The sequence below is a fragment of the Euphorbia lathyris genome, chromosome 1 (assembly GCF_963576675.1).
Source record: "Euphorbia lathyris chromosome 1, ddEupLath1.1, whole genome shotgun sequence".
Taxonomy (NCBI): Eukaryota; Viridiplantae; Streptophyta; class Magnoliopsida; order Malpighiales; family Euphorbiaceae; genus Euphorbia; species Euphorbia lathyris.
The window spans coordinates 84720768-84792856 of NC_088910.1; the positions used below are offsets into that span (position 1 = coordinate 84720768).

Consider the following 72089-nt stretch of genomic DNA (forward strand, 5'->3'; position numbering starts at 1 on the left):
CCAAACACAGGCTATCTGCAGGCAGGAGATGGTGAGGATCATCTCAATATTAACTATAGTGGGGAAATGTTGAGCGGGAGGCACCACAGGCAAGTCATGTCACAACCAGCTAAAGGTGGTACTGATGGATTGTTCTTTGGAGATGATGTTGCACCTCATAAGGAATTTGTCAGAAATGGTTCAATGTTTTTAACCATTTCAGATGTTAGCCTTAGAACTCGTCCCTCTCATTTGCCACCACCATCTAGACCACCACCAGCATTGGATGTTGAAATGGGAGACTCCGGTAAAACGACTCCAAATTGTGAAAGTGTTGCCTCTGAGGAGAGCGCCGGTGATAGCTCTCCTCCTTATTTTGATGTAGAGGTGGATGCAAGTTCATCTGCTGCAGCTTCAGCTGCTGCTATGAAAGACGCCATGAAGAAAGCTCAAGCAAAGCTAAAAAGTGCAAAAGAATCGATGGAGAGGAATCGGGACGCTTTTCATAGCCGTACAAAATTAGATTCAAAGAATAGTAGAAGTGACAAAGAAGAAAAGGTGACTGAGATAGATAATGGCTTTGGTAGCATAAAAGGTAAGGGAGGGGAGGGTAGTATACAAAGAGCAGAAGAGAATGGAGTTGCATTTTCTATCATGGAGGACAAAGTGAAGGTCAAAAAGGCAAGGCAGCTAATTTCAGATTCAGTAGAAGGAAAATATCACCTAAATATGGCCAAAAAATCTGAAGAAGAGAAGCAAGGGAGGGAATCATTTTCATCTCAAGGGTCTGATTTTATTGATGTAGCTGGTGAATGGAAAGAAGCTACTCAGTTTTTTGAATTGGTAACAAATAAATCAAAAAAGGTCTTTGACCAGGTGAACGACGAAACTGTTTTGGAGCTTGATTCAATATGTTATGAGCGTCAGAAGAAGGAAAAAAGGGCAACTGTGGATGGATTACAGGGGCATCGAGAAAATGGCAGGAAAGTGGGAGCAGATCATGAAATAGAGTATCCTGAGACAAAATCTGGAATACCAATCAGAGCTTTTGAACATGACAAAATAGTACAGATGACTCAAGAGACTTGTAGGGAGGGACGAAATGAGAAGAAATTTAGCATTGACTTGCAACCTGGAGAAACTGAAAAGAGAAGACTAAGAGCTTATGACTTGCAGAAACATTCAGATTCTGTGGAGGTTATAGAGAAAGCGGGCATGCGGACTATGAAACACAAAGATAAAGGATCGAAGTGGAAGGAGGATAACAGAAGTGCGGGCAATGTGAAAAAATTCCGTCATGGAAAGGAAGACAGTGAAAGAAAATCAAGAAATGCTTTTGAGCTTGAAGAAAATGAAAAAAAGTTCAATGCGACTTATGAGCCAGCAGAATATGAAATTAGGCTGAAAAGGGTTACTCAACCAGAGGAAAAAGAGAAGACAAAAAAGGCTGTTCGTGAGCGGGAAGGAAATGAGAAGACATTAAGAGAGGCTGTTGGGCGAAAAGAAAGTGAGAGGAGCCGAAAAGAGACTTTGGAGAAGGAAGATTATGAGAGGAAACTGATGGAGAATCGTGAGAATGAAGAGAGACTGAGGAGACAAAGAGAGGCAACTGAACGGGAAGAGAATGAGAAGAGAAAAAAAGAGACTCGTGAAAGAGAAGAAAATGAGAAGAGACAAAGAGAATTGCTTGAAAGGGAAGCAAATGAGAAGAGATTAAAAGAGGCTAAGAATAAGGAGGAGAATGAGAGGAGACTGAAAGAGAATCTTGAGAAGGAAGAAACTCAGAGGAGGCAAAGAAAGGCTCTTGAACAGGAAGAGAATGCCAAGCGAGAAAGAGAAGAAAATGAGAAAAGACTAAAACAGGCTCTTGAGAAGGAAGAGATGCAGAGGAGGCAAAGAGAGGCAATTGAAAAGGAAGGTAATGCAAATAGAGAAAGACAAGAAAATGAGAAAAGACTAAAACTGGCTCTTGAGAAGGAAAAGATGCAGAGGTGGCAAAGAGAGGCTGCTGAACAGGAGATTGCAAAGAGAGAAAGAGTAGAAAATGAGATGAGACTACAAGAGGTTCTTGAGAAGGAAGAAAATAAGAGACAAAAGGAAAAGAATGAAAAGAAACAAGAAGAGGCATTTGCAACAGAAGAATATGCGAAACAGCAGTTGGAGGTGAGCAACATCGGATGCAAAGAGGCTTTTGAAAGAGAAGAAATTGCAGAAAGGATTAAAGAGGGTTCTGATTGTGCAAGTGGAAAGAGACTGGGGGAGGTATGCCAAAAACCAGAAAACTGCATGACCTCTAGATACTTTGAGGAAGTCAAAGAAATTGAAACTGGACTGAAAGCAGATGAGGAGCCAGAAACGGTTGTGAACATGTCTGAGGCTAAATGCAAGTGGAAAGAGACGAAGACAAAACATGTGGATGCTTGTGACAGTGAAAATCAAACAGGATTAAAGAAGATGGGGGAGGATTACATTGAACTGAATCAAGCATGGAGGCTTAATAACAATGAGATTGATAGAACAACTAAAATAACAGGCAATCGGGAGAACAGCAGGGAACTGGAAGCAACTAAGGAGATTGCTTGTCAAGAAACTAGCAAGTTGTTGTCTGATCCGATCAATGGGGAAGCGGAAGTAGCATTTGGCATAGTCGAAGACACTGTAGGACATGGTAAGATGCTATCAGGAGTGGAAGATGTTACTGGCACTGAACAGAAGACCAATGAGAAAGTGAAGAGGAACTTTCAAGTTACTTTGGATACTGGAAATCAAGGGGTGAAGTTTCCTTATGAAAGGAATGAGAGAGGGAAGAATATGGAGCGCTTAAATCAGGAACATAACAAGGTTAATTTCATGTCAGCTGGTGCAGTAAAAGAACCTGTTGAAAATGGAAGGAAAATAAAAGGAGCTCAACCTGATGCAGAAGTTAAAGGAAACAATCAAAGGGCAGCTCATCAGGTTCATGCAAGCCAGAGCACTGAAAGAAAATTGAAGAATGATACCCTTCCACAAGAAGACAAAGAATCTGAAAGAATGAAAAGAGAAAGGGACTTAGAATTGGAACGCCTTAGAAAAATGGAAGAAGAAAGGGAGAGGGAGAGGGAGAGAGAGAAGGACAGGATGGCTGTTGACAGAACAATACTTGAAACTCGTGAAAGGGCATATGCTGAAGCTCGTGAAAGGGCAGAACGGGCTGCTGTGGAAAGAGCAACTGCTGAAGTTCGAGAGAGAGCACTTAATGATGCCCGTGAACGATTAGAGAAGGCATGTGCAGAGGCGAGGGAGAAGTCCTTCCCAGATAACAAGGCATCTATCGAGTCCAGGCTAAGGGCCGAGCGTGCTGCAGTAGAGAGAGCCACTGCAGAGGCAAGAGAGCGTGCTTTTGAAAAGGCAATGGCTGAAAGGACTGCTTTTGAGGCTAGGGATCGAGTTGAAAGATCTGTTTCAGATAAATTTTCTGCTTCTAGGAATAGTGGAATTAGACCCAACTCTTCATCCTCCGTGAGTATTCTCTTAGTTGCTTTTTTATTCTTTTTCCCCTTGAAGCGCAGGCTCCAAAAGTTTTTATTTATTTATTTTTATTGATGTTACACTAAATGACAGGAGCTACAGGATCAACAGTCGCAGGGTGCAGGCACATTTAATGGTTCAAAATACCAACATTCCTCAGTCTATAGTGGTATGTGGTTTATTAAGAATTATGCTTTTTTTTTTGTTGTGTGTGTACTTGATGATTCTTTCAACCTTCCATGCACCTTCTACATATATTGGTCTTCTGTTCCTGTTTGCTACTAAACCATGTTATCCCTTACATGAGAACATTTCTATTCTACAGAGAGATTTGGAGTTGAAGGTGAATCGCCTCAGAGGTGTAAAGCCAGATTAGAAAGACATCGAAGAACAGCTGAACGTGCGGTATGATTTTCAGCCTTAGACTGATTTTAGTTGGTCCATACACAGACACATAGATTAACCCTCACATTTTGGCTGTTCTGCAGGCAAAAGCATTGGAAGAGAAAAACATGCGCGATCTTCATGCTCAAAGAGAACAAGCAGAAAGAAATGTAATTACTTTGCAAATAAATTTTGCTTTATTTTAAATAACATATTTCACTTAATATCTTGATTTAATTTTGTATGCAGAGATTAGCAGAAACTCTTGATGCAGATGTTAAGAGATGGTCAAGTGGGAAAGAAGGGAACTTACGGGCATTGCTTTCAACTTTGCAATATGTATGTCGGTTTCTCCTTGCATCATTTTTGGCATGATTGTTGGCATAATTGTTTTTGCTTATTTGTGTAATAGCTGTTAAACAATCAAACTTGGTAGCTATATACTGCTTTACATAAAATATGAATTTGTAGCTGCAATGTTTCCTTAGACATTGAAAATTTGCAAAGGTGCAAGTTATAGGAATGATAGTTTAATTGATACGTTCTGGTTTTCCAATTATTGAACTTCGCCTCACTGATATCTGAAATGTCTGGCTAAACATTTGGCTTGGTTCTGCTAACTTTTAATAGACTGAACTTCTGATCTAATCTTCATCTTTCTAAAAAAAAATGGTATTGTTGGCAGATACTTGGGGCTGATAGTGGTTGGCAACCAATTCCTCTGACAGAAGTAATAACAGCAGCAGCTGTGAAGAAAGCTTACAGGAAAGCCACTCTTTGTGTTCATCCAGACAAACTTCAACAACGTGGTGCAAGTATTCAGCACAAGTACATTTGTGAGAAGGTGTTTGATCTTCTAAAGGTTTGTGATTTAGATAGAGATAATTCAGCTTGTCTTTGATTCCACATTCCATGTGAACTTGCTTATGGTATTAATTTAATTTAATGGTGGTTGATTTTCAGGAAGCATGGAATAAATTCAACTCAGAAGAGCGGTAGCAAGTGCTTTCATGTCCATTGATAATTACAATTAGTTACAGCTAGATCTCCCATCCTGTATATCCATCCATATTTCTGGTAAATATCTTAGTATTTTCTCGCATCTAGTCTCTGATTTTAATTTTATGGAAAAAGAAATAGGAGGAAGCAAACAAGTATTATTCAAGAAAATTGGCCATATTATCTGTTTTTGTTTATTGCTTCTTTTGGGTTTAATTGCATGTCAGATAAATGTAAATTTATCATTTTTTTATTAATCAATCCATTTATACTGTTGGCTGTTATTAGAGGGAAAAAACCATATATTTTATTGACTGATCTAATAATGGCAATTAGTATTAAAATTTAAAAGGAGGATAATGATTATGCTTAGACAAAATGATGGTTATTATGATAGTTAGGCTTTCACTACAAGTAAATCAGTGTGAGTAATGTATCATGATTAACAGCAAACAGTTATTTAAGCAAATTCTTTCTTTAGGGATTTTGCAGAACAAGCTAAGCTGTATTTTCTTACAGCAATAATATATTTTATATTTTTATCTCTTATATTCTAGTTCTTTTCCCTTAGAAAATGTATGAGAAATCTAACAATTTACATGTCTGATCAGTGGCCAGGCAGCTAATTTTAGCACTACATTAGAGGGGGAAAAAAATCATTATCATTATATAAAATTGAAACCAAACTTCTATTGCAAAGTTTTTACATATGCTATATGAATATAATTATTTGTTTGACAACCAGATGGCTACTGATCGTCGGCCTAAGATGTACTGAGAGGTGGCAATATTTGTTTTGGGGAGCCGTTATTTTGGAAATTTTGGTAAATGCTTTCATTTGCAACAATATTAAAAATAGAATTCACAACGTAATAATCTGATATCAAACAATTTGTGAGATAATCATCACCCAGTGTATATCTGTTTTAACAAAATTCATTGTAGAAAACATTTTTCAGCTAACTGCTATCAGGTAAGACCCATGGTAATTTTGTAAGTCCATACAAGAATGGTAAAAATGTGATATTGATTATCCAACATATTTTTTACGAGCTCATCAATATTACAAGTGTCAGTTAATGCTTCATTTGATATCATGTATGAATATCGGGACGGGACTAAGTTGACGATCAAGCCCAATTATTTCACAACTAATTTAGCAAGATTAGTAGTCTCTCACCATTAAAATTAGCAAACAAAAAGTAATTTAGAAGCTGACCAGTAAAGCAAGTTTCCGAAGTAAATAGCATTTATACGAATAAAAATAATTTAGAATAGAATAATGATTAATTGTATTTATAATTATATTATTAGATACATTAGTATAAAAAAATCAAGTACTTTGATAAAATGTATTCAAACGATGAGATGAGTCTTTAGTACTCCATTAATAAACTGTCTAGCACAAAACATGTATATGTGGTGCTTCACAAAATTAAGTGTTTTAACTTCTTTCAACCATCTTCCTTTTTATATGAAATACGGATCTAGTCCAATGGAAATTCCAACCAGGTTGGCATTCCCGAAAAGGCAAAGAACTAAATATATAAATGAAGAGATGAAAAAAGTATGAAACCAGTACAAATAATGTTTTAAGAAAATCTAAACATATCCCTACCAAGGGCATTATCTCTAGCAAGAAGGGAGCAGAAGTCTGGAAGGGTATTACACATTTGTAAATCTGAGGCCAGACGTCCGTAATTAACAAGAGCGTCCGCCACTTGATTTCCCGCACGGAACACATGAGAGACAACCACCTGAATATGCGTCATTGAATCTAAACAATTTAACCAATCCACACGCATTGTCCAGGGAATGATCTACGCACGGGCACGAAAAATTCGAATAACGTAAGTCGAGTCACTTTCAATCCAGAGACGAGTCCATCCATGTGACCTCGCAATCGAAACAGAAAAAATAGCGGCTTGCAATTCCGCCATGTGTACCAAAGCACAATCAAGGGGGAAGGCAAATGACCCAAGAGGATGCCTCTGACTATTTCGAAAAACCACACCGCAACCAGCTCTACCCGAGATCACGGAGGCATCAATGTTAGCTTTAATCCAATCAGACGGAGGGGGCTGCCATCTAACTTCAATGATTCGATGGGCCCTATGACGACGAGCGTTTAACCCGAGATTGTGGAGAATAGATAACTCCACAACAGAATTCCATACCGATCCGTTGCTGATTCTATCAGAGCTACGAATTACAGATCAAAGACAGCGTAATGCCTCATGAATGTTTGGTGGCTTGCTCTCAAAAATAGCAGCATTTCTTACAGACCAGATCAACCAAACAACGTTGACAAGCACGACCTGCCAGAGGGAAAGGACTTGCGAACTGAACTTGTGTGAGAAGGCGTGTTGTAAGAGGGTCTGTAGAGAAGAATCAAGTACAAGTCTTCTACCAAATAAAGCCGATATGCTGAACCAGATTTGGGAAGCAAAGGGGCAATGAACAAGCAAATGGTCACTTATCTCATAAGCCATTAAACAGACCGGACAGCGAGATATTAGAGGCAGACCTCTAGCACGGAGCGCATCATGAGTTGGTAAAACGCCCCAGTATGCACGCCAGCAAACCATGGAGTGCGACGGCTGAATAAAAGGTTTCCAAATTGACTGAAAAACCAAAGGCAAAGTCGGAGGAGCACGTAGCCAGTGATAGAATAACTTTACCGTGAAGAGGCCATTGCTCGCAGGTCTCCAAAAATATAAATCATATTCAGAGCCATTTCCATGCATATTCCGGATGCGTTGGTGCAACGGACTAACCAGCATCGGAAGATCCCGCCAGTTGCCATTTTTATAAAAATCTGAGATTCTATCAGTGAGCTTCAAACGGTCTGACATAGAAATCCCAAGCTGTTCAGCCAGGGGTGGCAAAATCCATTCCGAATTCTAGAATGACAACTCAGAAGATGATCCAAATGACCAAAAACAATTCTCCCGTAACTTGAGATAGGCGGCCTTGACAGACCACCAAACAGACGATCGCTGCAACCGAAACTTTGGCAAACCAGCCCTGTTTAGAAAGCGTATTCTCAACAAATTAAAGCATAAAGAATTAGAGGAAAGAAAGCCCCACGCCAATTTACCACTCATAGCCAAGTTAAGGGTCGAGAGGTGTTTAATACCCAACCCTCCTTCCTTTAAGGACTTTAAGCAAACCTTCTAGGAAACAATAACAAGCTTTTTGGACAAAACTGAACCCGTTCAAATGAAATTCCTCATGTGTCTATTGAGTCTATTTAGCAAACTCACAGGCCATTTGTAAACCATAAAGGTGTGGATCAGAGAGCTAGTGATAACTGAATTAACAAGTGTCGGTCTACCAGCCATAGAGAGAGACGTCCTCGCCCAGTGCGAGAAAGAGAGAATAATTCTATCCGTAGTCGCCGCAAAGTATTTAGCTCTTGGGATCCCTTGAAAAAGAGGAACGCCCAAGTAATTAAACGGGAGAGATCCAATTTTGATTCCAATTAGACCCGCCAATCTGTTCCGACGTCTGAGTAAGATCGAATCCCCGAAGAAAATCTCAGACTTTTTCCAATTCACTAATTGTCCAGATAGAGAGCCATATAAATCAAAAATATCCATGAGAGCATGTATGTTCGAGATGCTTGCCCTGCAGAAAACTAAAATATCATCTGCATAAAACAAGTGCGAAGGCATTACAGAAGAAGTAGAATAACCCATTGGAGACAACGACCCACGCAGGGTATGAGCATTGATAAAACAGCTAAGGAAATCCTCCGCTAAACCAAATAGAAGAGGAGAAAGAGGATCTCCTTGTCTTACTCCTCGAGAGCAAGAGAAATACCTAGCAGATCCATTAGCAGTGAGAATCGAGATATGAGCCGAAGAGAGTATCGCATGAATCCAATCAATGAATTGAGAGGAAAAACCAAACGACTTAAGAACTTCAAGCAGAAATTGCCAGTTTAACGTATCAAAGGCTTTCCTAATGTCCACCTTCAGGCACATGTTACCACCAAAACATTTTTTATTCAAGAGATTGACACCTTCAGAAGCGATTGCAATGCATTGATGGATTTGGCGCCCTTTTATGAATCCAAATTGATTCTCTGTAACAATTCGGCTAGCAATAATGGCGAGCCTATCAGCTAAGATCTTTGAGATGATTTTGAATGTGAAATTGCTCATAACAATCGGCCTATACTGTTCAATTGTCGATGCACCAGGGACTTTGGGGATAAGTGCCATCAAGCTTGAATTCAGCCCACCAGAGATTTTCCCATGCTGAAAGAACCACTGAACCATTTTACACACGTCACTACCCACAATACTCCAATAGGACTGAAAGAAATGACCGGTGAAGCCGTCAGGGCCAGAGAGCTAGAATGATCCATGGAAAAAACCGTATGACGGATGCAATCCTCATCAGGGCAGACGGTTAGAGAAGTGTTCTCAAAATCCGTCACAACCCGAGGAACCATATCAGAAACCAGAGACAAATCCACCGGATTCCCACCTGTGCTGGCGATTTCACTAACGTAATCATGTTCATAGCAACTACTCTGTTTTGATTCTTAACTTATACAATTATGATAATCCATTGTCAGTCTCAAAATCTAGCATTTTTACAACCAAACTATAAGTAGTGACTTGACATTTGGAATCGAAAATTTCAAACCATTTGTACTGAAACTTCTTTCTATTACCTTTATTAACCTTGGACATTGGGAAGTCATGTCCACTAGATTGAGAAGGGCTTTTAACAAACTATCGTCTCCTCATTGAATCTCTCATATTAACAGAATATAAATCAATTGGTAGGCATTTTCCGGATCAACAATAAATTCATCTGAAATTTCTGGCTCGATACAGACTCTTTTATCACTTTCTTGCTCAATCAAATTACTGCTTGACGAGGATGACTCAATCAGATTTCTCTTTATTCTGGTAATAAATTTTTCTTATCTTTTTGTAGTTCTATAGTTTTAAAAATAATTAAATCTCCAGATCAAAAAGTAACTAAAATAAAGCAACCTAAATTAACAAGTCCTCCAATCAAAACTCCTAAAATCAAAACTCCTAAATTAAAATCCCTAAATTAAATTTCCAAATAACAAACCTTAAATCAAAACTCTTAAATTTAAATCCCTAAATTCAAACACACACAAAACCCTTAAATTTAAACACTTATTAATCAGATTTCTCTTTATTCTATTCTGGTAATATATATAAAATTATGATTATAAAAAATATGACTTACTCATAACTAAATCTAATTTGATAATTAAAATATGAATATCATGAATTTAGCCAGAATTATAGCTATGGATAGCGAGTTTATCCCCCAAGTAATTTCAGTTTGATAATTAAAATATGGACTCTGCACAATTAAATAAAATTACAGTAACAATAAATTATGGTTATCAACTATAAGAGATGAATTTTTAACATTGTCGGGATTTATACAAATTAGAATATGGATATGATAAGAAGTTATCGGTTACCTCTTGAAGTCAAGAAATCGTTGATTTGATTGCAGTGAAAGAATGATTCAAAATTGCGTATCATGGTCATAAGTCAAGTACATTGATACACATTGGGAGAAGAGACGATGATTGACAAACTAAGAACAAACAATTGAGGGGAGAGAGTGGCGGTAGGCAGCTCACCAATGGAGGGGAAAGGGAAATCCATTTTTTTTTTATTGTGTTTGACAAATAGCTGTTTGCTGATTACATGATCTTAACTGATTACCGTTTTTGTTGGCTGAGTGTGTAAACTTGTTTGTTTGGTAAAACTTAGCTGATTGTTAATAACTGTTTGTGTAAAATGACAAATAAAAACATAGAAAAACCTTTATTTCGGTTAAAAGATACTAATTAGGGTAAAAATGTCAGAACCACACTAACGTAATGGATTAACAATGTTAGGAACCGCACCACGTTTAGAATTAATGAACTTCTTGATCCATATGGCTTCCTTAGATGCATTTGAAGCCGCAATCTACTCATCTTCGGCCGTAGAGTTAGCTAGTGTGGCTTGCTTAGAATTCTTCCTGTTTGGGATTACTATCTTATTTGTCTTTCTGGAAACTAGCATCTGAGAAACAATAGTATAATAGCACCGAGCAAGATGATATAAGCTATGAAATTCTTTCATTCTAGGCTACATAAGCCTTTTGATTCCTTCTATGTTGCCTTTCGGGTTTAGTCATAACTAATTCCAAAGGTTGAAGAGGCTTTTGTTTTCTGTATGGCTATCACATTTGTTATGCAGCTGAATTGGTTTAATTTGTAGCATATCAATGGAAAAATGGTACATTCCTTGATTAAAGTTTTGGGATACTGTAATTGTTTAAGGAATATGCATAAAATCCATTAAAGATTATAATGTAATATATTTTTGGGCTAATTATTCAATTTTCATGTACCATCATTTATTTATAGCACTCTTTTTATTGCTTATTCTGCTGAGTATTTCCTCCAAGTAATTTTATGTTTCTGTATGACGTCATTCCTAGAAACACTCCAATCCAACTGCACTCATACTCTGCAAGTTTACTAAATATGAAAGTGTATATAATATAGTATTTCTTTTATTTTTGGTTGTAATGATTTTAGGTTTAGTTGATTCAGCTATTTGAGTTTTTTTTTTTTCGTATTCACTTGTGTTTATACATGCCTAGACATAATATGTGTATTCAACATTATGTGAAATAGGAATGAATTATTGTATAACATAAACGATTCTTTTAAATGATTGATATTACTGTTATTAATATATAATTATAATAATAAAAATAATAATAATGGTTAAAGATTAATAAAATATCTATCATTGAGCTTTAACTATCAGTTTGAGTTTTTAGTTCAACTAGTTTTTGACCCGTGCGATGCACGGATTCATCTTAATATATAAATATTAATAAAAATATAATTTAATAATTACAATTAATGATATAAAGGTCCTATATAAATTAAATATTATTATTTTTTAATGATATAAAGGTCCTATATAAATTAAATATTATTATTTTATTTTCACATTTAATTTAAATAATCTTTTTATAGATAAATCTATATATATAAAACAGTAACGATGGAGATAAGGTGTCACTTCATTATTTTTTACTGCTTTATATTATATATAGAATATAGATATGCAGAGAATTAGAGAGATTTCAGGGATTAATTTAAATTATGTAAAACTTTTAGATATACATATGCAGAGAATTAGAGAGATTTTATGGATTAATTTAAATTCTGTAGAACTCTTAGATATAGTACGGATAAAATAATCTTTTTTATAAATAAATATAATAATATAACTAAAGTTAATATATTATATATTATATTATATTTTTCATTAGTAAAAAAGGAGGAAGTGACACCTCAGCTCCATCGTTACTGTTTTATATTATATATAGATAGATATATAGAGAATTAGAGAGATTTTAGGGATTAATTTAAATTATGTAGAACTTTTAGATATGGATATTCAGAGAATTAGAGAGATTTTAGGGATTAATTTAAATTCTATAGAACTCTTAGATATAGTACGGATAAAAAATCTTTTTATAAATAAAGCTAATATATTATATTTTATATTATATTTTTCATCAGTAGAAAAGGAGGAAGTGACACCTCAGCTCCATCGTTACTGTTTTATATTATATATAGATATATAGATATGCAGAGAATTAGAGAGATTTTAGAGATTAATTTAAATTATGTAGAACTTTTAGATATAGATATGCAGAGAATTAGAGAGATTTTAGGGATTAATTTAAATTCTATAGAACCCTTAGATATAGTACGGATAAAATAATCTTTTTATAAATAAATATAATAATATAACAAAAGTTAATATATTATATTTTTCATCAGTAAAAAAGGAGGGAGTGACACCTCAGCTCAATCGTTACTGTTTTATATTATATATAGATAGATGTGCAGAGAATTAGAGAGATTTTAGAGATTAATTTAAATTATGTAGAACTTTTAGATATAGATATGCAGAGAATTAGAGAGATTTTAGGGATTAATTTAAATTCTGTAGAACTTTTAGATATAGTACGGATAAAATAATCTTTTTATAAATAAATATAATAATATAACAAAAGTTAATATATTATATTTTATATTATATTTTTCATCAGTAATAAAGGAGGAAGTGACACCTCAGCTCCATCGTTACTGTTTTATATTATATATAGATTAGTTTCATAACATGGTATCAGAGCTTCTAGGACGGTCGAGTGTTCGAGGCTTTTGTTCTCTTGAAAATATATATTTATTTGCTAAGTTCCCTTTAATCTAAATATCTTTTTTAATTTTGCATTATTTACAAATATATGGTGGAAAAAATCCTAGACATTATGTAGGAGATACACCATAAGTGAATTTCCGATAACATTTTGCAAGTAATTTTATGTATGAGATCTCCAAGAGTTTAATGTACATTACTTTTTGTAAGAGAGTTTTATGACTGAATATAATTTTTTTCCAAGATCATCTTCTACGACATTTCGATCCATTTGTATCTATAGGAGATCCATAGCTGACCGTCGTCTCCTACGAAATTTCCTTATTCTAATTTTTCTTAGCAGATCAATACTTTTCTTGTAGTGATTACTAAACAATCCAAATTAGGATGGAAGAATTCTATAAACTTAGAGAAATATAGGCTAATATAGGATTTCTGATCAATCTTATCTCTCGAATCAGACCAAATATTTACAGATGTTATCATTACTTAACTCAAAACTGTTGGGCTTGGCCCAATTTTTTAATTTATGAAAATGAGCCAATGCCTTTGTGTTTTAGGATGGAAAGTATCCCACATTGCTTTCAAAGCACTTGGTGGAGATACTTATTAATGAAGTCCTCACACACTTGGGGTGTCCCAAGGGGTACCCACTTTTGTGAAAGGGTGAGGACCTACCTCTTGCTTAACCACCACGCACACCGTCGTCCGTTCGACCCGGGCCAGGTTGGGTTAGGTTGGGTTGGGTTGGTGTAGACAGAAACGTATTTGTACAGTTGCAATACAAATTCATATACAGAGGGCTGTTTTATCCTGGAGGCGACCGGAATTGCACTGCTGGCAATTCCGCGAACGTCTTAAAGAAAGCGACATAGTCCGCGACTCTACCCATTTCTTTTTTATTCGGTTTTTTTGCTGTTCTTTCAGTTCTAGTTCCAACAATTTTAAGACGGTTCAATTACTGTTGATATGGCTACCGAATAATCAAATGGGATTGCTGAAATCAACAAGCCATTCCGGTTTGAAGGAGCTCACTTCCGAAGGTGGAGACAGAAGATGTTGGTCTACCTCACCACAAAGAAGGTAGCTTCTATTCTGAGTTCTGAAAAACCGTTTGTTCCTGAAGATGGTGCTGAGGCAGATGTTTGTGCTGCTGAAAAATGGACAGAAACAGACTTTCTATGCAAAAATTATATCCTCAATGGGTTAACAGATGACTTGTATGACTATTACACTGCTGAAGAAAAAACTGCCAAAGAAATTTGGGAAGCTCTACAGAGGAAATATGACACAGAGGAGGCTGGGTCGAAAAAATATATTGTGAGCCGCTACCTCAAATTTCAGATGACTGATGGCAAATCAGTGGAGTTTCAATCTCATGAATTAAAAAAAATAGCGCATGAAATTATCTCAGAAGGTATGCCTCTAAATGATCAATTTCAAGTTGATGTGATTATTAACAAATTGCCTCCTTCGTGGAAAGATTTTAAAAATGTTTTGAGGCACAAAACAAAACAATTTTCGATGGAAAGTCTGATTACACGCCTCTAAATTGAGGAGGAAGCTCGAAAACAAGATTTAAAAGAAGAAGTGCTTATTGTTTCTAATAACGCTAAAAGATCCCCTGCGGTTCTGAAACCCACTCAAAAGAATTTTAAAAATCAGAACCGCAAACCAATCCAAAACCGCAACACCCGAGTTAATTTGAATTGGAACCTTCAAAGGAACCAAAATAGGCCACAACAACAACCACCTAGAAATGATGCTGCTTTCCTATGTTTCAATTGTGGGAAACCAGGTCATATGGCACGTAAGTGCAGGAACAGGCCAAACACTACTCCTAGTGTTAATCTAACTGAAGAGCAACATAATTTTGTTGCTATGATTTCTGAGATCAACCTCATAAGTGGATCAGATGGGTGGTGGGTAGACATTGGTGCTTCCCGCCATGTTTGCTATGATAGAAGTATGTTCAAAACATACACTGCTGTGACCGAAGATAAGAAAGTGTTGTTGGGTGATTCCCATACCACTATTGTTGCTGGAATTGGTAATGTGGAATTGAATTTCACATCTGGAAAAACATTAACTTTGAAGGATGTGATGCATACTCCATAAATGAGGAAAAATTTGGTTTCGGGCTATCTTCTCAACAAGGCTGGTTTCACTCAGACTATAGGGGCAGATTTATTTACTTTGACTAAGAACAATGTGTTTGTAGGAAAGGGTTATGCAACTGAAGGCATGTTTAAGTTGAATATGGAGATTAATAAAGTGAATGTTTCTGTTTACTCCTTGTGTACTTTTAATGTTTGGCATGCTCGTTTTTGTCATGTTAATAAGCGTATCATTAAGAACATGAGTAACTTAGGATTAATTCTAAAATTGAACTTAAATAAGTTTCTTAAATGTGATTATTGTAGTCAGGCAAAAATCACAAAAACACCTCATAAATCTATTGTTAGGAATTCTGAACCTCTAGAATTAATTCATTCTGATATATGTGAATTAGATGGAAAGTTGACTAAAAATGACAAACGGTATTTTATAACCTTTATTGATGACTGTTCTGACTTTACTTTTGTTTATTTGATGAAAAATAAAAGTGAAGCGTTTGACATGTTTAAGTTGTTCATAGTTGAAATAGAAAATCAATGCAATAGGAAAGTCAAGAGACTTCGTAGTGATAGAGGCGCAGAATATGGTTTTAGCTTGTTATTGATTTTTATAAATCACATGGTATTATACATGAAACCACAGCACCTTATTCACCAGAAATGAACGGAAAGGCTGAAAGGAAAATAAGACACTTACCGAATCTGTAGTAGCTATTATGCTTAGTTCAGGTGCTGCCTCACATTGGTGGGGAGAAATCCTATTGACTGTTTGCTATGTGCTAAATAGGGTCCCTAAGTCAAAAAACAAAATCTCTCCTTATGAGATCTTGAAAAATAAAACACCTAGCCTATCCTATTTTAGAACTTGGGCTTGTTTGGCTTATGTTAGGATTCCTGATCCTAAGAGAGTCAAACTTGCTAGTAGGGCTTATGAATGTGTGTTTATTGGGTATGATGTGAATAGCAAAGCATATAGGTTCTATGATTTGAATGCACATGTTATTTTGGAATCAAATGATGTTGACTTTTCCGAAGATAGATTTTCTTTTAAATTGAGAAATAGTGGGGGTGCATCATCTAGTAACATGTCTGCTATTAGAGACCTAGAGTCTCTAAAGACTTTGGTTCTGACTTTTATGCATTCACATTAGAAGAGGATCCACTTACTATACATGAAGCCTTAACCTCCTTAGATGCTGATCTATGGCAAGAAGCCATTAATGATGAAATGGACTCACTTGAGTCAAACCAAACATGGCACTTAGTAGACTTACCACCAGGTTGCAAACCAATAGGTTGTAAATGGATCCTCAAAAAGAAACTGAAACCTAATGGTTCAGTATATAAGTATAAGGCTCGCCTTGTAGCTAAAGGCTTTAGACAAAGAGAAAATGTTGATTTCTTTGATACTTATTCACTTGTTACTATGATTACATCAATACATGTTTTGGTTGCTATTGCTTCTGTGCACAATCTTGTGGTGCACCAAATGGATGTTAAAACTGCGTTTTTGAATGGTGAATTAGAAGAAGAGGTTTATATGGATCAACCTGAGGGCTTTGTAGTTTTTGATCAAGCTCATAAGGTATGTAAGTTAGATAAGTCTTTATATGGGCTAAAACAAGCACCTAAGCAATGGCATGCAAAATTTGATAACCTGATTATTTCAAATGGCTTTAAGGTGAATGAAAGTGATAAATGCATCTACTACAAATATGAAAATGGTGTTTGCACCATTATATGCTTATATGTTGACGACTTGCTTATTTTTGGATCTAACATTCATGTTGTGAATTCTGTTAAGTCAATGCTATGTGAAAACTTTGACATGAAAGATCTAGGAGAAGCGAACATCATTCTTGGCATCAAGATAACTAGGTCTGAAACTGTAATTTCTTTAGATCAATCTCACTACATTGAGAAGATTCTAAAGAAATATAACTACTTTGATTGTAAACCTGCATGTACACCTTATAACCCTAGTATAAAACTTTTTAAGAATATTGGAGACAGTGTAAGACTATCAGAGTATGCTAGTATAATTGACAGCCTTCATTATGCCACTGATTGTACTAGACCCGACATCGCGTATGTCGTAGGATTGTTATGCAGATTCACTAGTAGACCTAGTGTGGAGCATTGGAATGTTATAGAAAGGGTCATGAGATACCTTAAAAGAACCATGAAACTTGGATTACATTATCAAAGGTTTCTAGCAGTCCTTGAAGGATATAGTGATGCTGACTGGAATACCTTATCAAATGATTCCAAGGCTACTAGTGGTTATATTTTCAATATAGCTGGTGGTGATGTTTCATGGAAGTCTAAGAAATAGACTATTCTAGCTCAATCAACTATGGAAACAGAACTTATTGCACTAGTTGTGGCTAGTTAAGAAGCAAGTTGGTTGATAAGTCTGTTAGCTGAGATTCCCCAATGGGAAAAACCGATTCTAGCAGTATTGATCCACTCCGATAGTACCGCGGCTATTGCTAAGATTCAGAATCGTTATTACAACGATAAGAAACAACAGATACATCGTAAGCACAACACTGTTAGAGAGCTACTCACTAAAGGACTCGTTAGAGTGGATCACATACGCTCAGAAGAGAATTTAGCAGATCCTATGATGAAAGGATTAGCTAGAGAGAAAGTCCAGAATACGACAAAGAGTATGGGACTTATGCCCCTACAATGAAGAGTTACACACAATGGTAACCCAACCTATAGACTGGAGATCCCAAGAAATAGGTTCAATGGGTAATAACAAGTTGTGATGTAATATGTGTCAGATCATGCAATTTGAAGCATGAATATCCTAAAGTGATGCGAGGTTGAGATAATAGAAACTCTTAATGAAGTCTATACTCCATTTGGAGTGAAGTACATAGCTGCAAGAGTACTTTTGTTAGGCTCACCTATATGAATGTGGAAGTGAGGCCGCTTCCTATGAGTTTAGGGCAAAACTCTAGAGCATTCATTATACCGGGATAGACATGTATGGCCATAAACGCATGGACTACTAGAACTACACTCTGAAAAGGTTATGGCGTGGTATAATGTCAGACATAGAGTTCAAGACTACGAGTCACTCTATTAAAATATGAACTATACTCACTATGCAAAGGTTCAAATCGAAAGATACATCTGTTTATGTCTGACCTAAGTAACTCCCCAGTAAAACGTTTTTCAAAAATTCTAGTGGGGGATTGTTGGGCTTGGCCCAATTTTTTAATTTATGAAAATGAGCCCATGCGTTTGTGTTTTAGGATGGAAAGTATCCCACATTGCTTTCAAAGCACTTGGTGGAGATACTTATTAATGAGGTCCTCACACACTTAGGGTGTGACCCAAGGGGTACCCACTTTTGTGAAGACAGAAACGTATTTGTATGGTTGCAATACAAATTCGTATATAGAGGGCTGTTTTATCCCGAAGGCGACCGAAATTACACTGCTTGCAATTTCCCGGCAGTTCCGCGAACGTCTTAAAGAAATCGACATAGTCCGCGACTCTACCCATTTCTTTTTTTGTTCGGTCTTTTGTTGTTCTTTCAGTTCCAGTTCCAACAAAAACAATTCTCCAATGCTCAAGTCAGTTATAAACTTTAAACGTAACTAGCAAGAGAGCACGTATCACAAAGAGAAAATAAAGATTGTAGGTAAATGAAGTTTAAAGACCTTTTTGATGAAGTAAGACCCTCTGTATAAAAGTGAAGATTCCTAGTCTGAATAGGAATAAATTCGCTCTTTTTTATTTTGGAAAGAATCCAATTGAGGAAAGACTCTGTAAATATAGGAGAATAACGGACATGCTCAGAGAATCCTAATTAGATCGGAATTGAGACATCCAGATTATGAAGAATTGCACCTTCTATGAGCGGATCTAAACACACAATGATTGTGAGGAGGATTCGGTTAGTATCCGCATAGACCATATCAATATGCCCAGTTTCAAATCCCAAAAGTAATCACTTCTTCTATTAGAAACCCCCTACAAATCTAGTCTAGTATTTTAAAGCTAATTGAGTTGTTTTTATCTTCCAAGAGATGTGTCTCTTTTGAGAATTTGCATCCTCTCAAACTAGCCACATGTATTGCCTAGTTTGTAGATGTATTAATCATTATACTTGGCTGAATGTTTTTCTTATAATTGTATAATTGCTATTTTTTCCACTTATTTGATGCGTGAACCGTTACCTCAATGCGTATTTAAAGAGATTTTTAGAAGGACGGGTGGTTCTCATTTCTAATCATTTACCTTTATTTGATAATTTTTCTACTTTTTCTGCATTTTTGAGTTCTCGCCATCAAACGCTGATAATCATCAAGTCTCGTATCTTCGTATTCATCACTTATACGTGGATTAATGTCACCATTCAGATAAGGAAGATTCACAAGAATCGTCCAATTCAGAGGAAAGAATATTTCCTAAAAGTGAGAACGGAACCCTTCAATCACGTGGAAAAATCTCGACCATCTGTTCTAATAGTTATACGATTGAGGATGCGCTGCCTGACACTACGGAGATCCGAAAACCCCAATCCCAATGAAACAATGACACCTTGTAGCATGCTTGGTACACAATAGCTATAGGATGCACTACCCGAAGGTATCACTGTCTATAATGCATTTGCATACATAACGTGTACCATTAACTAAGGGCATATTTGTCTTGATGATAATATATAAAAATGGACAAAAATCCCCCACTTAAATTATATTCAAGAATTCAGTCCAATCCCAAATGGTTGAAAAAAACTTTGAATGCATTTGAAAATAAGGTTAAGAAACTTAAATCGTTTCCATTTATAATTGAGGAGAATTCTGGATACGCTTTAAGTTAGATTTTTACGTGTTATTACTTAATTAAAAAAAATTCATTAATTAATTTTTGGTGAATCATTTCATTCAGACAATTGTTATTGATTATTTTATTAAGATAAATAAAAATTTGATAAAATTTGGATATCAAAAAAAATATATTAAATTTCATAGCTGATTTGATTATAGATTCAGCTAAGAGAATATTTAGTTAGACATATTTAGAGTAAGGAATGAGAATCACAATGATTAATTACCTTTGTTAATGTTTGGATTTGCAAATTTTGATATAGGAATGGAATCACACTCATCCCATTATGAGAATCAATCATTCCCTCTTCCTTTTCCTTTAATCAAATATGATTCTCATTCCCTTATTAATTGAAAAAAAAACCCACGTTCTATGACGAATGCCTATGCATAACAAAAAAAAAAAAAAACATAAAAATGTAACTACCCGACATGTGTTCTACGGTGTACAATATAAGATATTCAATTTTTATTTATTTTGTTTTTTGCAAAAATATAGGGTATTCATTTATATAATATAATATTTTTTTAGCATAATAATTTTTTTTTTGAATCAGGATAATAATTTCTATATACTATATTATATAGTATATTTATTTATATATTAATTTAATTTATAAATATTTTTATAATTAATTTCTTTTCAGTTAGCTTATAATTAATAGTTTTCATATTTTATTTATTTATTAAAATTTAAGAAATTTTAATTTTGTCCGGTTTTGATTTTGATTTTGATTCCAATTCCGATATTTGAACCAAACACTCTTAAAAGTAATTGGATTCCGATTCCGAATTAAACCAAACAAAATAAATAAATAGTTATTCCGATTCTGATTCCATAGCATTCCGATTCCGATTATGAAATTTGAACCAAACGCCCCTTAATTTAAAGACTGAGTTCATTCCATACTCAAATATTGATTTGTACTGAATCAACCTTTCCTATCAACCTCAAGGGTCAATTACAAAGTGGTTATTTACTTTATGATTTGCTATACGTGGAGTGACAGAAAATTTGTTCTGACCTAAAATTAAAAAGAAAATAAGTGGTTTTGGATGGATGAAGATGACGAGCTAGTTTATTATTGAATGGAGGCGAAGTAGTCAACATTTATATTTATAATTGCATTATTTAAATGGTTAGGTAAGTGATTCATCCCTCTACTCTATACAATTTTGACATTTATATTAAAAACTTTTGGAAAATTAAATTATTTTTACCATCAACTCTTCTTATAATTGCTACTTTCACACCAAAAAAAGAAAGAGTCCCCAATTGCTGAGTCGTCCCTAGACTTTAAATAGCTGAACTCACACTCGATTAAGTTTTCAACATTATTAATGGGCCTTAAGTAAAGCACTTTTCATATTTTAAATGTGTTAAAGTTTTTATTTTTTTTATTGATATGAAAGTCACCTTTGTAAGTCGTTTTGTAAATGAAGTTGTTAGAATATCTTCAATAGAGGGTGCTGAAAAAATACACCGATATTTGGTTTTATAATTTTTAAAAAGTACATACTATTAGAGTGGTGGTGGATGCTAAGAAAGTTGCCAAAAGATTGTCAATTTTGGCAACCTTACTTTAAGGATGTCAAACTTTTTTTAATATAAGAAAATTTGATTTACTTGAATACTATTATTGCACATTTTTTTTATGAATCTCTCTCTCATTTCACTATTGGTTGATAATATTTATTATTAAAATAAATTATATATTAAGTAATGATTTATGGGATCATTGTGACAACTTTTTTTTTAAACCAATCAAAATGATATTAAGAAATCAAAGAAGATTCATTACAAACTATAGAAACCAAGAAATCAGTGATAGAAAAATCACTAAAGAAACTAGCATTGGACCGAGCATGCCTAGCCATAGCATGAGCCGCTCCATTCGCTAATCTCGAGATGAATTTCACAGAATAATCTAGACGTCTAAGTAGAATATGTCTGATATCATCAATAACCACTCCCACCTCTGGGCGATCTGAAGTAGTACCAAGTAATTTGTCCGTAACAACCTTCGCATCGCTCTCAAAGATCATATTGCTAAAGTGCTTAGACTCACACCAATCTAGAGCACTCTTAATTGCAATAGCTTCAGCAAGAGGGACAAAAATAATACCCGCCCCAACACTACTAAAGCAAGCCAAAAACTTACCTGAATGATCCCTGAGGACCGCTCATGCGCCATACCGCTCCACGTCTGCGAACAAAGATGCATCCACGTTGCACTTAGCAAATCCCACCGGCAGCCTCTGCCATTGACCCTCAACCGCACTTCCATGTCTCCTCCCCTCCCTGCCGACTCTAGTATTGGTCGTCTGCCATTCCGCCACCATCACATTTGCCCGCCGAACCACCCCCTCAACGCCTTCACCTTGGAAATTCCAAAGAGTCATGTTTCTATTTTCCCAAATAGCCCAAAGCAAAGCAACTATCTTAACCACCAAATTTGTGGAAGCCGTCCTAACCATTTCCAGAGCCCAATCCTCCACCCACTCCCACTCGACCTCTAGACCCGTAAGCCCTGCCTTCTGCCAGCACGCTCTAGCAAACTCACATCTCGCGAACAAATGCCATCCATGCTCAACGTCGGCCTTACACACCACACAATCAATTAGGACCGGAATTCGCCTATGTGACAGACGAAGCCGCAAAGGCAAAACTCTAGCATAAAACCGCCACAAGAATAGACGAATTTTAGGTGGAATATCTAGCCTCCAAATCTTCTGCCATCCCAAATGTTGTGCAATACCCGAGTGGAGAGAAGCTAACCTCCTATATGCTGATTTGACCGAATAGGATCCATTAGAATTAAAATGCCATAGAATCGAGTCATCTCTATTTCTGAACGACACCATCATGTTAAGAGTATATTCCCTTTCTCTTGGGTCGAACCATCGCTCAATCTTTCCCATATTCCAAAGACGGATACCTTGAATAAAGAGATCTGACACAACCGCAAGCTGGTTCTCTTTCGTGCAAGCTGACTCGATCATTCTCTTCTCATCATTAATGAGCCAAGGATCTTTCCAAATGGAAATCTGATCGCCCCGCCCAATTCTCCACCTTACTCCATCTTTAATGACCTGCAAGGAACACCAAATACTTCTTCAAACTAAACTTGGGTTATTACCCAACTGAGAAGATAAAAAAGACGTGTGATGATAATATTTAGCTTTGAATAAACGGCTCATAAGCGACATATGGTTCTCAAGCAGCTTCAATCCCTGTTTCCCTAAGAGAGCAAGATTAAAATCATGGAGATTTTTGATCCCCAACCCACCCTTATCCTTCCCGACACACAACTTGTCCCAACTACACTAGTGAATCCTCCTAGCTCCATTCTCTTTCGTTTCCCACTAAAAGGAATTCATCATTTTCTGTAGCTCATCACATAAAGACTTAGGTAACATAAAAGTACTCATACAAAACATAGGAAGAGATTGAGCTACATATCTTAATAAAATCTCTTTACCAGCATTGGATAGGAAACGATAAGACCAACATTTGAATCTTTTAAGAATCTTTCTTTTAAAAAGCTAAAAATAGCTTTTTTAGACCTTCCAATTAGATAAGGGAGCCCCAAATACCTACCTGTGTCAAAAGGAAGGTGAATCCCCAAAATTCCTTTCACCAACTCTTGACACTCAATAGAAATATTAGCACTGAAGAAAATGTCAGACTTCTGACGGTTAACTGCTTGACCCAACATAAACTCATAAGACTGAAGAATGTTGGCCACCATCCTACACTCAGCTTCAGTTGCCTTAAAAAACAACATACTATCATTTGTAAAAAAAAACAAATGAGAAATAGAAGGAGTTGATGGATAAATTCGACACCCAGTTACAAATCCTTCAGATTCTGCCTGTGAAATAAGTTTGGATAGTACCTCAACACAAATGATAAAAAGCTAGGGAGAAAGTGGATCACCCTGTCTAAGCCATCTTTTAGGAGTAATCGGGCCCACCACCTCAGAATTGACCCCAATCTCATAAGACACAATTGAATTTTTTGTGACAGCTTTTAAAATTGCTTATTATTGGAACATTTATAAACAAAAGTTGCCTAAAATGATGTGGATTATTAAATTAATAAAATATTATATTTTAGTATAATGAAGTAAGTTTTGGCACTCTTTGAAACAATCTCTATTGAAGATGCTTAGGGCGGATTATTCTTTATCAAAACTCAAGAAATAGTGTTTCGATCCTTTTAATGAAAGTTTTTTTGTGTTTAAAAAAAAGTATATTAAAATTAAAAAAAAGAGACGTAACTTCTCTATAGAAGGAAAGCACAAAAAAATCACAAATTAGAATTATAATAAAATTTACAACAAAGTTTATGAGAAATGGTTTTGAGTATAATCCTTGTATGGGTATATTTGTAAATTGTGACTTTATATTTAGGAGTTTTTTTTATCTCATATGGAAAACTTATCAAAGTTTTCAAAAGTATATAAAAGTTTGAGCCCTTTAAATTAGTGGGTTTTTTATAATCGCTCCTGCCACAGAACAGTTCTTCATCGTTCAACCCGCAGTTTGATTCCCTTTATGATATATAAAGGTGAAGTGGACATCCCATATCTATGTATATTAAATGAGAATCAAATCTACATTTTTTCTCAGGAACTCAATTAACCTTACCCTGAGCTACCTGTTCACGATTATGGAAATATACCCAATTAACCTTACCCTGAGCTACCTGTTCACGATTATGGAAAATCATTCTATTTTTTTATTTTTTGATATCATTCAGATCAGGGTTTATTTACCATTAAGGTTGTATGGATGGGAATCCAACATGATAACTCTTCCTACAAAATTGGCTTACATTGGGAACTGAACTACATAGAGTAGGTCATATCATAATAATCATGAATTTTCTATTGTGCTCATTTTTCATGTGTGCTTTTGAATTAAAATAAAAAAACAAGATTAAATGTCAAAAGTCCTCCTTTTACTTTACAAAGTTCCAAAAGAGGCTCACCAAACCATACATCAACTAAAATAAAGACCAAGCAAACCAAATATGACCAAACTAATATTAAATATAGATCAAGATCAGCTTCCTCGATCCTCACTCACCTACTCTCTCTTTACTTTCTTATATATATGGAGAGAGAGATGTAGTCAATTCTTCAAATCAAACACAATGTTTAGAGCACTGAGCAGCCGCAGAAGCAGCAGAGGTGGTGGGTATGAAAGATTGTTAGCAAATAACAACGATGAATCATCTTTACCCATAGATCATGTTTCACAAATAACCTTAAAGAGAGCTAAAACGGTGCCTGCCGGAAGACCTAATCCCTTCTTATATTCGACAAAGAAAGTAGAAACAGTGAAGAAGAGCAAGGAAAGGAAAGAGTGTATTCATCCACTGTTTAGTCTGTTTGATGGTCGCCGGAGAAAGAAGAAAACTACGGCTAAGCCCGAATTCACAAGGTATTTAGAGTACGTTAGGGAAGGAGGGATGTGGGATCTTAACTCTAATATGCCTGTCATTTATTTTAAATGATTTTTATTCTTTTTTACTTTTTTATGTATGAACTGCCTCAATATCATCTCTCTAAGAATTCTTTATATAAAAAAAATATAATTATGGATCAATTTCAGCTACTCTCATATATATTCAACCTTTGCCCACTCATGGGTGTGTTTTGTCAACAAAACAAAATATGTGATTCAACACAACCCCTATTTTGTCTTCACATTACGATTCCGGGCTATACATAGCCTTGAGATTGTTTTGTTCAGTTCAATGCTAGTTTGTATGTATTTATATTTTAGAGAAATTTTATTATACGCCCGACATACCACCACCTGGTAAAACTGATGTGGTATACCTAGCCTATTAAAAAATGATACCTGTATAACAAATTAATAGCTGACTAAAAGGATTAACCACTCATACACTCCTCTCCTTCACGTCTCTTCTTCTGCGTTTCTTCTTCCTTTTTTTTTTATCCAATGTACTACAAACTTTCATATTTACATTGGATATTAGATTTTTTTTAAATAAATATCAGATTGTTTCTTGTCCTTTATATCTCAGATTAGCTAAAACTAAAAGGTTGGATCCAAATATAATCAATGTAAAACTCATTCATCAAAGAATAATACATGGTGAGGCGTGATTACCTCACTCCCACGTGCTGGGAGAGGTCTTTTTCCCCTATTTCCCACCTCAAAACCTCAAAGGGTACTTTCGTCCTTTCACGGGGCTAGAGGTGGGAAATTGGGGCTGGCTTTAACAACACCCAATAAAATTTGATAAGATGATACTGAATGATTTACCCGGAAATAAATAAGAAGAAATAAGAATTAAAGAAAAAAGCTCTAGCTACCATTCAGTGATCGTTGCAAACGAAGTCCTACGTGAAGTCATTCATGAGAAGACTGCCAAGGTTTTATGGGAAAAACTTTAGTCTCTATATGTCCAACATCACCATGAAGCTTATTGTGACGCATAATCTTCGGATGCTTAATGTGAAAAAGATATTCCCTAAAATCACACTTTGATAGTCTCAACTCCATTCTTCTCCGTTCGGAGAATTTAGATATTAAATACGAAAAAGAAAATAAAGCTCTTATGTTGTTACGATCTCTATCCCATCTTTCAAAAATTTATGGAAGATCAAGATTTACAGTAAAACCCCTCTAATTGTAAGGAGGTTAAAGAATGTCTATTTTCAAATGATTTCATGGACAAAAAAGAAGGCTTCTGGTCGAGATTAGTTTGACTGGAAGATTACCACAGGTTTAAACTCTCCTATTGGACATCTAAATTAGGTTCGATCTGATATATCAATCAATACCTGACTCAGGGAGAAGATGCTTGAAATTAAATGGTTACGTAGGACTTGCACCGAATAATCTGGACCGGGTTCAATCAGTGGATTCTCCATAAAAAAAAATCAATATTTGGAGGGCTTGGAAGATGAAGGATTGGTTTTCTAGGTTTACCTCAATAGTCACTCTTTCTAGGTTTTCTGGGTTTGTATTCCCCGAATGCATGATGCAACACGTGTCACACTTTGAAATAATACATAGCATTCTCGAAAAATAGAGTTTTTCCTAAAAATCACGAAAGCCCCTACTAGTCTTAAAAGTCTAGATTAGACTTGTAGACTTCTAGTGACAACCGTGAATATTTAAGATTCATATTAAGGTATATGGAGATCTGACTCCTCTTCACCAAGACCGGATATTCAGTTCGTCCTTCCAAAAGTGCATCCTTTCTTGATTATTGTATCTCAGTCTTTCTAATTAGAACTATGACAGACAATTGTCTAATAGATATACATCCATGTCTCTTTAAGAATTATTTTATTTCCCATACAAATTAGAGCCAATCCATTTCCTATTCAAAAAAGTAGGACTATCGACTTCTATTTAAGGGGTTTACTCCCTTAAAAAAAAGGGTATCATTCTTTCGCATACTATATTGTGTTGCTCCTTACTTCTGCTAATCAACTTGAGCATTAAAGAATCTCTCGTTAAAAGTCAACTAATCTGTCTTGTAGGATTTGTTGGAGAAATGATGAACAAGAACTTCCAGAAAGACTATTGAATCTTTAAAAGACAATATATTTGAATGATAATATACACCTATATTAGCACCATCCTTCCTAGTAAATAGATCTGAAAAGTTCGTTGTGAAATAATGTACTGGCCATTATTAGAGGTCGTTATCTAGAAAAAACGCACTTGCCCAGTATGCTGAACTTGAGAAAGAAAAAAAAAAAAGTAGAAATCCAGCAATTGAAAATCAATTTTCAAAAGAGTTTCTGCATCTAAGTACAGAAAATGAGAAGGCATGTCAAAGAAAGTTACGAGGTCCTTTTGTAAACGCAGAACCTCCTCTCCCAATTCAAAAAAAAACAGCATCATCCATAAAACAATCATTGAAACCGCTGAAGTTGGCAGAAGAAGAGCAATATGGAGCTGTTTATTTATACATGGCAACTGATAAAACCACATGTTTCTCATTTATTAGAATTGTGCAGTGCAGTGAAGATAGGCTCTGTAAGAAGTCTAGTCTTGGCTTTGATATAAACAGCCGGTCAGATACATCCAAACATTAGCCAACTATATAACTCCAGTCCCAATATAATCACTGCCTCAGGCTTTCGACTATGTAAGATGCATACAGATCCCTGTAACACATATGTAAAATGTGTATGAGGAAGTAAAGCTATTTGAATTTGTACATCCGTTACTAAATCTTTTCATAGTAATACAGTCTAAATCAACCAAGACAGTGAAAAAGAACTCACATGGAGTATTTGATTGCATCCACGGCGCTTTCTGCGGGCAAGAAGTCTTCCACATCAACTTTCTTGTTCTCATTCTTCTTATCTGTTATTAATAGTGAAGGATATGCAGTATGTAGTGCACTGCAGATACTAAATACAATCAACTTTGTACAATATTCAACAGAATAGCCAACTAATTCCAATATGTAACTAATCATGAGAAGACCAATCTATCAAGACGGACCTGGACCGGATTTTAAAGGAAGTCCAGAATCCAATTTCATATATATAATGAGAAAAAACAATAACTGCAATTAAAAAGAGGATACAGTCCTCAAAAAAGCGGCGGATTTCAGCAAGACGGTGAGGAGGAAGTTCCTTGATGTCAGTGTAATGGCGAAATTCAGGATCATCAGCACATACTGCTATAATTTTGTCATCCTTTTCACCCTGCAATGGAATTTTTGTTAATTACCCCCCGGAAATACATGATATTTCAAGATTTGGGACCTCTTGAGAATATCATGGAGAAAAAATACAAGTTCGCCTATTTTTATCTCGCTACAGCTCTAAATTGTATTGGTACTGTTTCAGGCTGCAGTTGACAGATGCTATAACCATTCACAGTTAATAGCTTACATTTTGTTATGTTTATTTCTTAATACCCAATACAGAGAAGCACAGAAATGAAATGCTCCGTGCAAACAAATTGTCTATGCAGACTCAACAGCTCCACAATTGGTTGTCATCTATTAACCAAAGAAAAGCATGTTAAGCATATGAATTTGGGTAAAACTATTTACCTGATCAATCATAGGCATTAAACCAATTGCACGAGCACGAAGGTATGTACCAGGTAGCACAGGTTCCTATTTCAGAGAAGAAACCAGGGGCTTATTAAAATACTAAAATGCTGAAAATAAAAGATGCCTATTTTTGGTTTATAAGATTTCACACCATTCTAACTAAAAAATAACTATACAACAATTAAAGGTGTTACCTGCATCAGTACCAATACATCCATAGGATCACTGTCCTCACAGAGAGTTCGAGGGATGAAACCATAGTTGTGTGGGTATACAACAGATGAGTAAAGAATACGATCAACCTATTCACAAGGATATCAATCATCATCTTCTTCATGCGGTCATAATGAATTCATGTGTACACACTCAAACATTAATAATCTCAACATAGATGGTGCAAAATAAAGGAAAATTATTATTATGACCAATAATTGAGATCAAATAGAGATTTCAAGACTCTAGTCATTCATTCTTCTAGCAGTTCAGACTTCATTTTGTCTTAGAGAAGTTCATCATGGTTCAATGTCAAGGCAAGGGGTTTCCTGCAGTGCAGTTGCTAAGCAAGTGAACGTAATTTGCTTAAAAAGTTACATTACAATTTAATTTCATTGAAATCTCAGCTGTGAAATTTTTCTTTTCAGATTTAAAAAAAAAAAAAGCAGTTCTCTTTCTCCCGATTCCAGAGTAAAAAAGCATGGCTCTTATGGTAACCAATTTATGCCTCCCTTTTTTTTCTAACAATCATGAACGAAAAGACCAAACTATCTTGTGATGGAAAGCATTTAAGAGGAAACTTTAGAACCACAGAAGGATAACACATGCTACGCTCTTAAACAACATAGAAGGAATAATGGAAAAAGTGTAAAGAAGAGTGTACTTACTTTGATAAGACCGCTTGTCTTGTCAAGTTCGTACTTAACCTTGCTACCTTTCCCAATTTCAACCACCTGTAATTCAAATCCTCACAATATAAATAAAGGAAAAGATCAGGACGATGATCCTCTCTGAGAGAACTTGGATCTTAAATTTAATCAATCAAGAGCACCTATAACGCATAACTTCAGAATCAAATATCATGAATTCTTTCAAGGTAAGCATTATGGAATAATTATCGTTGTTTGACATACACTTTACTCTCAACGGAGCATGTCGTGAAGCCAGAGCAATAGGTATATTGCTCAATCAAACACATACTTAATTGAACAAAAACTCTCAGATCTCACCACTGTTGCTAGACCATGAGCAGAGTTATTCAGTAGTGATCGAACCGCTCATAGGCACTAAGTATTTGAAAAGGGAAAATACTTACACAGTTGAAAACTGCAGGAGCACCTGGTCCTGCACGGTTTTGTGACATTGAATATAGTCAGAAAAGGATGTATAAGATCACTGATCACAAGGTTCTTGTAGCATGTGAAGGACAACCAGGGAAAATATGATTACAGCTATATGCATGTATCGCTTTAAACATTAAGCTCTTGGAAGAATTACCAATTTCCAAGTCATGCCAAGGATGAGCAGCAATAGATCTTCGTGACATTGAAGAAAGAATCCGTTCATTGAGCACAGGATGAGGAAACCCCGAGTTCTTTCCACTTCCTTCTCCAGCCATTTTGAGGTGTTGAATCTCCACTAATGTTTAACCGAAAGACATAATCACAATCAACCAGTGAGCAATCAAATCATTTCTAGAATACAATATCTAAATCACTCAAATGAGTTAGCAAGGATATATATATATATATATATATATAGAAAGCCCCAAAAGCATATCCAGTGAAAATCACCATTTGGTTACATTCAAATGAATGGAATTAAAAGAAATGTAGAAAGCATATTCCTAATTCCTAACGATGCACAAACAAACCCAGACTCGATTCTGAATCAGAGACAAGATATGCGTACTCCATCTCAATACTAAGCTTAGATTAAATCACTGCAAACAACACTAAACTAAAAACCCATTAGAATTAACTAATACCCATAAAATCTTTTCACCATTTGGGTTGTAGCAGAGAATCAATAAAAAAGGATAGCCAAAAGTAAAAGAAGTTGTTTCAATTCAAGGAAGCTCAAAAAGAGATGGAAAAAAGGGAATCCAACCATCCCTTGACTGAAAGATAAAGTTGAACTTACAGAGAGTAGCTGGAGTGGTGAATGAAAAGCTGAAGAATCAATTCTATATATTAAAGAAATTGGTGTAGAAAATATGTATGGAGAGGAGAGAAAGTGAGAGATGAAGGTTTTTATGGTTGGAAGAGCGTTACTGAATCTAATTGAGGCATGACGCCATTGCTTCAACGGCCAGTCTAAGTAAATATTGACTGTATGATGAAAAGAACTTTAATCAGACGGTTGAGGATTTATTGATGTGAGACAGACAGTACCTGTACCTGATCGCTCGCTCTCTTCAATCAAACCAGGAATATTTTAGTACCTGCTGTAGTAAATGAGCAATTATGATTTCTTCATTTCATACTGCATCCCCACAACATCTTTAATTGGAAAAAGCACCCTCGCTTTTCTAATTTTACACATCAATCTTTTAATATCAGCCATTAAAATTTTACATAATTAAAATCGGACTTTTAAGTAATTTCCTTATTTATTTATTTATTTTACACAAAGAAGCAATTTATTAAACAATCAGGCCAAATCATTGAAGAGAGGTAAGAAAGAAAAAAAAAATGGACGAAGGAAGTCCTAAAATCTCTAAAAACTCCAAAAACGAATTACATTTCAACATAAGACGTTACATATCAGAAATTAAAAGTATTCGAGAGGACATTTATCATTAAATTCACACCAGATAGTACAAATACGACCCAAAAATAATTCAGTGATGAACTTAAAATCACTCACATTATCTTTTTATTTATTTATTTAATCTTTGTATTTGCTAAATTTATTTGAGATATTTTTCAAATTTTATTTATTTTTGTATAGAAATATGATTTCTATATAAATTTTATAAAGTAAAATTATTTAGTTTTTATCGGTTTTAGTTTCTATATGGGATCTAATTACTATTTCTAACCGAATTCTTTCATTTCTTTTTTACTAAACTTACATTTTCATTTTGAACTCAAAAAGAGTTTTATTCCTCATTTTTACCTATTATAAAATTATATTCTTGGTCCTTAAAGTTTATTTTTCCAACAAAATCATGTTCTAACAAAATTGTTTTAATAAAACCTTTTTTATTTCTAATAAAACCTTTTTTATATCTTAGATAGTTGCAAGTACATTGTACCTCTATTAGCATATAAATATATACAATTTTAAATGAAAATCGAAATATAGGGAAAACTATGCATTAAAGAATAAATGTATTTAATAATTAGAAAGTAAGTGATTATACATGAAAGTAGTTTCTAGAAGGTAGTGTTGTCCCTCAGGTTCGGCTTTATCGAATTTTCTCGATTGGCTGGAATCGGGTGGTAACTCTATCTTTTAGAAACCAAGTCTTTCAAAGTATTCAATAGTATCGAACTACGCGTTACGATTCCTTACAGTCTTCCTTGAAAAGTAAACGATATTTATATGATGCCCCACTTATTGTCTCTCAGAAGAAAGACCCTAAGAAATAATTCATTGGGGGAGAACCTCCTAGTGTCTGATAGCTCACAGTGGCGACTTTGTTGGGGAATTGAATATACTTTTTTTTGCTAAACTAGTTAATTAAAGAGACAAACTAACTGATACTTTTTAACTATCCAGAGTAGTCTGGAGGAAAACGTGTCCCACACTGAGTACTCGGTTTTATAGGGGGGAGTTTCTAAAGTAAAAGTTAATTAATTGGAGTCATATTTGTGGCAATATTTAGTGATCTCGAGGAAATATGACCATATCACACTAAGTACCGAGTAGCCTAAGGAAGTTTTAGGGAATATGAGTCAATCGTTTCCTTATCTAATTAGCTAAAACGTGTGTTTAATACTTGGACAACACTGAAAATAACTAATTGTTAAAACTTTAAAGTTTTCTAATTGGGTTTTCCTATTAGCCCGGATGTGTAGGTAGTTACTCTTCATGTTCTCCTTAAGGCATATGAGTAGGTATGTGTACTTCACTCATAGCCTAATACCATTTATTCGTCGCTTGAACCTTGAGTGAGAGACGTATTTATATTCTTCTATAGGAGTATTTATGTTAAGCCAATCGGTGTTCATTTCATTAGAGAGTCGTAGTAATCTTGAGTAGGTTACCAATTGTATTTAAGTAAACATGAGACACACATTTGCCATCCCCTACTAGGGATGCACATGGTCGGTTAACCAGTCCATTAACAAAAACCATTAACCAGTCCATTTAATTCGGCTAACCATATTTCGGTTAGTTTATTACTTCGGTCGGTTAACCATTAGTGACTTTTCGTAGCAAATATCACTTTCAATCTATAATTATTCACTTTAAAATAAATATATAATTATTTAAATATTAAATAAAATTATTGAACTTCAAATTTAATTAACAAAATCACCAAAACAAATAAATTTTAAGTTATTTTAATATTTTTAACTTAAAAATTCAATATAAATATGTATATTTATATATTTATATTAGTTTTATGTATATCGATACATAATCGGTTTATTTTTCGGTTTCGGACAACCATTGGTTTTTGAAATGAAAAACCGTAAACTAGTCCACCGGTTACGGTTAACCAATTTTTCGATTCGGTTTCGGTTTCGAAAATTGATTTTTCGGTTAGTTATGTGCAGCCCTATCCCCTACTGCTGAAAAGTGAACCAATTACCTAGGAAAGAAGTCGGACCTCGAAGAGGAATAAGGTTGGAAGGGAGTGCATACAGTTTATGTATGTTGTGTTATTGACCATTGTGAATATGCGTTTGTTTTGACATTTTTATCTTCTACAAGATGCATTCATGTAGAATGGGGTCCATTTGTACATTCACTATGTTTGTTTCCATCCCCGTCCCCGAATGTCCCCAACGGGGATCCCCGATGGATCTCCGACTAAATACCTGAATCAATGAAAAAAATAAATTAAAAATATAAAAGTAACCTATTAAAAAAATAAAGAAATAACATATAAGTAAAGGAAGGACCTGGAACATATAACATATCACTGATGAAATCATTTCTTTAAACATATCACTTTTTTTAATATTTTATAATAAAACTAAAACTAAATTAATTAGGTCGTCTCCTTTTCTTCTTACTAAGATTTCTAAATAAACGAGTCTCTCTTCTTCTCCTTCCCTATTCAGTCGCCGCTCTCCTCGCTTTCTCTAAAACCAGTCGTTTGAGTCTCCTCTCCTTCCCTATCGAGCCGATCCACCGCCCACTGTTCCATCGTCGCTCAAGGTTGAGAGCGATCGTGGCAAAATCGCACCTCCAACTGCAACAATCACTACGCCAAAACCCTCTTCAGACGACGGTTAAAAATCATCGTCCTGCGAGATATAAATCTGTCACGGGGCTCGCTGCCGTCTATTGCACCTTCAGACGACGGTCAGGTTCTGTCATGTTTCGTCATCACACATGACATTAGCCTATTTGCTTAATGTCATCTTACCCTTGTTACGATGCAGCTTATTTATTACTGCTGTCACCTTTAATGTCATCACATGACATTCTAACAATTAAAACCGTCAGGTTAGCGTGTGAGAAATTGGCATATTTAATTTGAGATGACAGTTCGTATAATAATTTCTGTCGTTATAGCCTGTTTAGATGGCACATGTCTTAATCAATCATGTCAAAGGATTTTTTTTCATATGACATATACGTTTATTTTAATGTCTTTTTTATTGTTGTTTAGATTACATTTTTAAAAATTAAAATGTCACTTTATGCCTTCTTCTTCGTTTGAATTTCTGGTTTTTATACCTGAATACAGAAACATTCTAAAATATGAAGATGAAATTCTGCATATCAATGGTTTTAATTTTATTGGAGACCAATACTCATAATATGTTTACATTTGTGCCTATAACGTAAATCCATATCTTGAATAACCAATACATTTCTGAATTAAAACACAAAAAATAACTAATCTTCCATAAGTCAATCCATATCTTGGAGTAATAATTAGGCCTATAATCCCAAAGGTCTTGGTATCTGCAAAAGCCAAGCAAGTCATTAATATTACACACATCCCTAAACTCATTAGTAATTACGTGACCCTTCCCCTTTCACGACCTTTCACTTACCACAATCATATCACTATAAATATATGCATCATAAACATTCAGAATACATACCTTCAACAACCAGAAAACTTACGCTGTAACAATGGATCCACTTGTTGAAACTCCACAAGAGATAATTGCTGACTTGGAGAAATTGTACATGGAGAACCCAGAGTGGCTTCTAGCCATCGATGGTACGTAATGTCAATCCATAGTTGTTCTGTACTCTTCCTGGTTTCTTCTATGTATTTCTAATGATTCTTCTTGGGTGATAACGTATAGTTCCTCTCAATGGTAACTTCTTCAAATGGTCGATCAGAATGAAAGGCCCCTAATACACCCCATATGAAAGGGGTGTATTTGAAATCAGAATCAGCTACCCTCTGGATTTCCCAAACAGTCATGCAAGAGTAAATATTAACTCAAATCAGTAAGATATAATCACCTACATGAAACATACACTAATAAATCTCTCCTCTTATTCTCAGTTTTGCTTCTGGAATAGGATATATCATCCTAACGTGGCTCCTCAGGGGTTGATTCATCTTCCCCGTATCCTTAATAACCATCACTTTTCCACTGCCACAGTATAATGCAACCATTTATCTATTTCATTTGATAAACATACAACATCATATTTTTGTTCTAATTATTATATGCATTTTGTAGTGTCTGTGGCACCTATATGATCTACTTCTACAGCCCCACAGTGAGGAGCCATATTCTGGGCAAGAAGCAGTTGCTGAGCAATACCGCAGCAACAGGGAAGAGTATGAGGGGCTCGCCCGGATATGGACTGAGGAGTATGCAAAGTGGATATGAGGGTGTCCAAATCTCCTAAACTATCTTGAGTGAGGGAAAGAAGAATCGAAAGGCAATGCGAGTTCCAAATGTGGTTCTCATTCTAATTCGAAATTTCCTTTCTCCACTCAAAATAGTTAAGGAGATTTGGACCTTTAATTCCCCCCCCCCTTTTTGTAAGATAACGTAGAGCTTTGTGCTCCTAAACTGACCCTTTTTCTCTTTCCACTTGGGTTGTACTCGTTGTACTCTGAACTTGGTAATGAGGGTTATGATGCTGTCACCACAAGGGACTCTGTTTGTGCTGGATATGAGGGTGTTCAAATCTCCTAAGCTGTATTGGCTAAGTGAAAAGAGAATCGAAAGGCAATGTGATATCTAAATGTGGTTCTCATTCCAATTCCAAATTTCCTTTTGTTGGTCCCGTGTGATTAGTTCCAAGGGGGGGTTAAGAACTAATATAACTTTTTCGTTAAATATTTATGCTGACTTAACAGTTTTGGTAAGTTCGTTAGCTCAGCTTTGGTCAGCTTGGCCGAATTTAGAGTAAGACAGCTTTAGTCAGATATTGACTAGAACTGTTTTACTTGTAAGTTGAGAATTGACACTCACAAAGGTCAGCTTTCAACTTAGCACTCTAATTTACTCAGAGTCAGCTTGATCAGTTTAGATGCTGAGTAAGTTTACCATACAACACATACAGATATATATATATATATATATATATAAAGAGAGAGTTAGAGATTACTCAGTATCACTTATCCTGGTTCGGCCCCTCTGCCTACGTCCAGTCCCTAGAGTCCTCCGGGCTTTTAGAATCCAATACTGAGCTCTTTAAAGGTAGAGCACAAACCGTTTACAAGGCAGTTGAATATGCAAGAGTACCTTCCTCTATTCGTCTACTCAACTCCTACTGAATGCTATAACCGAACACCCAGATTTTCTCTACCACTAAGTACTCAACACTGAGCACTCAGCATACACTCTCAATATTACAATTGATAAGAACTTGTTCCCTTTCAAACAAAGAACACTTTAGATGATTACAATCAATCTAGAATTTACACAAAGAATGGAAGTTTGGTGTAAGATCTTTTTTTTTGTTTTTGAGTGCTTTTGATTTGTACTTGTGATTTTCTGTTAATCGGCAATGATCCAAGGATTTTGATTGTCCTTATATAGGAGAAAATCTGTGTTGGATCATTTTGAAATGATTTAGCCGTTGATGTTAAAACGGCTCTTTTAGGGAACAACTTCTGGTCAGCTTCAGACTGTTCCGGCCATTCCTTTCCTCTGTCAGACTTTGTCTTCTTGCGTCAGACTTGTCTCTTTGTGCCAGTTGCCTTTTACCAATAATCCATTGCCCATACATCTCAGAATGTGTCCTTTGCGTTATTCCAAGGAATCAATTATTGGCGCAGAGGGATGGCAATCATTGTCTTCTAGTGAACTACTCTTTTATGCTGTCCTGAAGATTCACCCAGCTTCTACTGCGTTATTCATTGTCTTTGGCATCCTTAATGTTGAGTTCACTTTTAGTTGGCTCAACTTTGTAGGACAATTGTTTCGACGGTTTCTCATGCTGAGTTCTATCTCACTTAGCTCTGTTGGACTATAAACCTCAATCTTTTGATGCTGAGTTCGATTCTACTCAACTTGATCATGAGACTTCTATACTTAGCTTGTTCTGTCATCTCATGCTGACTTTGTCCTGTTTTACTTTTATATCTATTTATATTTATATTTATATTTATACTCAACATTGAACAAACGGATTAGTACAATTAAAATAAAGCACTTAAATTTAATTGTCTCTTAATCATGGATGATTTTGTCAAATCAAAATCTTGTGGAAAGGTGTTTCAACAAACTCCCCCATTTTGATGTTGGCAAAAAGCATAATTATGGAACTCAGTTTTGAAATTCCCCATGATTGATTTATTTTTCATATTTCTGAAATTGCTCCCCCGTAAGGGTTGCATCTATTAATTTAACTCTAAATCTTCCAAGAGAAATTAAAGATACTTGTACTGACTAAGTTCAATCCTAGACCTTCTGAGATCTAATAGGTCAGTTTTCAGAAATGATCATTTTTAGAAACATTTTATTTCTTCAGTTTATTTATGTATGAAGATGTATACTGAGTATGTTTCATTATGATTTGTTTGTTCAATTTGGACAGATCAGCATATGGTATTAAGACAAGTTGGATATTAAGATAAGTTGGATAAAGTGATGCTCATCATAATTTTACTCAGCAAGAAATATAAATATTAAGCACAAGTGAAGTATGGGCTAGGTTCTAAGCTTTAGACTAGACTACTTCTTTTTCTTCGGATTGACTTGAGCTTGGTGATCAGCTTGAGACTTGTCTTTTCCTTTATCTTTACTCCCTGATGCACCACCGGCGTGCTGAGTTCCATCTTGGCTTTTCTCCCCCGTTTTGCCATCATCGGGAGGAGGAGGAATGAAAGTATCATTTCTAGCAGCACCAGACAGAGCGTTTGAATAACGCTTCAACCTTCTTGTACTCTCACTTAAGCCATCAATAACTGGAACACAGTCATCTTGAACAGTTCGAGGAACCCGTAAGGAGCTGCTCAGCATGCTGATGAGACATTCATGAGATTTGTTGATCCAAGAGATGGACTCAGTGAGCTGAGCAAAGGATTGATGGTACATCTTGAGCAGAGCTGAGTCGTAGAATTGTCGTTGAGCATTTGTGTAGCGTACTGAGCGAAGGATGTTTTGTGAGAAGATCAGAAGGGTTTTATGAGTGATGGGGTCAACATCCATCTGTGCTTTGTTGACGTTGAGTAGACTTACCGCTTCACTCAGTTGGTCAATTGTACACTGAGAAGAAGAAGAAACTAACTCACGTGTACAAGTAAGATCAGCAGTCAGCTTGGCGAAGCATTCTTGCAGCTCGGCAGATGTGGCAGATTCATGATTTCTCGTAGACCGTAGATGGGTCAGCTCTGCAGTCAGCTTAGCAAAGTGTTGAGCTAACTCAGCTGAAGTGACATATGCCGGATTGACTACTGAGAGAGTGTTGATTTTTCCTTCAAGCGAATCCATGTGATTCACCATGAGAAGTAGTAGTTCGGTCAGCTTGGTAATTTGGTCTTGCTTGGGTTGCTGTGTTTGAACTGATGTCATAACACTTATAAGATCCTTGAGCCCCTTGATTTCATTAAGAAGTTGAGTGATGGATGAGATGTTAGATGACTCAGGATGATCAGACCCAGCAGCATCAGAAGTGTTGAACTCCTGGAGAAGGGATTGAGCAGTTTCTATGATGCGACGCCCAGATTGAGTTGCACTAAGATAGGCAAAGCGACCAGCTGGATTTGGCTCAGAAGCAGGTATGGACGTGGAGTTTGATGGTGGTGCAGTTGGCTGCTTATTAGCTGGGAGTGGTTGGTCAATTTCTGGGCCGTGTGATAGGTCAGTATGAGGAACTGAGTGCTCAACATCCTGTGTATTTTGAGTTTGAGGGGAAGGACTTACAGAGATGTTGGCTTGTTCAACATGAGGAGGAAGTTGACCAGGTTGTCCCATAGTTGTCTCCCCGTCTTGAGCAACTTGGACTTTGAGCACTTGCTCGGCAGAATTTGGATGTTCCAGATTCTTGGCTTGTTCCTCAATATGAGTAACAGAGGCTTGATTTTGCACAGATTCCCTAGGAGGAGACTCAGTATCATGGGAGAAGTATTTGAATTGGATATCGGAGAGGTCAGTAAGGGGCTCTCGAGGTGGGGAATCATCCAGAAGATCAATAGGTGTTTGCTTGTGCGCCTTCTTCTTAAGTCGTCGAAATTCCTTGGCTTTTGGGGGTGAAGGATCAGCTTGAATATCTTCACTGGAGCTAGACAATGATTTTTCCAAACGTTCATCATTCCCTGGTTGGTCAGCATTTTCCTTCTGATGTTGCTCAATATCATCTGACTCAGCATGATCTACTTCCTCAATATCAGGCTGAGTGTCATCCTATCTCTGTTCTTCCGCTTCTTCAGCTTGCTCAGCTGGAGTTTTCTCAAGATCGATCCCGATACTTTGAGCATAGTGTGACTTGGGTGTCACAACCCAATCAATGGGATCAGCTTCAACAATATCCAAGCCAGAACGTCGACTCTTCTTCTTTAGAGGTTGTTCTGGGGTTTCATTACTTTCTTCTTCGGGCTCACCTTACCCTTTTCTTTTCTCTGCTGACCTAGGTGTAACCTGAGGATGGTCATCATCAACGTTCTTGCCCTTAGCCATGGCCCGCTTCTTCTTTGGGACGGCAAAGATGTCCTTTGTGCACGTTTCAAGTGCTTTCCTCTTCTTCTTTGCCTTTGGTGACTCAGCAGGAACTTCCTTCCCTTTCTTAGGTTCAACTTCTGGCTCAGCATCACCTGCTTCTTCCTCTTCCACAATTTCTTCAACCCCTTTCAATGGCTGGTTGAATACTTACCCAAACAGCAAAGCTGCGGTTATTTCTGTTCCCAAACTCTTAGTCTCATTGATTGTCTCTATTTTGTGATCTTTAAGGATTTTGGTGATTAGAGAACCTAGTCTAAGTTTCTTATCTCCACGTTGAAGTGCACCAACCAGAAACACAGGCATATTGAGTGGGCTGTAGGTCAGCATATGCCATATAAAGCACTGCTCGAAGTTGGAGGCCGACGAGGCTGAGCTAAGTTTAGGAAAGATGAAGTTGGTCAGAATGTAGTGTGCCATCTTCTGGTTTTGTCCCATACAGGTACTGGGTATCTCTCCTTTGTGATTTTTGGGTTTGCAGAATCCCTTGACATGATCCAGCTTTTCCTTTATTATTCTAAACTCAGTCCCTTCTTCTGGCAGATTTAGCAGAGTTGCCAAGTAGGATGGTGTGATTGTTATCTTGTGGCCCTTGACATGGGTTTCCAAGTAGTCTGCATCGTCTTCATCCACAAACAGACCGGGGTAAAATTCCCTAACCAGGCGAGGATAGGTAGTTCCAGGGAGAGAGAAAAAGCCTGCCCAATCGTTTTTCTCAATCCACTCACAGAATGGTTTCTCGGCGGTGATGAAGCTATGAGAAAACCACCGGCATTTTAGGACTTCGAGATTGTTGACTTTCTTGTGAACCTTTACCATGGTTCTAGCCTTGGGTTTCTGTTGTTTTGAGGAGCTTACTGGGTCAGCTTGAGGGTTTTTGTTAAGAACAGGAGATTTGGGATTTTCATCGGTGTGATGGTTGCCGGAATCACCACCGGAGACATTCTGAGAGTTCGTCATTCTCAGAGATTTTCAGGATCTTTGAAGTTTTGACAGAGAGAGAAGAATTCGAATGCCTAAGGATTCACGCGTGAAAAGGATTAAGGGAGAATCTTCCTCTATTTATAGAAATCTAAATCGCCCCCATTTATTGAACTAGCCGTTTCACTTTGGGATATTCAATCGACAGAGATTCTGTCACTTATAACATCTTCGGCGCATGGGTTATGTCATTATTGTTTGCCTTTTCGAGGTGCTTTTTATTACACGTGTTGGCATTTAATGGTGCGAGTAGGTTTTAACTCAGTTTAATTAGAATGTGAGGCGTTTGTGATATTGAGGACCTAATTTTATGAATTTTTCATTTCTTAGTTGCTCAGCATAAGATAATAACACAGTTTGTATCTCTACTCAGCACAAGGTTAGTACTCAGCATATGTACATACTCAGGATGACCGCTCAATATGTATGTTAACTCAGCATAGAGTGATTTTCTACGTTTCAAACTCAGTGAGTAGTAGTTACAAATTTTTGAATTTACTCAGCATGGCAATTTCACAACATTCAATTTTTCTCATAGAATTATTGAAGGGGATTAGACATACCGATGGCTTCCCTTAGTATGTTGAATTGTTCACGTGCTAGGGGCTTAGTGAAGATATCTGCAAGCTGTTCATTGGTTGGCACGTAGGTCAGCTTGATCTCATCTTTTAGTACGTGATCTCTGATGAAGTGATGCCTTATGCTAACATGCTTCATCATGTTGTGTTGGACTGGATTCTTAGATAGATCAATGGCACTCTTGTTGTCACATTGGATCTCTATTGTTTCTGTTTTAACTCCATAATCCTCAAGTTGTTGCTTTATCCATAGGACTTGTGCAACGCAGCTTCCAGCAGCCACGTACTCAGCTTCAGTCGTAGACAGGGGTACGGATGATTGCTTCTTGCTGAACCAAGATACTAGACAGCTTCCAAGAAAATGACATCCTCCTGAAGTACTTTTACGTTCTAGCTTATCTCGTCCATAGTCAGCATCAGTATATCCAATGAGTGTGAAGTCATTTGAGGTTGGATACCATAAACCTGCATCAACTGAGCTTTGCAAATATCTAAAAATTCTTTTTACAGCAACTAGGTGAGATTCCCTGAGGTCAGCTTGATATCTTGCACAATAACATACTGAGTACTGTATATCAGGTCTACTAGCCGTGAGATAAAGTAAGGAGCCTATCATACCTCGATAAAGTTTACTATCTATTGAATTACTCTTCTCATCTTTGCATAGGACAGTATCAGTACCCATAGGGGTTGATATGGGTTTGCAGTCTTCCATATCGAATTTCTTTAACATTTCTTTGGTGTACTTGGACTGACTTATGAAGATGTCATTCTTACCTTGCTTAATTTGAAGTCCAAGGAAGAAGTTGAGTTCACCCATCATGGACATCTCGAACTCAGTTTGCATCTGTTTGCTAAACTCTTTACTCAAAAATTCGTCAGTTGCACCAAATATTATATCATCTACATAAATTTGTGCAAGTAGGGTATGTTTACCCTTTTTCTTAATGAACAAGGTTGTGTCAGCTTTTCCTCTAACATAGTTCCTGGTTAGCAGGAAGTTTTTCAACCTCTCATACCAAGCTCTTGGAGCTTGCTTTAGGCCATACAGGGCCTTCTTGAGTTTATAAACATGGTTTGGAAATTTTGGATCTTCAAACCCAAGAGGTTGATTAACATATACCTCCTCGTTTATAAAGCCATTAAGAAATGCACTTTTAACATCCATTTGGTATAATTTAAAGTTCATAAAACTAGCATAAGCACACAATATATGTATGGCTTCTAGCCTAGCCACTGGTGCAAAAGTTTCACCATAGTCAATACCTTCTTGCTGACTATAGCCTTGGGCTACAAGTCGAGCTTTGTTTCTCACTACGTTTCCATGCTCATCTAGCTTGTTTCTAAAGACCCACTTAGGTCCTATGGACTTTTGATTTCTAGGCTTAGGTACTAAATCCCAAACCTCATTTCTTGTGAATTGCTCTAGCTCTTCTTGCATAGCGTTGATCCAATATTCATCGTGCTCAGCATCAGCAAAGTTCTTTGGTTCATGTACTGATACAAAAGCCACATTGCTTAGATACTTCCGAAGCTGATCTCTTGTCATCAGCTTGTTGTCAGCAGCATCAAGAATAGATTTTTCTGAGTGTCCTCTTGGAATTTTTATTTCCTTAGGTAGTGTTGAGTCATTTGGAACAGGTGTTTCTACAATCTCTACAGGAGTAGTTTGGTCAGCAAATGTAATTTCAACTTCTTGCTTACCTTTGGTCAGCCCTTGTATTGATGACTTAGAGGCTCCTTGATGATCAGCGGAAGCTGAGCTTGGTTCATCTTCTTCGAGCTGAGCTAACTTTCCTGTAGGGCCAGCTTCATCGAACTCAATATGTACAGACTCTTCTACAACCTGAGTTCTTTTATTATATACTCTATATGCTTTACTGTTTGTTGAGTGCCCTAAAAAGATCGCTTCGTCAGCTTTAGCATCAAATTTTCCAAGGTTATCCCTTGTATTGAGTATAAAACACTTACACCCAAAGGCACGAAAGTAGCCAATGTTGGGCTTTCGTCCTTTCCAAAGTTCATATGGGGTTTTCTTAAGTATAGGTCTAACTAGAGCCCTATTAAGTATGTAGCATGTTGTGTGGACAGCTTCACCGCAGAAGTACTTTGGAAGCCTATTTTCACTCAGCATGGTTTTAGCAATTTCGACAATAGTTCTATTCTTCCTTTCAACAACCCCATTCTGTTGAGGTGTTCTAGGAGCAGAGAAATTGTGGTCAATACCACTGGTTTCACAAAATTCGTCAAACTGTTGGTTTTTGAATTCTCCACCATTGTCACTTCTAATATGAGCTACTTTTAGGTCTTTGTCAATTTCAAGCTTTTTAATCAATGTGATAAACATCTCAAATGTTTCATCCTTGCTACTTAGTAAGATGATCCAAGTGTACCGAGAGAAATCGTCTACAATGACCAAGGAAAATTTCTTACCTCCCAAGCTGAGTGGCTGGATAGATCCGAAAAGATCCAAGTGTAGTAATTCCAATGGTCTCTTGGTTGAGACAAAAATTTTACTATGAAATGACTTTTTAGTTTGTTTGCCTTGCTGACAAGCTTTACACAGTTGATCTTTTTCAAATTTTAATTTGGGTAATCCCTCAACTAATTGCTTTCTAGCTAATTTGGCAAGAAGGTCCATGCTGACATGCACAAGTCTTCTATGCCATAGCCAGGAGTTATCCTCTTTAGACACCAAGCATATGTTTTTGGAAAACTGTTTTTCTAAATTTAGCATGTACACATTTTCTACACGAGGGGCAGTTAAAATTAATTCATTTGTATTTCCCTCGAGTATTTGACACTTGGTATTATCAAATACAACCTTTCTACCGCTCTTGCAAAGCTGAGCTACACTCAGCAGATTGTACTTGAGACCTTTAACTAGGGAGACAAATTCAATAGTTGGGTTACCTCCGATAGTTCCTGAGCCGACTATCTTACCCTTTTTATTATCTCCAAAGCTTACACTTCCACCTCGTTTACGCTCTAGTGTGATGAATTGTGTTTCATCACCTGTCATGTGTCTTGAGCATGCGCTGTCTATGTACCAAAGTTTTGACTTCTCCACGCATGTCAAGCTAACCTGCATTTTAAACTATTCATCTTAAGGTACCCAATTCTTTTTGGGTCCTTTCTTGTTAGTATAAACAGGTGCAAAGTCATATTTCAGTTTGTGACGACATACTTTTATAGTGTGGCCATTTTTACCATAGAAGTCACAATAACTTACTCTTTGAGGGTGATGCTGAGTGTGATCAGCATTGTTATGCTGAGCATGCCAACATACCTTAGTGGTATGTCCTTTTCTTCCGCAGAAGTCATATTGGACAATCCACTTGTTGAACCAACACACCTCTTTTGTGTGTCCCCTTTTCCCGCAACAGTCACACTGGGTGAACTGTTTGTGCTGACGATTAGTGGTGTATTCAGCATGGGTTTTATTTTTATTTGAGCCTTTTACTTGACTCTGTAGGATTGTAATGTCCTTTCTAAGTTTCTTTGACTCAGATTGGACCTCCATGACAAACTTATGCATTATTTGAATGTTGCTATGTAAGTCTGAATTGTCTTGGAGGAGATATCGGAGGTCACTCAGCTTGACCTCTTCAATCTCGTCACATCGCCTGCTGGGTGATTTTATTTTCTTATTGCATTTCTTAGTTAGCTTGTATAAATCACTCAGGGCATTTACCATTTCATTTCTAAACAAGAGTAAAGGTGTTCCCTCATTGTTGTGTACCTCCCGATCAGTTTCATCAGAGAGGTCAGCTTGCTCTGATTGAGATTGGTCAGCTCCATCATCTGCCATGAAACATATATTGGCAGTTTCATTTTGCTCAGCTTCAGATGAGGTTGACTCATCACTGTCACTCCATGTTGCTACCATTGCTTTCTTGTTTCCCTTCTTATCCTTTTTGAGATTCGGACAGCTTGACTTGATATGTCCAGTTTGGTGGCACTCAAAGCATGTGACGGACTTGGACCTGTCCTTCTTGTATCTGTCACTTGACTCAGCTTTATATCTGTCACTTCTTTTGTATGGTCGTTTGCTGTTCCTGTCATTTCTTCTAAACATCTTATTCATCTTTCCAGTGAACATAGCCATTTCCTCATCATCAGTTGAGTCAGCTTCAGTCGAATCAGCTTTCATGACTAGTGACTTTTGTTTCTTGTCTTCTGACTTTTCTTTCTCTTTAGCTTCAAAGTTTTGCATTGAGATTTCATGAGTCAGCAGAGATCCGATTAGCTCATCATACTTGTATATAGTCAGGTCCTGAGCTTCTTCTACTGCAGTTTTCTTTGCTTGCCAGCTCTTCGGTAGGCTTCTCAAGATTTTCTTCACTTGTTCTTCTTCGATGAAGTTCTTACCGAGTCTTTTTAGCTCATTTATAATATTGGTGAATCTGGCATTCATGCTGGAGATGTCTTCGTTGTCGTTCATTTCAAATAGCTCATACAATCTCATGTGTTGATTCACCTTTGACTTCTTGACTTTGCTTGTGCCTTCATAGGTCACTTCGAGCTTCTTCCAAATCTCCTGTGCTGACTCACAACCTGAAATCTTATTATATTCTGCAGCATCTAAAGCACAGTGGAGCATATTTATAGCCGAAGCATTATTTTGGAGTTTTCTAAGGTCATCTTCTGACCACTCAGTTTCACTCTTAACAACTTTCTCATTGTTAACAGTTTTATATGGAACGAATGGCCCTTGAACAATTGCAAGCCATGCACTCATGTTTGTGGCTTGGATAAAGTTCTTCATCCTATTCTTCCAGAATGTATAATTAGATCCAAAGAATAGGGGAGGCCTAGTAATTGATAATCCCTCAGGGAGTATCTGTGTTGTTTGGTTTCCCGGAAGGAACCGAGTGCTGTTCTCAGCCATTTATGGGGATCCGCTCAAGATAGTTATATCTTTGAGTAGTGAGCTTAGGCTCTGATACCACTTGTTGGTCCCGTGTGATTAGTTCCAAGGGGGGGGGGTTAGGAACTAATATAACTTTTTCGTTAAATATTTATGCTGACTTAACAGTTTTGGTAAGTTCGTTAGCTCAGCTTTGGTCAGCATGGCCGAATTTAGAGTAAGACAGCTTTAGTCAGATATTGACTAGAACTGTTTTACTTGTAAGTTGAGAATTGACACTCACAGAGGTCAGCTTTCAACTTAGCACTCTAATTTACTCAGAGTCAGCTTGATCAGTTTAGATGCTGAGTAAGTTTACCATACAACACATACAGATATATATATATATATATATATATATATATATATATATATATATAGAGTTAGAGATTACTCAGTATCACTTATCCTGGTTCGGCCTCTCTGCCTACGTCCAGTTCCCAGAGTCCTCCGGGCTTTTAGAATCCAATACTGAGCTCTTTAAAGGTAGAGCACAAACCGTTTACAAGGCAGTTGAATATGCAAGAGTACCTTCCTCTATTCGTCTACTCAACTCCTACTGAATGCTATAACCGAACACCCAGATTTTCTCTACCACTAAGTACTCAACAATGAGCACTCAACATACACTCTCAATATTACAATTGATAAGAACTTGTTCCCTTTCAAACAAAGAACATTTTAGATGATTACAATCAATCTAGCATTTACACAAAGAATGGAAGTTTGGTGTAAGATCTTTTTTTGGTTTTTGAGTGCTTTTGATTTGTACTTGTGATTTTCTGTTAATCGGCAATGATCCAAGGATTTTGATTGTCCTTATATAGGAGAAAATCTGTGTTGGATCATTTTGAAATGATTTAGCCGTTGATGTTAAAACGGCTCTTTTAGGGAACAACTTCTGGTCAGCTTCAGACTGTTCCGGCCATTCCTTTCCTCTGTCAGACTTTGTCTTCTTGCGTCAGACTTGTCTTTTTGTGCCAGTTGTCTTTTACCAATAATCCATTGACCCATACATCTCAGAATGGGTCCTTTGCGTTATTCCAAGGAATCAATTATTGGCGCAGAGGGATGGCAATCATTGTCTTCTAGTGAACGACTCTTTTATGCTGTCCTGAAGATTCACCCAGCTTCTACTGCGTTATTCATTGTCTTTGGCATCCTTAATGCTGAGTTCACTTTTAGTTGGCTCAACTTTGTAGGACAATTGTTTCGACGGTTTCTCATGCTAAGTTCTATCTCACTTAGCTTTGTTGGACTATAAACCTCAATCTTTTGATGCTGAGTTCGATTCTACTCAACTTGATCATGAGACTTCTATACTTAGCTTGTTCTGTCATCTCATGCTGACTTTGTCCTGTTTTACTTTTATATCTATTTATATTTATATTTATATTTATACTCAACATTGAACAAACGGATTAGTACAATTAAAATAAAGCACTTAAATTTAATTGTCTCTTAATCATGGATGATTTTGTCAAATCAAAGTCTTGTGGAAAGGTGTTTCAACACCTTTCACTAGTCAAAATAGCTAAGGAACTTTGGACTGTCAATTACAACCGAAAGGCAACACTCATCCCCCCTTTTGTAATATAACGTAGAGCTTTACTATTCAATTCGTATGTATGTGCAAGTAGACTAAAATGACCCTTTTACAATGCTCCTTCCACTTGGGTTGTACTCGTGGTACTCTGAACTTGGTAATGAGGTTTATGATGCTGTCAAAACAAGGGACTCTGTTTGTGCTGAATGCATCATAAACCTATCACCATGTTTAATGTTGTTGTTACGATATCAAACCGAGTGGAAAGGAACATAGTAAGAGTATGGCCAATGCACATACATAACCCTTTATGTAGAGCTTGTTATTCAGTTCGTATGTATATGTATATTCTATCTAATCAAAATATATCTTATCATTTGCAAGCCATATCAGTACATATAATTAGCCTAAATTTACTCTTTAATACATGATTCATACATGCTTCATAAACGAATTGCATTCAGAATCCTTACTTATCAGCACAACTCATGTTCAAATAAAAATGAGTCAGTTGAGCTCATAACATTTTCAACTTTAAGAGTATGTCTAACATGCTATAACAAGTAGAAAACTTATTCAAGTAGACATATGTATATTCAAGTGAACATGCTATAATAAGTAGACAACTTATTCGTGCATGTCTATTCCTTACTTATTCAAGACAACTTATTCCTTACTTATCATCATAGGTCATGTTCAAATAAAAAGGAGTATGGTGATATATCTTATCATTTGCAAGCCATATTAGTACATGCAATTATCCTATATTTACCCTTTAATACATGCTTCATACATGCTCAATGACCCTTTTACAATGTTCTTCTAATACTTGATGCATGATTAAGGTATATTGTAAACGAATTGCATTCAGAATTCTTACTTATCAGCATAACTCATGTTCAAATGAAAATGAGTCAGTTGAGTTCATAACATTTTCAGCTTTAAGAGTATGCCTAACATGCTATAACAAGTAGACAACTTATTCAAGTAGACATATGTATATTCAAGTGAACATGCTATAACAAGTAGACAACTTATTCGTGCATGTCTATTCCTTACTTATTCAAGACAACTTATTCCTTACTTATCATCATAGGTCATGTTCAAATAAAAAGGAGTATGATGATATATCTTATCATTTTCAAGCCATATCAGTACATGCAATTATCCTAAATTTACCCTTTAATACATGCTTTATACATGCTCAATGACCCTTTTACAATGTTCCTCTAATACTTGATGCATGATTAACAAGCTACATGCCCAAATGAACAATCGTACACATACTCATACAGAACATCAAACATAAACATCAACAGAACATCAAACATAAACATGTTTCATACACATACACATACTCAATCACTTCTAGCAGTATAACTCATAGGTGTAAGAGTATTGAGAGTATGCCTAATCAGCCACATGCTTACTGATCATTCATACATAAACTCTATGAGTCCTAGCTTCCTAAACAGTTATATCTAACCAATCAGTTCATACCAATCATTTCATCATCACCCACAACATCATACATATATGTAATCATTCAGTTCAAACCCACATAACAATATATATACTAAATCAGGCTAGTTTCCTAAATCAATGAGTTCTAGGTTCCTAAATAGTACATCAAACATACTCAAACACTTCTAAAGGCATGACCAATCAGTTCAAACCAACATAACATTAATATATATTCATTAAGTTAAACAAATCTTCCCATATTCTAAAGGCATGAACCGATTGAGAATCTCTTCAGTCAGCCTTCCCATGTACTGAAGCATTCTTACTATCCCTGCAAATATTATGTTCAAATAAAAAGGAATCAGATGAGTTCATACCATCTACTGTATCAGGCACTGTATTGCCCTAGGTTAAAAAAGATAAAGACCCAAGCTTTTCAGCAGTGAATCTAAATACAATAAAATCAGTGTAGCTAAGCGAGAGATCTAAACATTTCAACGATAGGTCTGAAAATCATAAGATCCTTATTCCAGCTGCTGAAATCGACATACATAAAAGTAAATCGGATGAGGAAAAGATAGAGTAAGGAACAATGGTACTCTAATACATCTAGGAACGAAGAAAATATGGCTTACCAGTACCGTGTTTCGAGCTCACCCAGTGATTGCATGTCCAAATCAACCATGGAGATAGAGAGGGATGAGAGTGATGAAGCTCTTGCATAACCTAAACTAGGGTTTGGGATTAGAGAGAGGGTTTATATATCAGCTGAAATTTCAGTCAAACGATATAGAGCGTCTAAAATTTGGTATGGCCGCGTAAGTGAAATTTCATTTGCCGCTTTTTTGTTTTCGTCATACAATGACATTCATTTATTAGAGGTGTCATCTGTTGAGCGCATCAAATTTAACGAAAACGCGCATTTTCTTTGGATGACAGGATTCTGTAATCGTAATGTCATCTGAGAATCGAGCGCATTTTTTATTTCACTTTCATATGACATACAATTAAAATACTGTCACGAAAAATATTTAGACAACACGAAAACAAATATCTGTCATGTATCTTGTGTCATGTGAAAGGGAAAATGGCATAATGAATCCCCAAGTCGCACCGGCCGGTCTTCATTTTGAAATCAGGTTAGTTCTTCAGTAGCATGAGTTGCGTTGCAATACAGAGCAAGGCTCTCTTCAATTCTACAATTAATTTTGATTTTCAAGATGAGTCAAAAGCTGATGCAAAAAAATTGCATATTTTAGCCCCTAACAGAAGGTTGACTAGAGTTTAAAATTTCTAAGAATATATATCTATTTTTAACTTGTGTATAAATATAAAAATTGTTAAACAAAGTTTATATATTTTAATTTCTAACTCTCTCATTGATAATAAATTAACATAAAATCTTCAAAACCCAAACATAAGGCATTCGTATAATCAGATAATAATGTATAAATATTTGTCGACTTGTAAATCCATAATATTGTCCTTGACATTTAGCAATGCCCCAATTCATATATCCACAAGAACTATATTATTATAAAATTAATTATGAATAAAAGATGCTTAATTATTATAATCTCTATTTGTTTAAAATTTTTATAGTCTCTGTTTGTTTGTTTGATTTTTTATAATCTCTATTTGTCTTCTTTTATTTAAAAAATGGAGTTCGTAGTTGACCAAGCTAGTCAAAGACTAATAGATGAACTTTCTCATCAGGAAAACATTCAGAAATGTTCAGTGGAGGTTGATGCACCAAAATTAGGATCCAAAAAAGCATCAGCATCAGTAGCCAAACCTGATATGGTAGAGGTTAATGGACCAAAATTAGGGTCCAAAAGAGGATCACCAGGAAAAAATGATACGACGGAGGGTGATGGACCAAAGTTGGGGTCCAAAAGAGCTCGTACTTCAATTATATGGAACCATTTCAAGATAGTAACATTGGAAGATGGTAAAATTAAAGCAATATGTGACTACTGTAAAAAGAGGCTTAGAGGAGATTCAGGAGCAGGGACTAGACATTTGCATGATCATTTAAAATCATATCCACGCAAGAAGGTTATTGATAGTAGGCAAGCAGTAATAAAAGTTGACAAGGAAAGTGTAGGCAAGGTTATACAATAGATATATATTCTTACAGATTTTAAGCATGAAAAATCAAAGATGATGAAGATGTTTCAGAAGAACACTAGTAGGGTTTCCATTACAATTGATATGTGGACAAGCAATTGAAAGAAAGGTTTCATGGCTATTACAACACATTGTCTAGATGATTCCTAGAGTTTACAGAGTCGAATTATCATGTAAAATTTTTCTTTTTAATTAAACTTTAAATGAAACTTGATTCACGTTCTTGATTCTTTTAAAAATGGTGCATTGTATATGTCAAGTGCTTATTAGTGCTTAATTGATTAGGTTTGCTTATGTGATGGCTCCTCATACTGCTGATGTGATATGTGAAGTGTTTGGTGATGTATTGATGGATTGGAATCTTGATACCAAATTGTCTATATTGACATTAGATAATTGTTCTACAAATGATGATTTGATAAATTTAATGTTAGCAAAGTTATCAAAGAAACGTTTGATGTTGGGTGGAACATTATTGCATATGCGTTGTTGTGCTCATATTTTAAATTTGGTTGTCAAGGAAGGATTAAAACATATCAGTTATTGCATTGAGAAAATTTGTGATAGTGTTTTTTGGACCGCTGGAGCTAAAAGAATTGAAAATTTTGAAGAAGTTTTAGTTCAATTGAACATCCCTTACACTAGACAGTTAGCTTTAGATGTCAGTACTAGGTGGAATTCTACTTTTTTTGATGCTTGAAACTGTTATTCCATATAAAGATGCATTTGAGAGGTTAAAATAGCGAGAGCCTCAATACAATTCTCTTCCATCAGATGATGAGTGGGAAATTGCTGAGGGTGTGTGTAAGAAATTGAAGTTGTTTTATGATGTCACTGAGATATATTCTGGCACAAAGTATCCTACTACCAATTTGTTCTTCCTCAATATATGTGACCTTAAAAAAGCTCTTAGTGATTGGAGAACTTGTGGTTCGGTGCATTTTGAAACCATGGCATCACAAATGATTAAGAAGTTTGACAAGTATTGAGATGAAATACATGACACTATGGGTGTAGAAATTTTGTTGGATCAGGTTTAAGTTGTGCTTGATGGAGTATTATTATCCTATTATATATGGTCAAGAAGAAACAGAGTTCAAAATTCAAAGGATAAAAAATATTTGTGCTGATTTGATTGAGGAATATGCTAGTAAAAAGCAAGAGGGGAACTAGGAAGACAAAATTAGAACAATTTCTGCACAAGATGGTACATCTAATCGATTTGCAAAATTTGAACAGTTTTTAGTTTCTCGTGGGACACGTGAAAATAGTGTTAAGACATAATTAAATAGTTACTTGGAAGAAAATTTGTTGCCTAGGACTACAAGTTTTGATATATTGTCATGGTGGAGCCAAGCCCTTAAGTATCCTACATTGCAATCGATTGCTAGAGATATATTGGCTATTCCTGTTGGTCCCGTGTAACTTAATATGATTAGTTCTAGGGGGGTTAGGAACTAATATAACTTTTTAGCTAAACAAGGCTGACTTAATTAAATGTTTGATAATTTAACTCAACTTTAGGTCAACAAGACTGAGTGAAGTGTGAGACTGCTTTAATTAGACACTGACTAAAGCTGTTTCAACTGTGAGTTGGGAGAGAACACTTTAGGTCAGCTTCCAACTCAGCAATCTGATTTCTCAGCATCGGCTTATACAATTTATATACTGAGTAATGTAAGCAAGCAACACATATATATATATATATATATATATATATATATCAAAGGAAAGGGTTAGAGATTACTCAACAGTCTTATCCTGGTTCGGCCTCACCGCCTACGTCCAGTCCTCAGAATCCCTTCGGGTTTTTTCAATCCACTACTGAGCTCTTTAAAGATAGAGCACAAACCGTTTACAAAGCAATTGAGTATGCAAGAGTACCGTCCTCTATTCATCTACTCAATCCTACTGAGCGCTATAACCGAACACTCAGATTTTCTCTACCACTGAGTACTAAAACCGAGTACTCAGCTTCACTCTTCTAACCTTTACAGTTGATACAAGATTGTTCTCTCTGAAGAACACTTTAGATGAATACAAATTCACTCTAGCTTTTACACAAAGATTGAAATTGGGTGTAAGAACTTGCTTTTTCTAAACAGACAGCTTCTCTTTTGGATCTTTTTACTTAGTGAAGATCTTACTTGTCTTTTCTCTTTTTGTAATTCGGCAAAGGATCCAAGTGATGAACTTGTCCTTTTATAGCAAAGTCTGAAGCTTCAATGATTTGAATTCGGACATATCCGTTGAATTCAAACGGTCTTCTTTCATCATTCATTGGTCAGCATTCAGAATCGAAGGCCAATCCTGTCGTCTGAATTTAGCAGGCGTCAGGCTTGCCAGTTTCGTCTTCTTTCGCTAGGTTCATCTTCTAGCGCCAGTTTTGTCTTCTTGCCAAATGCCACTTGATCCATGCATCTCGAAAAGGTCTCTAGGTGGATTTCTAATGCTTCTGAATTGTTGCAGACCTGTGTCGGGCTTTGTCTTTTAGTCAACGGATCATTGGCGCTGTCCTGAAGACAACTAAGTTTGACTTGATTTGCTTTGCCTTTAATCTACATTGAGTTACACTCTACTCAGCTTCTTCGGTCGGCTTTGCCTTCAAGCGCTATTCTGAAGAAGACTTTTTTTTTAACAAGGCTGAGTTACATTTTACTCAGCTTCTGTTGTGTGTCAATGCTCATGCTGACTTTGTTCTGTCTTTCTTATTGAACACTTAGTTCTTGTTCTCGTTAGTAAACTTTACTCAATATTGAACAAACACATTAGTACAATTAAATCAAAGCACTTAAATTTAATTGTCTTAATCATGGGATTAACTTAAATAATTTTGTCAAATCAAAATCATGTGGAAAGGTGTTGTTAGACGAGGTGCCGCGGCCTAATCTCCCGGGCGGATCGGGGGGTGGACAACCTCATGGCGACGTAAGCGGTGATTGGCGCCGAAAGCAACCAATCGTGGAATCAAGCTGCTCGGCAGGACCGGAGCTCGGAGATATGGAAGAGTCACCACCCACGAATGGGAAAATGAACACCGATCCCTTGCGGGAGACCGGTGTGGGTTCGGAAAACTTAGGTACGAGCCGAGAAGGCTAGCTCCTTTCCGGAGAAAGGCTACTAGGCACCCCGACATCGCCCGGTTATGAACCACCGGCCTCCTACTCAGCATGTTAGGCGATAACGGACTAATCGTATACTTCTTTAAGTTTAAAATTCATTTGAAACCTTTTCTTTCTTTTTTCAGAACCCGTTTTGAGCATATATTTTTGGAAAGCCATATTAGTAAAGAATCATCCATTTATATTATACATTCACAGAGAAGGGGGAAGAAAGAAGTGATTTATCTACAACTTTATTTAAATGTCATGCCGTGTGTTTATTCTACACTAACTTATTTCCCCAAAACGAGTTTATTTACATGGTTCGCACCTTAATCACCGTTGGAACGATTTAGGTGTGTTTTAAAATCCCGATTAGTGAAGTTTACTCGAATCGCCGTTGGAACGACTCAAGTGCTTTGGAAACGTTTGAGACAAAAACCTTTAGTTAAGAAAACGTGGTTAAACATACAAGTCAATTTTATTTTGTACAAATCCTTTAAGAAAATGATTCAAAAACTCTATTATTCACAAAGAAAGCGATTTTAATTATAATGTTCACTTAATCCGCCTTTGGAACGGATTAAGGTTTTAAAACGTGGTGTTTTGGAAACGATTTGAAATATTAACAAAAAACAACTCCATTTATTTACATTAGGAACCTCTAAAAATTCATTAGTTTAAATAATCAAATTGAAAACTCTCTTTCTTTTGATTTATTTTCCCCTCTTATTTAATGGACTCTCTCTACCTATTATAACTACAATAATAAACCCATTTAAAGCAAGATTCATAATCAAATAAAGCCCATTTGAAACATGGACCCATGAATGATCCAAAAGAATAAAGAAAGTAATTCTAGCATATATATATACATTTAAATCAAAAAGAGAATATGAAAATAAAAGTTAATAAAAGGAAACTATATAATACATATATGAAAATATTAGATAAAATACATTTATACTTTAAAGATGTGAAAATAGTAAATAAATCTCATAAATAAGAACATAACATTTACCCAAAATAATTTCATTCAATAACCAATAAAATAACCCAAATATCCCAAAACTACATATATACAGAACTATTATAGTTTTAAATATCAAAAAATAACATATACTAATATCTATTGATTATTTCCCAAAATGCCCAAGTAGATACCCTTCAAAATAGAATCTAATATAACTCAAATGAATAAAATAAAAGAAAACATATATATACATATACTTATGTTTTAAAAATTAAATAAAGAATGATATACAAACATCCTAAATAATTATATACACTAAATATCTAAAATAGTTAGAAAAACATAAATTACATAACTATACATATATATATTAAGGATTAAAAGCTTAAAAGTTGAGAAAAAGGGACTGAAATGGTATTTTTTATGTTTTGGCAGATTTACCGACGGAAAATCCGTCGGTAAACAGCAATTAGTGACAGAAATGGCAAATTACAGCAGCACTCTAATTGTTTCCAGATTTATTCAAAAGCTTTAAATTAAATCTAATTCAATCGTTTTGGATTTCCGAACTACCAAAAATGGATCATAGTCAATAACGGAAGTTCCTGAAACGATGTTTTTATTTTAAAACATTATTTGGAAATTTCTTTTAAATTAGAAACTTATAATTTCAACGTTTTTCGATACTCGAACTACCTTTTTATCGGATCACGGTTCGTATTGGGATATCAAAACGAGGTTTTCTATTTCGAAACAAAACCGAATTTTATTCAACACGAAACGAAAATTAAATAAATACGCTAATTAAATAAAACGTGATAAAATAAATAACTAATCAAATAAAAAAAACTATAACATAAAAAATAAATAAAAGAAGAGAATAAATAAAATAAAACAAAAGAGTCTAGTCCTCGGATAATACCTTAAATTCGGTATCTGACAGTCGAAGCCGATCGATTCCACGAGTCGCGATCTTCCTTTTTTATATTTTTTAGTAAAAGTTTAACTTTAGGAAACTCGGAATTTTTGAGAAAAAAAATATTTTTCTCAAAAAAACTCACTTTCTCTCTCTAAAAATGTTTAGAGTGAGAAAGGCTCCAAGAAATCCCTCCTCCTCTTCTTTGCATTGGGATCCGTGCCCCTTATATAGGGAAACGGGTCCCGAAAACTTTGGGCGACGCCCGAGCAAAATTGGGCGTCGCCCAAAGCCGTTGGGCGGCCGCCCAACGATTGTTGGGCGATCGCCCAACGCGCGGTTGGGCGCGCGCGCCCAACTGCCGTTGGGCGTCCGCCCGACGCGGTTGGGCGCTCGCGCCCAACTGCCGTTGGGCGTCCGCCCGACGCGGTTGGGCGCTCGCGCCCCCCCTACCTTTGGGCGTCCGCCCAACGCGATTGGGCACTCGCTCAACGGCCGCCGGGGCGCGCCTCGCGCCGTCGGGCGTGCACGCCCCGCGGCCGTCGAACTCGCGTTCCGCGTCATCGGGCTTTCACGCGTCGTGACCGCCGAACGCGTGTTCTGCGCTGCCGGTTGCACACGTCCCGTGACCGACGAGCGTGCATCCCGTGCCGCCAAGCTCGTGTCTTGCTCGGACATCGAGCGCGTACTATTCATGGTTGGGTGCGTGCGTCCGACAGACGTCGAGCGCGTGCTTCGCATCGTCGAGCGTGCGTCCGACTGCCGTCGAATGCACGCCGACCGCCGCTAAGCACTCGCACCGTGCCGTTAAGCATTCGCGAGCTATCCGATCGACAACAGCGACCGACTGTAACTTATTTATTTTATTATTTTTGAAACTTTCGTAATCAATCGCTTCAACCGTCTTGTTTTCAGGTTTTCGTCACAGGTCCTCCGACTTGGTGTCTACAGTTGCCCCTACTTTTCTATTTTGACAGTGATGTGTGTGTTTTGAAAACGTTTTTTTTTGCTAACATAACACATGCAATGTAAAACATATAAAAGTAAAAGACATGTAAAGAGTAGGAGGGAGCATACCTGACCTTCGCGCTGCGCGCTCCGGTATCGTTCTCTGATTTCTTCCATCGTCACCTTTGGAGTGGCCGTCGATGAATATTCTTTTCTCGGAATCTAGCGTACGTTGGTTATGGGTAAGAATGGCTCAAAAGCAATTTCGGTCTACGACCGTTAATGGGATGGCTCAAAAGCAACTCAGGTCTGCGATCGCGAGTAAGGTGGCTCAAAAGCAACCCTGGTCCACGAACCCGGGTAAAATGGCTCAAAAGCAACTCCGGTCTGCGGCCGTGAGTCAGATGGCTCAAAAGCAACTCTGGTCTGCGACCGTGAGTAAAATGGCTCAAAAGCAACCCTAGTCCACGACTGCGGGTAATATGGCTCAAAAGCGACCCTGGTCCACGACCGCGGGTGATATGGCTCAAAAGCAACTCCGGTCTGCGACCGCGAGTCAGATGGCTCAAAAGCAACTCCGGTCTGCGACCGTGAGTCAGATGGCTCAAAAGCGACCCTGGTCCACGACCGCGGGTAATATGGCTCAAAAGCGACCCTGGTCCACGACCGTGGGTAATATGGGTCAAAAGTGACCCCGATCTCTAAATCGACCGCGGGTAAAAATGGCTCAAAAGCAACCCTGGTCCACGACCGCGGGTAAAATGGCTCAAAAGCAACCATGGTCCATGACCTCGGGTAAAATGGCTCAAAAGCAACCCTGGTCCACGACCGCGGGTAAAATGGCTCAAAAGCAACCCTGGTCTCTAAATCGACCGTAGGCAAAATGGCTCAAAAGCAACCTTGGTCCACGACCGCGGGTAAAATGGCTCAAAAGCAACCCTGGTCCACGACCGCGGGTAAAATGGCTCAAAAGCAACCCTGGTCTCTAAATCGACCGCAAGTAAACTGGCTCTTTCTAGCGACCCTAGTCTCTAAATCGACCGCAGGCGTGTAGTGATGCATATAGATGGGTGAATGTAGCCTAGTCTATGGATGCATGTAAACACCTATGTGAGTGTGTGCAGGTGACTGTGCGTGTGTTTGAATGTGCGCACGTGTCGCCTATGTGCTTTGCTTTATATGGATGTATGGACATGTGGGAATGCAAACTATGTACATGTGGATGAGATGCTCGGATGGATTCCCTTTTCATAGGCTTGGAGGATTTTCGTAGCTTCAGATCGAGAAATGATGTTTCGGGCCGTCCCCGAGGAGTGCGAGGATGAGGGCGAGGTTAAGTTTGAAACCAAGGGTTGTAAGGATGAGGATTTGGTCTTGATGACCTCGTGTCAAAGGGGCTCTCGCTTTTAACCAGAGTTTGACGTATTCATTTTCTCCCTAATTTTTGCCTGAGCTGCCCTTTTTGGGTTTTCAACTCAACGGGATCTCTCCGATATTCTCTATCTCTCCTTTTGCATGAACTGCCCCTAGGGGTTTTCAATTCATCTTTTCTATATCTCACTGATTTTCTCTATCTCTCCTTTTGCTTGGATCGCCTCTTTTGAGGTTTTCAATCCAACCTTTTTGGTCAATTTTTCTTCTCCTTTTCTTTCTTTCTTGATTGTGAATGATACCGGATAGCACAGGGGGTTTATATTCACGGGCCATTTCTATGCTAATCATTTGACGATGAGTTCATGCCTGATGCCTTCGTTAATGGAGAAGCTTCCGAAGTGAGATGGACGTTGATCTGATTGTAGGGTCGTGCCCCCCGATTAAAGTTACCGTCTTGGTGTAGGTTAGAAGTTGATGCGGGCGTATGCCCCTGCCAACTCGAGGTGAGATTTCATATGCGCCAAACTAGGGATACTGCCGTTGGGAGTAGCTATGGAGGAGAGACGCTTTGGTCGAAATTTGACCCTTGAGAGGACCACATAGGAGCAGAGGAACCAGACTTCATGGAGCATGAGAGAGAGGAATAGTCTTTTTTTTTTTAGTTTTTCTTTTTTATAGATTTTGGATCGGTTTATGGGTGTTGGGGTGATTTCAGTTGAGATGGGGTGTCTATTGATGCGGGTGTTGTCATTAGAAATGCAACCGTCTAGCTTAAATAAAGCACCTGGCAAAGATACATTGAATTGTTTACTGCTCAGTTTATTAACCACTGTCACCAAAGCATGCCCTTTCGGGTTTTCACACTTCAGTTATTTTAACTCTCTCCTTTTACCCCGGAATTTTCAAACAAGCGCCCCGTGGGGTTTTCACTTATTGGGGTGTCCCTTATTGTTGCATAGGCCGTCCTTTGCGGATTTTCAACCTATCGGGATTTTCTTTCTTTCTTTCTTTTTTTTTTAATTTTCATGAGAAGGATCCTTCGGTTCCCTCGAGATTGATTAAAGTTCTGAACTTTGTCACCGCCTTCGGCTTCACTTGACTACGCATTTGATCTTTCTTCGTTACAGTGAACTTCTCTCGTACATTTGATTACACATTTGTTGGACAATGTCAACCGCTCTTGCCACCTTGATGCCTCTTGGCTAATCACGTCAGCTTTTGATTTATTTTCTTTTACTTCCGATTGACTTGACTTTGCCCCTGGGCCTTTTTAGCATCATTTTTCCTTTTTTCTTCTTTCTTTGTTTAACTTTGAGTCATCACATGTCTAAACCCTTTCGTTGATCCTGGAACAAAATACTTTATCGCTGATAGGTTAGTTGCCCCCGCCTCGTTCTGAATGGCGCACCCCTGTACTTGCGTCCCCCTTTGGGGGGAGAAATCTTTGTCGGTGCCTCAGTGCAAGTATGGCTCTGAGGGCTTGTTGCTTGCTCCATATTTTCTTTTCTTTTTCTCTCTTTTGGACTTTGTTGATTGTCGCTCAATCTTCTTTCTGGCAAAAGCCAGTGAGAACCCTTCGTTTGATGGGTCTATGCCCGACTTATCATCGTAGAGTCAGGGAATCGTTTCTCATGATTTATTTTGCTTTTTTTTTCTTTTTTTTTACTCTCTTAATTTTCTCTCTTCAGTGGTTAAGTACTGAGCAATAAGTATATTCTAGAGCTTACGTCCGTGCCATGATAGAAGCGGGAATATCTCAATTGAGTAGATATCAAATGTAAGTACGTATGTTTAGGATAAATTTGCGGAAACGAAATTTCATTGAATTCAAAAGGAGGTTAATAACATCTTGTGGAATAGAAGATAAAATAAAAGACAAAGATAAAGACTACAAGTGCACTCCTCTCTCTCATGCTACTTCAAGAAGCTTCAGATTCTCCTACTTCATAAGTGTCCTCAATCTCGGGAACTTCTTCTTTAGATTATCCTGATCCGTTGTAGACTTCGTCATTCAAGGAACAAGTCGAAGGCTTCATCTGTTGAGAAGGATCTGGAACACTTATCTTTCCAGCTTCGATGAGATCTTGGATTTCATGCTTCAACCTCATGCAAGTGCTTGTTTCGTGACCATATTTCTGGTGGAAGTGGCAGTAGCCCCTTGCGTTTGACTAATTCAGTAGTTTGACCTCCTGTGGCTGGTAGAGGGTGAAGTATGTCATGCATTCGTAGACCCTCCAACACTTCAAACAAGGGTTGAGTGAAAGTGGAGAATTCCCTTCCCTCCCTTCTATACTGAGTGGGCGACGGAGGGCGAACAACCCTGGTAATCTCATGTCCCCGATGGTGTGGATCTTGTTGTGTTCGTGAAATATGGTGTGAGACTACCCTTGGTGGAGTGAATGTTTGTGGATTAACTTGTGACGCGAGCTGGAACATAGGTTTCTCCACAGCAGCTTTCGGGATTTCCGCAACCAGTGACTCGCTCAAGACCTCACTGACCAACCTTTTCAGCTCTATCTTGAATTTATCTGAAGCAAGGATATCGGGAAGAACTCGCTCGATTTCTGCTCTGAGATTGAAATCTCCTATCATCTCTTGGGAATTTTCAACCCCCTCATGCTTAGTATTCTCCGGATCATTAAGAGCACGTTTGAACTCATCAGAAAAGATGTATTTGGCTAAAGCCCTTTGCACACGGCTCTCAAGATTGTGGTTTGAATTGCTGGACCGGGCCATGAGTTGGGTTTCTAACAAGGAAAGGGAATGGATCGGTGAGTGGAGCTTTTTAGGCATTATGAATTTTGATGATGCAATGCCCGTGCGATGCGAATGCTAAAGCTATCTACTTGTGCCTCCTATAGATGGATGTATGATTTATGCATGATTCGTGGTCTGCGCTTTATTTCTTACAACATAAACATGATTTGACTGGAGCTAAACCCCTTCTTTTTTTTCTTTTTCTTTTTTTACCAGAGTCGTCGGTAGCACTTCGGTCGTCTGTGCTAACTTACCTGTTTGGAAGTGCGAATGCCTTAAACCATTTCAACTGTTATGCACACATTAGTACGAACCCTGTAAGTTTACCTTGCAATACTTTACAAGATGTACAATGTTGAATGATGCTTGACATGACTGACACTTGTGAGATTGAGACGACCCTCATGATGAGTAAAATTCCCTAGGACGCTAGGTAGATGAGAGTGTACCCCGATGATATCCGTGACGTGTAGATACATTCGAGGGGTAGCGATATGAGTGGGGGGATGACATACTTGGTGCATCGACATGACTCACGATCTAAAAAAAAACATAAGCGACTACGTATGAGGTGTATGTTATGGACTGTCATCATCGGTTGTAATGACGTACTTCGAAGATACGGGGCGTTACACGGGCTGATGTGACGCTCATGGTATGTCCGAGACCTAAACAGACCATGATGGAGATGTGCGGGGCATGTGTCCATAGTTTACCTGGTAACGATACTGATAGCATGGAACCGCCTTTCTAGGAAACACAAGTTTCCTGAAACAAACCGACATAGAGGGTGTGTCCTAAACTAGAAGCAAGCGGGACGAGACCACCACATATGGGGCGTGGGTCAATGGTTAGTTTAAACCCAAGATACAAATACGTAGACGTACCAACGGAACCTTGGCGTGCTATGCAGAAAATGGTAACACCCGGGGTGTGCCTCAAACAGGTTAAGGCATAAGGAAGACGCGAGTAACATACGTGATGTGCGCCAATTGTCAGCTTCTCTCGGAAAGCAACTATTACAATGATGGCTATTATTTAACAGGACAATGAACATGAAATACCCGATACTCGAGGTCCGACTAGGATGCATATGTCAACATACGAGGTATGTGCCAATTGTTAGCTCTTACTTGACTCACTAGTATCATGACAGAGTGGTTTGAAACATGGTGCATTTAGGAAGTACGATGACGTACATGGTATGCCTTAGAGGTAGCCAAAAGACATGATGGGAGTCACCCTCGATGTGCCCCCCACGATTGACTTATACACAACTCACGAATGATGTGATGACTTGATTTTGGGATTTTGACCGTCGCGGGGGGAAATCCGACATGCTGGGTACGAGGCACGAATAGGGTACCCATACGACACACGTATTATCTGACCAACTTTGGGCATAGATGAAGCACAGAGATGACTTAAGAGGTACCTCCTACAACATTAGAGGCGTCAGCTAGACACAATACCGACACGTAGGGTGCAGTCTAAGGATTAACACAAGCTAGAGACACCAATATCTCGAGGAATTTGCGGACACCGGTGCGTCTGGTAGAATGAGAGGTGTCCTAATCCGATCGAGGTACCAACGAGATACAAACGATGACTTACCTGGTATGTGTCAAAGGTCAACTCATTTCATAATGCAAACCAGATGACGAAATGTTTTATGAGAATCCCTAAAGATCTTACGTAGATATGTATGACGTATTTGGTCCATCATCGATATTTGAGATACCAGCAACGACACACAGGGTAGACTGGAACCTATCACTATGAACAATTTGAGGGGCAACGAAGGCGCAAACCAAGACCTTCGAGGCAAGTGCCAAATGTTGGACTTAGACACGGTACGAACAATTCGATACTACCGATACGAGCGAGACCCAAATAGCGACACATAGGGCATATGTCTCAGACTCGTAAATAAGGCAATTCGGAGTTCGGGGCGCATGGACAATGGTAGCAACGATGTAGGGGGAGCGTGTCGAGGATTCGACAATATAAACAAACCGCCGTTTGAGGCGTACTCAAGACATGAGTGACGACTTACGGGGCATACGTCGAAAGTTTGACAGGAGCCTCATGACATGAACGACTCAGTGTGTCAAGGTGTAAGCGGAACGCTGGAGACGGGCCATAGGGGGCGTGCCTAATGGTGTGACTTGGACTCAATGACCTGAATCACCCTATACAATAGGTATGTGTCAAAAGTTTGACTCGAACTTGACGATACAAATGACTCGATATTGGAGATGTAAGCGAGATGCACGTGATGACATATATGAACTTGCCCCAGATTCAACTTGAACTCAATGACATGAATGACTCGACATTTGACCTGCGAACAGGACATACCAAACCGCGTATGGGGGTGTGTGCCACAAGCTTAACCCTGACTGGATGGTATAAACGACTCAGTCTTTGACATGTGAGTAAGGTGCGAGGGATGACATAAAGAACGTGCATCAAAGGTCGGTCCAGAATTGGATAGCCTAATGACATATTCGTGGACTGCAAATATTGCCGATGACAAGGCGATATGTGGGGCACATTTTGACAAGGCCCAACATATGACTAAAGCGCAAGCGGTGACATACGGGATATGCACCGAAAGGTGATACGTGTTCGAAGCACTAGTGTCACATGTTTTGGAATACTGACGTGTTACAATATACGGTGACACACCTGGTACACCTCCTATAGATTTGGCTGTTTTGAAGATGCGACGGGGTGTCTCAAGAAGATCAAGGATGCGCGGGTTACCCTAGTACACTGACATGTCGACATACAAGGTACGACCGCAGGTACCAATGGGGTGTGACAATGACCTACTAGCCAAGAGGTTAGTACAATGGCGCATAGATTCATTAGATGTGACGAGGGGACCTATAAGGCGTCAGTTAAAGAGCGGATGTGACGCCATGACTTCGTGTGAAGCGTGCATCAGAGGGTCAATGTGAACCTGGGGTCCGGACAGTGGAATGACGTAAATATGAATGGACGCTATGACGACCCACATGGCGCACCTAAAGGTATAAATGGGAAGTGTGGACAACACACCAGTCAAGGGTTTGTTTCGAAGTTCAGGGTATTGCATATAATTCTGAAATATGGAGGTGCTACGTATAGACTACCTCCCCCGATGCGAATGACGACAGGTAAACGAGATTCGTGTGAAACAGTTCACTCGACCCTAAGGTTTCGATCTTACAATCACGTAACTTTGGAGTATAGGTGCACGGCGCGCCGACACACGTGGCATGTCTTAGCGTACGAAGGTCATGATGGCAACCTATGAGATGAGGGGCATGGATAATACAACAACGTAATTTGGAATCACCTGGGCAATTGTGTATAGCATGGCGACATCCGTGGGTATGTCTTGAGATACGAAAGGGAGGTGACGACGACCCGTGAGATTATGGTTCTATTTGAGATCAAGGTGCCAGTCATAATCTTGAGATGTGTTGGTTAAAGCGTAGCGACATACATGGTATGTCTTGAGGCATAAGTAGGACGTGTATGAGGCATGTGATGAATGGTTAATTCGAGTCTCGAGGGAACCGACGTCGTGATATATATATATTTTTTTGGAACAACCGACATACGTGGCGACACACCTAGTATGTCTTGAGTCGACCGTGCGGACAGTATACGGGACCTGCCCCACGATGCGAATGTCAGGATAAGCGGGGTATGACCACCAAACAAGTCCTAACCATGATAGAGGGATGCGGGATACATCACGACATGTGGGATATATCTCCAGATGATGTAAACACCACGGTGAAGGCGCATGTGACATGTCACGATGCACTAGGTACACTCTCTAATGGTATAGACAAGACGATAAAGATGTGCACGGCGTATCCCACACAAAGTATAACACAACGAAGACGTAGGGAATACCTCAAGGTCTAAAGGTGCTCCACTTGACGGGTATGTGAGGCATGGTAAAGATGCGCGAGATTCATCACGACATACGGGGTATGTCTTCTGTTACACGGGATATGGCTCTAGACTAGTGTATCTGATATGGAAGATGCATATGCGACCTATCGCGATGTACAACCTTGACAATACCCGAACGTACGTTATGCATGGTGGTGCATCGAGTACACGTCTTGACTGGTCTATAGCTGACGTGATGGAGACGCATGGGACACTTCACGATATGGAAGATGGGATGAGGTAAGGACGTATGGGATACGTCACGGCCCAAATGGTATGCCTTTCGTCTAACGTATATAACATGGTGAACAAGCACCTGATATGCCCTGACATATGGGGCATGCAACTTATGCCCCTTGCTTGGCGCAAGGAATGAGGCTAAGATGTACATGATGCGTTATGACACACATGGTACCCCTTCTGACCGATGTGTAATGACGTGGTAGAGGCACAAGGAATGGATCATAATATACGAGGCACAACAGGGAAAATACATGTGGTATACGTCATAGCATAACAGGTACGCCCCTTGATCGGTGTCTGAATGATTAATGGAAAATGCATGGGGGTGCGTCACGTCCTCAGGGGTACGACAAAGTAAAGATGTAAGGAATACGTCACCACATGACAGGTGGGACTTCTGACGGGTGGACGCGTGATGACACGACACTGCAAGGACATAGGGGATACGTCACGAGAGAACAGTACGCCTCTTGACAGGGTAAGGACATATTAGAGGTGCCGTGACATACGGGGTATGCCAAAACAAAAGCGTATGGGACATGCTATGACATAAGGGTTGTACCTTCCGACTAGTGCCTACGACACTGAAGAAACATACGAGGTACACTACCATGCATAAGGTATGCTAAGGCAAAGACGCATAGGATACGTCACGACATAATGGACATGCCTCCTAGCTAGCATACAAACGACACGGTGAAGACGCGCGAGACGTGCCAAGGACGCATAGGATGCGTCCCAACACATAGGTACGATAAGGCAAAGACGTATGGGATACGTCATGACATAACTAGTATGCCTCCTGAATGACACACGACGCTGGGGTCGACTCTTTCTCACTTTCCTAATAAACACGTCCTAAATCTACGAAACCTAGAATGGCTGCACGCAATGCGGTTAGCATGCAACGCTCTATATGGTATGATTGCAATGATTCGTTAAGCATAGAATGCATTATAACTTAAATCTGACTCGACTGATGTACAACAAGATATAAATCTATACAAACAAATTAGTTAGCGAAAATCGAACATAATGCGTAAGTAGATCGCAATAAGAGAAAGAAAACGTTAGATAACAATCACAATCATCACATCATCTCTCTTCCATCCTTATTTCTCTACACACTCGTTGGTCCAAGTCTCTTTCCTAGGATTTTGGTATGGGCTCACATCGTGGTCCAGAGGATGCGTGATGCCGTCGATTATTGCGGAAAAATAAATCATTTAACAAACAACACAATTCGTTTTAACGCATCAGCATTCAGTGGCTAAGATATCGACCAAATCAGATTGTCCTTTCGAATAACTCGTCTTTTGTTATTTCGCGAGATGCATTAGTTCGGGTTTTGATTCCCTTTTGAGCGTATTTCGGATTTAGACGCGGTACGAGTTATTCTTCTGGTTCAATCGTTCGTTATTGATAATGACACGTTCCTTTTTTATTCGCGTGGGTTCGTGTCTCGATTTTTGGATTACAATGGGATTTTTTGGATCTATCGAGAGACGTAACCACGTGTTTGTTTAGTGATGAAATCACTTTTTATTTTAAGGAACAGACTCATCGCGTAACGTGTTTGTTTTTAGCGTTAAGAATTCGTTTGCTCGTTTCAGCTACGTGAAAAGACGACGAGTCTTATTTGAGCGCACGATAATCTTTCGGCTAGCAACAGTTCGTTGTTCTTCCCAATCCACGGGATATATATCTTAGTGTGGTTATAGAAAATCAACGTTTCGTTGAATCGCATGCTTATTCAAAGCGAGGATATCACCGTTCTCTTTCCTTTAGGCACGACTTAAGCAAACACGTACATCGGGCCATATTTCTTGCAGTTTTGGTAACGGTCGAAATGATCGAGTCGTTAGTCAAAACCCGCAGTCTCGTCCATATGGCGCAATTATATGGTTTGGCTTAATTCGGCTTCGAGATTTTAAACGGGGTATACACTCGTTCGAGGCACGCATTCCACGGTATTGGTTTATTTTCTTTAACTACGCTCGGGATTGACATATATCGTAAATTCGGAATGATTTTGGTCGTTTAGTTCATTTTTCGCTTTCTTTTCTTAGTCACTTCTGCGGACACATCCATTTCTCTTTAAGAATGACACGGGGCATAACGTAAAAGCTCGTCTTTTATTCGGAAGGGACGGGCTACTCGTGCGAAAGTTTTCACGTTACGATAGGGTCGTTCGAAACAGAAATGTTCTTCGTTTTCATTTCGTTATGATCTCGTTTTATCCCAATTTATTTAAAGAATGTGAATAACGGCTACTGTTAATATAGTCTTTTGAATCGAAGTATAACTATCCTCAACACCAAACCGATTCATACTAATACGTGCTTACGTCGTAACGCATTTCCTGAACATGTGCCTTCGTCGGGACACAGAAAGGGACAAGGCGGGCCGCACATGTTCATTCATACGAGATGACTAAGTCGTCTTTAGTTTAAATCGTTTCGATGTTTTAGGGTAATTAGTATGTCGACTCAAGAGTATATATTAACGCATCATTTCATTTTCTTTACATACTTTAGGATTTAGACACGTATCATGGCGATTTGAAAACATAAACTGATTCATTTATCACGCCAAAAATAGTAACGGGTAATCCTATGGCAACTTCTAAGGCTACTATATGCTGACACGGCTGAGCGCGGGACCTCACAGGACCGCACAAATTCGCCCCTAACGAATGGATGGGGACCCTTTGGCGCCTTACTGTAAGGGGGAACTTACACTAGCCTCTTTCGAGCGACGAATGGACTCTCGCTAGAGGTTTCGCGGAAATTACCCAAAAGGTTTGCAATAATGCACATGAATGCATACGAAAAGAAATAATATGATCCGTCCCCGTTAATACACGCCTTCCGGAATCAAATTTCTCGCTTCCCCAGCAGAGTCGCCACTTGTTAGACGAGGTGCCACGGCCTAATCTCTCGGGCGGACCGGGGGGTGGACAACCTCATGGCGACGTAAGCGGTGATTGGCACCGAAAGCAACCAATCGTGGAATCAAGCTGCTCGGCAGGACCGGAGCTCGGAGATATGGAAGAGTCGCCACCCACGAATGGGAAAATGAACACCGATCCCTTGCGGGAGACCGGTGTGGGTTCGGAAAACTTAGGTACGAGCCGAGAAGGCTAGCTCCTTTCCGGAGAAAGGCTACTAGGCACCCCGACATCGCCCGGTTATGAACCACCGGCCTCCTACTCAGCATGTTAGGCGATAACGGACTAATCGTATACTTCTTTAAGTTTAAAATTCATTTGAAACCTTTTCTTTCTTTTTTCAGAAACCGTTTTGAGCATATATTTTTGGAAAGCCATATTAGAAAAGAATTACCCATTTATATTATACATTCACAGAGAAGGGGGAAGAAAGAAGTGATTTATCTACAACTTTATTTAAATGTCATGCCGTGTGTTTATTCTACACTAACTTATTTCCCCAAAACGAGTTTATTTACATGGTTCGCACCTTAATCACCGTTGGAACGATTTAGGTGTGTTTTAAAACCCCGATTAGTGAAGTTTACTCGAATCGCCGTTGGAACGACTCAAGTGCTTTGGAAACGTTTGAGACAAAAACCTTTAGTTAAGAAAACGTGGTTAAACATACAAGTCAATTTTATTTTGTACAAATCCTTTAAGAAAATAATTCAAAAACTCTATTATTCACAAAGAAAGCGATTTTAATTACAATGTTCACTTAATCCGCCTTTGGAACGGATTAAGGTTTTAAAACGTGGTGTTTTGGAAACGATTTGAAATATTAACAAAAAACAACTCCATTTATTTACATTAGGAACCTCTAAAAATTCATTAGTTTAAATAATCAAATTGAAAACTCTCTTTCTTTTGATTTATTTTCCCCTCTTATTTAATGGACTCTCTCTACCTATTATAACTACAATAATAAACTCATTTAAAGCAAGATTCATAATCAAATAAAGCCCATTTGAAACATGGACCCATGAATGATCCAAAAGAATAAAGAAAGTAATTCTAGCATATATATATACATTTAAATCAAAAAGAGAATATGAAAATAAAAGTTAATAAAAGGAAACTATATAATACATATATGAAAATATTAGATAAAATACATTTATACTTTAAAGATGTGAAAATAGTAAATAAATCTCATAAATAAGAACATAACATTTACCCAAAATAATTTCATTCAATAACCAATAAAATAACCCAAATATCCCAAAACTACATATATACATAACTATTATAGTTTTAAATATCAAAAAATAACATATACTAATATCTATTGATTATTTTCCAAAATGCCCAAGTAGATACCCTTCAAAATAGAATCTAATATAACTCAAATGAATAAAATAAAAGAAAACATATATATACATATACTTATGTTTTAAAAATTAAATAAAGAATGATATACAAACATCCTAAATAATTATATACACTAAATATCTAAAATAGTTAGAAAAACATAAATTACATAACTATACATATATATATTAAGGATTAAAAGCTTAAAAGTTGAGAAAAAGTGACTGAAATGGCATTTTTTACGTTTTGGCAGATTTACCGACGGAAAATCCGTCGGTAAACAGCAATTAGAGACAGAAATGGCAAATTACAGCAGCACTCTAATTGTTTCCAGATTTATTCAAAAGCTTTAAATTAAATCTAATTCAATCGTTTTGGATTTCCGAACTACCAAAAATGGATCATAGTCAATAGCGGAAGTTCCTGAAACGATGTTTTTATTTTAAAACATTTTTTGGAAATTTCTTTTAAATTAAAAACTTATAATTTCAACGTTTTTCGATACCCGAACTACCTTTTTATCGGATCACGGTTCGTATTGGGATATCAAAACGAGGTTTTCTATTTCGAAACAAAACCGAATTTTATTCAACACGAAACGAAAATTAAATAAATACGCTAATTAAATAAAACGTGATAAAATAAATAACTAATCAAATAAAAAAAACTATAACATAAAAAATAAATAGAAGAAGAGAATAAATAAAATAAAACAAAAGAGTCTAGTCCTCGGATAATGCCTTAAATTCGGTATTTGACAGTCGAAGCCGATCGATTCCACGAGTCGCGATCTTCCTTTTTTATATTTTTTAGTAAAAGTTTAACTTTAGGAAACTCGGAATTTTTGAGAAAAAAAATATTTTTCTCAAAAAAACTCACTTTCTCTCTCTAAAAATGTTTAGAGTGAGAAAGGCTCCAAGAAATCCCTCCTCCTCTTCTTTGCATTGGGATCCGTGCCCCTTATATAGGGAAACGGGTCCCGAAAACTTTGGGCGACGCCCGAGCAAAATTGGGCGTCGCCCAAAGCCGTTGGGCGGCCGCCCAAGGCTTGTTGGGCGGCCGCCCAACATCACGTTGGGCTACCGCCCAACATTGTTGGGCGGCCGCCCAACAGCGTTGGGCGAGCGCCCAACGCGCGGTTGGGCGCGCGCGCCCAACTGCCGTTGGGCGTCCGCCCGACGCGGTTGGGCGCTCGCGCCCCCCTACCTTTGGGCGTCCGCCCAACGCGATTGGGCACTCGCTCAACGGCCGCCGGGGCGCGCCTCGCGCCGTCGGGCGTGCACGTCCCGCGGCCGTCGAACTCGCGTTCCGCGTCGTCGGGCGTTCACGCGTCGTGACCGCCGAATGCGTGTTCCGCGCTGCCGGTTGCACACGTCCCGTGGCCGACGAGCGCGCGTCCCGTGCCGCCAAGCTCGTGCCTTGCTCGGACACCGAGCGCGTACTATTCATGGTTGGGTGCGTGCATCCGACAGACGTCGAGCGCGTGCTTCGCG

The 72089-nt window shown here is 37.7% G+C and overlaps 3 protein-coding genes across 5 annotated transcripts in view; 2 read left to right on the plus strand and 1 right to left on the minus strand.

Moving 5' to 3' along the window:
- The window catches only part of LOC136204266 (auxilin-like protein 1), a 7355-nt gene extending 1463 nt beyond the window's left edge, over nucleotides 1-5892 (plus strand). Inside the window, exons 2-9 of one of the 3 annotated variants that reach the window (XR_010675120.1) lie at nucleotides 1-3477; nucleotides 3580-3655; nucleotides 3812-3891; nucleotides 3975-4040; nucleotides 4120-4209; nucleotides 4556-4732; nucleotides 4834-4947; nucleotides 5615-5892. The exon at nucleotides 1-3477 is cut by the window's left edge and continues 232 nt beyond it. Coding sequence is in view for 2 of the 3 variants with exons in the window: in XM_065995499.1 (XP_065851571.1) it covers nucleotides 1-3477; nucleotides 3580-3655; nucleotides 3812-3891; nucleotides 3975-4040; nucleotides 4120-4209; nucleotides 4556-4732; nucleotides 4834-4869 (4002 nt within the window). In the remaining variant the exon portion in view is untranslated. Of the gene's footprint in view, nucleotides 3478-3579; nucleotides 3656-3811; nucleotides 3892-3974; nucleotides 4041-4119; nucleotides 4210-4555; nucleotides 4733-4833; nucleotides 5154-5614 lie in introns of those variants that run through there. The other 2 variants (XM_065995505.1, XM_065995499.1) reach the window with 2 other exon arrangements.
- A 19262-nt stretch (nucleotides 5893-25154) lies between these two features.
- LOC136204303 (uncharacterized) lies at nucleotides 25155-25701 on the plus strand. Its single transcript, XM_065995507.1, has one exon. It carries the CDS (start codon nucleotides 25247-25249, stop codon nucleotides 25607-25609), a length of 363 nt encoding a protein of 120 aa, XP_065851579.1. The 5' UTR covers nucleotides 25155-25246; the 3' UTR covers nucleotides 25610-25701.
- A 2146-nt stretch (nucleotides 25702-27847) lies between these two features.
- LOC136204287 (soluble inorganic pyrophosphatase-like) lies at nucleotides 27848-31451 on the minus strand. Its single transcript, XM_065995506.1, has 9 exons — nucleotides 31292-31451; nucleotides 30647-30787; nucleotides 30465-30493; nucleotides 30037-30102; nucleotides 29350-29457; nucleotides 29153-29218; nucleotides 28679-28799; nucleotides 28371-28452; nucleotides 27848-28250 (listed from the first exon to the last, which is right to left on the minus strand). The coding sequence occupies exons 2-9, from the start codon at nucleotides 30765-30767 to the stop codon at nucleotides 28208-28210; spliced, it is 636 nt and encodes a 211-aa protein (XP_065851578.1). The 5' UTR covers nucleotides 30768-30787; nucleotides 31292-31451; the 3' UTR covers nucleotides 27848-28207.
- Between the last annotated feature and the right edge of the window lie 40638 nt (nucleotides 31452-72089).

Coding starts and splice junctions, on each gene's coding strand:
- LOC136204287 (XM_065995506.1), bottom strand. CDS start 30,767: ATGGCTGGAGAAGGAAGTGGAAAGAACTCGGGGTTTCCTCATCCTGTG. Junction 29,458..30,036: donor AGACAAGCGGTCTTATCAAA/GTAAGTACACTC, acceptor CCTTGTGAATAG/GTTGATCGTATTCTTTACTC. Junction 28,800..29,152: donor TAATGCCTATGATTGATCAG/GTAAATAGTTTT, acceptor ATTCCATTGCAG/GGTGAAAAGGATGACAAAAT.
- LOC136204303 (XM_065995507.1), top strand. CDS start 25,247: ATGTTTAGAGCACTGAGCAGCCGCAGAAGCAGCAGAGGTGGTGGGTAT.